Below are 66,043 nucleotides of genomic sequence, written 5' to 3'. Positions count from 1 at the left end.
CATAACTTCTGTTCTTCTGTACTGTAGTGTTAGGGGTGCTAATTCGTTATTTTCCTTGGAAATAAAAAAACAAATAATACTGGCCGGCATATCTCTGAGGTTAGATATAGTAATAACAAAAAGGAAGGAAACCTCCTTTGTTTTTTTTAAAAAAGACGTCATTTGTTTGCGTCGTGTCGGAACGTGTTCCAAAAAATTGATAAAACTGAGGTTCGCGCGAATATAAAATATTTCCGCTTCTAAATGTTTAATTAACATTAGTTTATGTTCCTCCAATATCGTTGTGTTTCACCGGGATATCGCGTTCAAGTTCTAGACGCTGACTTCGAGGTGATGGAACATCATTCATCTCCACCGGACCCAACTCGTGAAAGGTTACTACGTCGAAAAATAAAATAGCATTTAATAAAAGAAAATTGCGTCAAACTCATAAACACTTTTTAGTAAACGCTTCTAGTACATTCATTTTATTGGTATGTATGTTGGAATACTTTTGACAAATTTCTATGAAGATCAGATTTATAATTTAGATGAACAAGACATTTGCGAATGAGTGAGTTTTATGTGTATGTGTGTACATGTTAGGTCTCAGTAGCGTCACTGCGTAAGGTGTGTGCAGAATTCAGCAATTTAACTGTTTTTTTTTAAATTGTTGACGGTTATATGTTTGAATTTATTGAGTGGCTTCAACTTGCGACTCTCATCCTTGAGGTCGAAGGTTTGATCCATCAATGGATTTTCATTCCATGTGCGCATTTAACATTAGCTCGAACGGTGAAGGAAAACATCGTGAGGAAACCGGCTTGCCTTAGACCCAAAAAAAAAAGTTGACGGTGTGTGTCAGTTACTTGCCTTTTAGATTAACAAGTGATCATGAAACAGATACAGAAATCTGAGGCCCAGACCTAAAAAGTTTGTAGCGCCATTGATTTATTTTATTTTTTATACAATACAGATATTAAGGTACTCTAGTATAGCGATATTGACGATTGATTAGGACTTGTCTCATCAAAAATGAAACTCGCGCCGCCGCGTGATGTCTGTGCCAAAAATCAATGATGATACAATGTAATACAATCGTCAACATATCTACATAATAATTCGGAAGTACATAATATATACGAAATCGATAAATTTAGTAGATGACGTCTTTAAGATGGTGGCTTTTGAATGGCACATTGCAATTTTATGGTATAAATGTTGCACGATGCGACAATACTACATTAACTTTATGACTCATGCAAATATATGTATATACTTAATAATAGGTTGGGGAAAATGTTTTTAAGAAATTTTTTTATATTGTTTGCTTACATTTTCGCACGTTCTTGTCGTCCGTAGGGGTAAAACAGACCATAAATATAAAAAAAACGATTATTTATTAAATCGGATTTTTCTTGCTAAAAAAAACTTTTAATTAAAAAACCGATTTTTTATTCATAATGTCACATCTCTAATAACCAATAGAAAAGTAGAAAACGTACGGTTTGTTTACGAATTTCAATACATTTCACAAAATTTTCAAAATCATTTTTTTTAATACTTAGACGCAACTCCTACATAATCAGTATCATCAAATTCGGGCGATGTGATTCTAAATCTAACTCTGAGGTTTTATTACAATTTCATACATACTATAATGCGAAAAAACTTTTTCCCCAACCTAATATCTTAAAGCCTTAAGGAGAGACGACGACCAATTCGTCCCCCCCCCCTCCCATAGGAATATAAATATTAGGAATGTGTATGAATAGAAAATTTGGGGATACAAAAAAAATATTAAGATCTCCTGATTTCAATTAGGATTTGTGATAGAACGAAAACACTTATAATTAAAATACTGTCAAAATGGCGACACTTAGTGCAAGTAGTCTTACTCGTATTAAAGGACTTCATTACTCAAAGACTTTTCACGAATCATCACTTTACACAAATATGCTGCAAATACAAATTTATGCAGAAATTGACGTAAATAAATTGTATAGTTGATATTACATCTATTTTGAGAAGTAACGTCTAACGTCTTATCATCATTCAAACAAAGATAAACATCTAGCTTAACCAACTGGCGTCGCACAGATTAAAAACGAAGACGAACTACGAGTGACCGTGTTTGATTTATTAAAAAATTAATACCCAAATATTGCTGCAACATACTTTTGGCACTAGATTTCACCGAATTAAGAAATAGCCTTTTATTTAATAAAACTCTTTTATAAGTTGTTATATTCACCATTTAGAAATATTTAAAATAGTCTCCTTTTATGCGTAACACGTCAACTGGCAAGAAACTTTCCGCCACTCTTTAAACGCTAAGTTTTGAGTCATACAAATTGTTTGAACTGGAGCAAACCAATAGCAAGGATTTGGATCATTTAAATATTCTTGCAATATATAAAAGCTTTATTGATTAATTTATGTTTGACGAGAGTTTTGAGTATATTCAGTGATAATTCTATAATTTCACTCGGCAGTTTGTTGTAAAAACGAATACAATTTCCATATAAGGAGTGGTTTATCTTCTGGAGCCTGGTTGGTCGTACTCACAGCCAGTGATGCCATCTGGGGGAAATTGCCTTGTTAATTTAGGGGTAATTTGTACAGTTAAGACTAACCAACCAACAAACTAAACCAAATATCAACTCCAAGCGTGGCTATAATCGAAATAACAGCTATTTATTATATAAAGAATGTATTTTAATGCATATCTGAAATTACCTCTCGAACCGAGTGTACAATAAAAACTTTAGGTGTATTTGAAGTTGTTTGAATTCATTTTCTGACGAAAATGTATAAAAACATTATTTTGAAATTTGCACATAATATTTTATCGCAAGCCAAGTATTCGGATAGCAGTCCTAGCCCGATCCTAGATTAAAGATAATAAATAACGATAAATAACGAAAGCAAATACTTGGAAGAAGTGATAAGTCTGTACGAAAACATAAACTGTTGTTGATTATGTACTCATGGTGTTGTTAATACGATCTTAGAGCTCATGTATAACAAAACGCTTTTACCCTAGTAAATATCTATTATAATTGTATAAAAGTTTTTGTAAAAGTTATTCCAGACTTTATAAAAAATGTTTAATATAATATAATCACAATATGTTACATTAGAAAATCGCTGTGGTTTGTATTAATGTAATCATAGTAGTCTTGTTTAGGAGCGCGACAAATGCATATATACAAATTATAACAAATCCTATTGATTTTAAATACTAGACCACAATCGACCATTGTGTATGTGAATGACCACGATTTAATTACAAATTCTTATTTATTCGCGCTCTTCATTACTGAAGTATTATAGTCGACGCATAATGAACTAAGTGTTCGGGTTATAAATCCTATTTGTTTGTCTCGCTCGCATTTACAGGTCTTATGGACGTGTAGTTATATGCGTAAGAATTGTAGAGGTGCATTTCGAAACGGGATAACTCCGATCGATATGCTTATATTTAGTATTAATAGGAATAAATTTTCGCTCTCTGAAAATAAAAGTATTTAATTTGTAAGATGAAAAACAGTTAACCTTACTCGTAACGACCAATTCGGAGGAAATGTGCATGCCTATTGTCGATAAGGGGTTGCATTGCGTGCTAGGAATGTGCACTGTCAGTGACATTTATTGCCCGACGACTCAGTTTAAAATGCGTCGACTACAATAGGAACATCATCATTTATTTACAAGCCATGCATGGCTAAATTCTAACAAAAAATTACATAAAACTAAAATAAAATACGATTAAGTTATTTACAAAATTGACAGTAAACCTCTTGCTATCCTCTAATCTTTTCCAAGTATATTTTTAAATCACAGTACGGCCCCCAAGGTATAACCCCCATACGCTTTACAAATAGCTTGCTCTCCATTTTTTTTTGAGAATGGAATCTCGCTGTTGGTCTTAAGGGCCTTTACAGCTCAGCTCGGGCTGTTTTGGCGAGCGTAGCTCGGCCAGAATGGCGTTTAATCCCGCGGCTAGCGCAAGGGCGTCTCCTGTGAGACTCAAACCTCGGCTTGGGCCGTCGCGGGGTGGTCAATCGCCTAAAGGCATGACGGAAGCTTACTGGAGTGAGCGAAGTGCGAAGTAAAGGTCCTCGCCTTCCCCGGTGAAGGCGGTTTTTTACCCTAATCTGTGTATTTTTATTATTATTATTGGCCGCGCGGGCGGCTTTTAATTTATCGTTTGCTACGGTAATTGGATCGTCCGGATCCGTTAGTATGTGTCGGGGCCTACGAGCCCTTTTTGTCGGGAAGGGGTAATAGTTGCTTTTACGCACCAGCGGATTGGGATGGTGTTTAGCCTTGTCGAAGTGGCGTGTGGACGCCAACTTCATCCATTGGGCTATGGTAAAGAGCTCCAGGTCGTGGTGGAGGTCGACGTTTCTCACATAAAAGGGCGCACGTTCTCATGAATCGCGACTGAAGCACCTGTAGCCGGTAAATATAGGAGGTGGGCTCGCTCTCCAGTGAGTCCAGAGACCCATTAAGCAGCGAGAGTAACCGGAGAGTGGGGGCTTCTTGACGCTGGACAGTGCGAGCGGAACGCACAGCAAAAAGGTTGTTTCCGGCAGCGGTAATAATTGTTCGGAACGGAACTCACGATCTCTCCCAGCAAGAAGGCGCTTTCGTTTAATTTTTATTACGCTTAAACCAAATTTGATTGCAGCTAAATCCCTACGAAGTTCTAATGTATACCCTAAAACCCCCATCAAGAGCTTAGTGTAGATGTAAGGAAAATTAGGTACCTTCTTTTATACATTTATATTAAATTTCTAAGGAACTTCTTTTGCACCCTTTTTTTTTATTTCCCCATAATAACTTTCATAAGGGGACCATATAACGCAGCTGGTTTCAATGATTGGCCTTACTAATGATGAATATAGCACCCTAGTGGCAGTGTCCGACAGACCAACTGCATTTCGCATTACGACTAGTGTTTACAATTCTCTTACACGGCGGTGAAACTTTGACTGCGAGTTTTGTAACCGCTGACATTGCTCTAGCTCATAGATTCATAGTATTCTCTACTGATACTGTATCAGTCTCCATTAAATCATATGAGAACCATTTTTTTTTAATATACATGTGTCTTTACTACGACATCATGGAACATTACGATCTAGCCTAATTTAAGACTAATAAGTAATTTAAGTCTAACCTAATTTACTAAAAAGGATTGTAATAAGTAAGTGTCCAATAACGCTACTTATAGTCTCTATTAAAGGGCAGACACTCTGTTCTTGTCTTTTCATTTTTTCATTCACTGTTTAGCACTTAATATGAAAGAACACTAACACTTATATGAGAACCATTATGAAATTTTATAAAAATTGCATTCAAATACTAACACGATCTTCCATAGAAACTAATATAATTAAGTTTTCTAATCGAGTATTGTTTAGAAATTTTACGTCTTTGAACGTCAATAAAGAAATACATATTATTTTTAATTTTACATTGACTGTAGTTATCAAATCAAGAGCGTAGACAAGACAAACTGGCAATAAACTCTCTTTTTTTTACCCACACTTTTTTTACCGAAATTCTTTATACAAAATTATTATTTCTTTAATTTAAAAAAAAGTTCTCCTCAAACAGAAAGAGAATTTGAATGTATTTACTCATTTCACTAATCGATTGATTGGACATAGATTGATGTATTCATAGAATTCCTTAATTACGCTGACGATAACTTGCTATCTAGGACATAATCAAGAAATCGTAAGATATTTTTGTCGTATTGATTTTATTTACTAGGTCAAGGTGTGTGACCGGAATTTGCAGTTACTAAGTTAAAGGTTTCTAGCTTCGGTACACGTGAAACAATGTGTTCGGAAAAAAATCCGTCTACAAAAAGAATTTGTCTATATTTACTAATAATGTTTAATAACCTAAAGGCCAGCAAAATACCCATAAATTCTTCCAGCGTAGCAGCTGTCATGGGCAACGTTTAGTACTTATTACTAACAAACCCGGCAAATTTTAAAAAAAAATCTAACTAAAAGAATAAAAAAGAAGCCAAAGCTTCCTCCTGTCTTCCTGCGAAAATATTTTCCCTTCCCTCCGCAAAAAACAATACTAACCTTGAAACACATACCATACGTTTGAAACGTAGTCGCTGAAAGAAAAAAAATTCAGCCGAAGCTGTAACGTTTATGTCGTGAAACGGGGAAACTTTTTTTTTTTTGGGCGGTCACAATTTTTTTGCAAACATTTTTTACAAACAACAGAAAACCCACAAGCCTTTTTTTTCTTGTGTTACAATTATTCACCGCCTCATGCACTGACTTTATTAAAAAATATTTTTTAGCCGTCATAATATAATATTTGGTGTAATTTTTTGTTGACGGTACTCTTAATTTTTTTCTTTGTACAGGTCATACATCTAAGTCAGTTAACACGTTAATAAAACTAAATTCTACATTACATTGAGAATCTTAAGTATACGAAAAACCTATTTACAATGGGCAATTTTCAGGTAATAATTTAAAATAAAACAAACGAAATCACCTAGATATTAACAAATAATAGCACTGAAAGTTACCCATTTTTACAAACTACCCTAGGTAACAATAAAAAATCTATATCTATAATATGCAGTTAAATCCACACAATAACAAAAACAACTATTTAATTAAAACTAAGCGAATATAATGAAAAAATGAGGGTAGTTCAATTTTATTAAAACCACCTGTACGCATGTTCCGTTGGCAAACGCCATTCGTAAGAGCGCTGCTAATTAGAACGGAGGTTAACGTCTTGAAAGCACGCTTTAGCGCGAAATAAAATGTAGAAGTTGATTAAATATGATTTCCTTCAATCTGTTATTTTCCGTCCAATTTTTGCAAGCAAAATTCATTTCCTTATTGTTATCACGTACTCATCACGTACTAACCAAGTACCTAATGTTCAATATTTCGCCAACCCTTCGCACGTCGATCCTTAACACAACCAATCAACGAATTATATCAATCTACATCAAATATATTCATTATCATGATATGATTAATCGTCAATATAGCTAAACGCATTCTTGTAGCATGTATAATAAAATCTCAAAATGACATCAATTTAATAACTGTTAATATTTCACGTTTGTATGCAGGTATGTACAAGGCACCGATTTATTACCCACAAACTAAATGAAGTTTTGGATTTGTATGAATTTTGAACACTCCCGTTCCGCATCTCTATACAATATTGCCTTGACGAATTTACGATTTAGATTCATTTTGTGACTCAATTGAATCTTTGAGACGTTTATTTCGTGGATCATTCGTTCTGGGATTGCGTGTAAAGTGAGTGTATATCGTAAGACTAGCGAGAAAGCCAACTGTCAAATAGACAAAAACGTTCTGCAATGTATTCCTTGTTATTATATTATATGAATAAGGCCATGTAAGTCTGAAGCTGTCTGAAAACTATCACCGATTCTACACTAATGTTGAGTAATAATTTTGTACGTAATCTTTAAATTCTACATGTGTATATTCAAAAATTCTAAGCTAGCTTTGCTAAAAAAACACTAGCATCGTCCTAATTGGCAAATATATTTTTCGACATAGGCAGGCACTTACACGCGTGTTTATAAATATCAATTCACTTCTGATCACTACTAATCTACTGTCTTTGTAAATATTGCAACTGAGAGGTGAGTCTGTCTGAGATCCGTTAGATAAGATGTCAGTGTATACTTTTCTATCTCTCAACGTACATATGCACGTTAATAGCCGTGGAGTTCCAAAAGTTGACCATTTGTGCAATATTGTTTCTCGTCTTTTACGACTTTTATTGGATTGGTGTAAAAGGCCGGGATAACACAAAGACAGTATTGGAGCGCTCAATTTTGCATACTTGTATATAGCAAATAATTTCGCACAATAATCCCTTTACATTGTCACTTTCATTTGTTACTAAGTAAACATAGCTTAGTACTTTCGGTACATTACAAATACTTGCCAATTGGGACATATGTGTAAAACTACGTATGTATATCAAATATATATTATAAGTATTGCTTTTATATGAGGTACAAGTTACCAACTATAATGTAGATTTACGTTGTACACAGCAGCCTAGCATATTTGTAAAATGTATTAGTCTCAAAAAAAAAAATTAAAAAGCAAAGACATTTGACCAAAATGGTTATTGCTTAGTACTAGTTTTTTATATTTTTATATTTCCATTTTTAAACAGATCAACTATACGCCAAGATGGTGTCAAATTTTGTATGTACTATACCGTGCCAAAGTAGTTAAAATAACTGAATTTGAACAATTGCAAAATAGATCAAATATTTAAAATTGTTTATTCCTAATGTATAACAATCCTATAGGCTACTTTAATTTTAAATATTTATATACTTATTTTATAAAGCGTTTTCAGCTGTTTTAGAATTTATTCTTATATATCGTATAAATATCGATTAATAAAGATATAATAGTTATTTAAACATTTAAGTCACTATGGCAAAGTCACTGGACGTCAGCTTGTCAAATTCATGCATCATGAAACAGTCAATTGTCAAAGATTTGACTTGTCTGCGACGGACTTCACTTCTCATCCGTATTGTCGTTGTTTAGTTATTTTGACAGTTACCTAATATTGCACCAATCTACTATACGTAAATATAAACAACCGTTTTATATGTATGTTCGTCTATCGTTTCGAGACTGTCAATAATGACAATTGACTATTTCAGGGGCGTAAGACAAAATCTCTTTGCGACAGTCGACACCAAAGGGATTTGAATGCAAACGGTCGCGTGATACGAGCTAATGCCATTCATACAAATTACTTTGTGGGTCACGCCTGTCGTAAAGGGATTTTGTGACAAGTTGTTGCATAACCACCAGAGTTTATGGAACAACTTGTCAAGTTTTTTCATAAGAGATCAGAGACAATTCTTGACGTCAAAATCTTCCATCGTAAAAATCATACGAGACGAAAAAATGTAGGTTATATTATCACTGTACATGTCGCGTAACACCAGTCAGGTGCCCGGACAGGTTAGGAAGACTCGTCAAACTATTGAAACTGGAATATGTTTCTGTAAATTTAAATGACGTTAATGCAAGGCAATTTCGAAACCTGAGTCTAGGCTAACCTACCTTAACAGTCTAATTCCTAATGTACTAAAGCCTCAATTAGTTAAACAGGTTTCAATTTATAACGGGACACTAATGTATAAGACTGATACGTTAATGATAGCACGACATGAGCCATAAATTCTATTTTTCTGACGTTACGATGCCAAAATACTCACTATAAACAGAATGGAAGATACAAAAAAATCACACCACAAACAACAATCGAGAATCTATATAGTGGGGTGGAAATCTCCCAGGCACTAGACGATATTCATAAATGATTGTTTGGCGTAAGCTCCGTGTTTACACTTTTGTCTAAGTTACAGTGTAGTATTGACGACTTGAAGCGAATATTCGCATATTCTGAAGAAACAACGACTAAATTCAGTAAAAAATGAAGTCGAAATGTATTTAAAGATATTCAATACGAGAAGATAGTCTTGAAAGATTAAAAAATCGCCTTTGTTACATTTTATACAAAATATTTACCTTTACCTCAACAAATACCAAGTATTTTAAGCACTTTTTTTATGAATCCAAAATCCTTATTTATCAGCTAGCATCTCAGCTTATGCTTTGTAGTCCGTAATTATATATGCGTTGTAAACTTTTTGGTACTGATTGCCATTACATTTGAGTAATTAAATTTGAAATTATGACAACATCTAAAAGATTTTTTTAGCAAAAGTATTTTACATTAAAACAGATTATACAAAGCCAAAACGTAATTTACAACACATAGTTAGCCCAGTATTAAATAGGCCGCACTGTGATTTTCCCCGCAGCATGTAATCGCAAAGCTGTTAATAAGCTAAGTGATAAATACTTCATTATTATATATATATATATATATATATCAAAAATGTATGTCACTATGATACCATACTTAGTTAAGTTAATCTATAAAGTGAATAATAAGTTAAATAGTATATGAATATTGCTGACACCTATGACAGTAACTCGCATTTCTTTTGCGGTTAAAAGTGATGGTTAAAGGTCAACCACAGTGAGGCCTAAGTTAAGTTTGAAAGTCAATGTAAATGTCTATTTTATGTGTTAGTATAAATCGCTAGTCTAGCTAGCGGCCAGCGCAGCGTCAACGCCTCCAAGATCTGTCTTCGTCGGCTTCATCCTCATCTTCTTCATCGAAACGGAAGTCCTCACTTTGCTCCTGGTTCTATGGAGGCAAGGACATTAGCTTTTTGCAAAGTACCTTTTGACTAATAAGACCATTACCGCCTTCAGAGCCACTGTACTTTTTTAAACATAGAGTTCAATTTTAAATGTACATACATTTATGATAATTTGTCTATAACAAAATTCATTAGACTTTATATTACCCTTTGTTAGACTTGATTAAATTTCAAAGTTACCTGCGTGTCCTTACTGTTCTCCTGCGCTGGCGCATCTCCATTTTGGGTCGCGCTTGGCGCTGCTCCAAGAGGCTTATTGTTGGCTACCCACGTTATCTGAATTACAAATATATTTTAATTAAAACTAACTAACCTACACACTTTTTAGGTCTTAGGGCTTAGGGGTGTTAGGGACTACAACCTTTTTAGGTCTGGGCCTCAGATTACTGTATCTGTTTCATGATATCATTTGTTAAACGAATAGGCAAGTAGGTGATCAGTAAGTCCATTGGTGCAAAGCGACTACGATCTACGACATCAGGGATGAGAGTCGAAGCCACTAGGCCAACACTGCTCCTATGTATTTATTATAGTAATTAAAAGACTATATATTATTAGTATTATTATTATAAATCAAGAAAAACACTTACACTGAGCGTACGATCATTGTAGTTCCTGCCACGCATCAGAGCCATTTCAGCTTGTGATCGAACTTTGTACTGCACCGTCAGTTCCGGGACAGACATATTCACCACTTTACCGACAATCTCTCCAAATTTCTGTACGATAAACATGTCTTTTAATTAGTATTGTCTTTCGTTAACATAGCTTTTACACAAGAAAACACTTTTTAAACGGATTGAAGCAATGTACTTTTATTAAATCTTATCATTATTTACATATATTTTTTTCATTTAAAAATGTCTTTTAATTATTTATGGGATAACTTTTTAATTATGGTTGGATGTACTACTAATACTACTCACGTAATCCAAATACAATATAAACATATATATAGAATCTTTTGACAAAAATAGACACATTTGTGTCACTCTTTGGACTGACTATTAACAGTAACACAAAACAAGAAAATATAAAGGAATTCAAATAAACAACAACAGCGAATAATAAATATAAGTAATTTAACAAACAGGGCGTGTTAACCTACCGCAAAATGCGTCTGCACAGCCTCCAATTCGTCCGGTTCAAAGCCGGATATCAGCAGAGTGCGAGGTCGGTGGTCGACAGACAAATCGCTGAACGTCTTCGGGGCCGGTGCAGCTGCATTACGCGTGTATCGCATCGCGGGATTGAAACGACCACCCCTGGAAAAAATAACTCTCAAATATTTGCCATACTTTAAATGTCAATATTCACTCTTTCTGTCAAATTGTGTTTACGCTGTGATGAAAAAGGACAGTATCGTGGCTAAAAGAGTAGTGTAAAGTTATTTTGGTGAATAAGATTTATTACAAATTAACGTATTCACAACGTTTTAACTAAAACACTAAATGACTGAAAATGTATGTATCAAAATCGTTTCTGTACTTTCAGAAGTGCTGGAACAATCAATACATAGCTGAAAAGCAGGTTAAACAAATCGTTCCTGTAAATATTAAAATACTAGTATATAGTATTATATCTAAATATACTTATAAATAGATTCGGTCTTACCGAAGTCTTCTCCTGATAATTCGATAGCTTGAAAACCATAAAAATAATATTTAATCGGAATAATACAATAATTTGAATTATTAAAATTAGCCAAGCAAACAGAAATAGACAATGTTACTCACCTAGAGTGGATTTTTCTAACGCCTGTGTGAGATGGAAACTGTATGGACATCTTGCGTCGCATGTCTACAATTTTCTTCGCCAATTCCGTGACGTCTTGCCCCTCCTTTAGAATAAAAATCATACTTGAAACAAGCTAATATAAACTATGGATTTAAATTAAGACAACATTAACTAATGCCTATACATGCGCGTGTATGTATATCGCAACCAACTAGATTAATACGCCTTTCAATAAACAGCCTAGCCTCTTAACTAAATAGCGCCGTTTAACTAGCGGCCTGAAAGTCATTCCGGCGGTTTATCAAACTGGCAACTGACACGGATCTATGACAAATATATATAAATAAATTTAGTTACACTTTCTGCCACTCTCAAACTCAAAACAAAACTGTCAATATGGCGTCGGCAAACCAGAACTTCGATAGTTTTTAACAAAGTTTAATGAAAAACAACCAGTACAACGGAAGAGACAATAATAATTTGAATTTAACGGTTACTGACTCAAGCAATTTAATTTTTAATGAAATATATTTTATGTCAAATATTACATCTTTTTTATTTCTACCACATGATCACTCTATCGTACGAATGGTCTAAGCATTAGTCAGCCAGTTTAATAAATGTTGTAATAAACGCTACGGCTGAATATATTTGAGGCCGCTAGTTAAACGGCGCCGTTTAGTTAAAAGGCCAGGCTGTTAATTGAACGGCTTATTGAGCTGCGACATATACACAAAAATATTAATTAAAATGTGTGAAAACTAATGAGTAGAAGATAATAAAAAAGGAGAATGAAAAAAAAATACCTTTATAGGTACTGTTACTAGAAGTTAACACACTAGAATAATTGTATTCATATTACACAATAGAAACATGTCTGATACCATCTTTGAGCTTTCTTATTTAGATAGATTAAAATAAAAAGATATAATATTGGAGTATATAGCTAATTAGGCCTCAATCGCGTGTGCTTAGTTGATGCTTTAGTTTTAGAAGATGCTTGTTAAATCAGGTATTTATACCAGGTTACCAGTTAATTAAAAAAACAGTACTGTATCTAATAAGATATGCTTTCGAAGCATTTCGCAAAATATACCTATAATGATGACGAGTTTAATTATATGAATAATAATCACCTGTTGTTTAGTAATGATATCCAGTTCAGCGTCCAAAATCTCTTTTTGGGCCTCTGCAGCCGTTTTTGGCTTCTTTCCCTGTAAAGCATAAAGCGTATAAAATTTCAATTGCATATATTATATAATATCATCTTTTTACACTTGTCTAATACATAATTTAGTCAGCGATTAAGCATGTTTATACACGTTAGCTCATATATCCTAAAACATACAGGACTTATAAATTATAACAATTTATACCAAAGTATAAATATTTACATTCATAAAATTATTACAGAATGGCAACCACGAGATAGAAAAAGAAAAAAGATGGTCCGACGATATTAAGAGAATAGGACGCACAACTTGGACAAGAAGAGCTGACATCAGAAAATAATGGAAGCAGCTGGAAGAGGCCCATGTGTCACAGGACACGCTGATCACATTTGATGTATTAGGTTAAGTTAGGTTACGTAACTAAAACAAATATTTATATTGCACTGGGTGTCAGCAAAAAAGGCTTAATCATAATTAGTTACATGTAAATAACACTTAGATTTGATTATTATTCGTTTATGAGAGATGAAATTATATACCCATTCGTAAATTATGAATATATGGAGTTATATATATAAATATAGAGAATTCTCATTCTTCTCCTTATGAAACTAACCTAGTATTTTTTTAAATATTATTAACTTATAATTTTGACTTTCAATAGGCCTAATTGATAAATGCTTTAACTTTCACTATAAGATCTCTTTGACTTTAAGTTGATTTCTTTTATACGAATGGTAAAAATATATAATATTGCTTTATTTTCATTTGTTGTGTTTTAAAAGGTATATTTTGTCGACCTGGGATGTGATTATTTGGCTCCATAAATTTAAGATAGATGTAATATTATGTATAAGGCATATATTGTTTCTCTCTGTTTGTTGTAATATTTTGTTTAGTTTTTTTTTGTATAAATTTATAATTTTATCTGGTTAGTTTAAAAGGAATTTAAATTTGTGGGGTATTGTAGTCCTTCAGGCACCAAGGTTGTTAGGCACCCCTAGTGTTTATTTGGTGTTATCAGTACTTTTAGATTACATACATATATTAGGCAATAATATATATATATTTTTAATTGTGTATAGCAAATAATGTGTGCCTGATCTTTAGTTTGTATGCCTGTTCTTACCGGTGTCCACGCAATTCCTTTACCGTAGAAACACCTATTAAAGCTCAAAACGTAAAACTCGGCTGTGGGACGGGACTACTGTTCTGTTTACAGCATGCTTTTGAGTATTCATAATAGTATTTTTTATATATTATAAATATTGAATAAAACTTGTCATTTGTTAATGATAACGAATTAAAATACAGTGTAAACTCCATGTAACGTCCCTAGATTTAACGACCAACTTCCTAAAGCGTCGTAATCAATTGGTTTTGGTTGATTTAGCTTGTCTTCAATACAATTATACACTCTACATAGCATTACACCCCCTCTAAATAACGACAACAACTGAGAAATAAAGTACTTTTTAAGTTGCTAATATTAGTAAAAACTGCGCAGCTGTGTGTATTTGGTCGTTTTATTAGACTAGCCCGCAATAATCTCGACAGTCCGCATCGTGCATAAGAACTTTCTAAGAAATTCGTTCTTTTAATTGCGATTGCTTGTACGTGTAGACTTTGTTTTGACCATGACTAATAAGTGGGAGTCATGGATTATCTATACATTTTTCCAATTAACAACAACTTCCTTCAGAGTCTTTATATAGAGGTTACACTGTGTTAACTATAGGCCAACTAGTATATTTTTTGTTTAACGTTAATTTCAACTTATTTACTTTTTTTTTTTTATTTCTAAATACTTGGTCAATATAATATATACATTTATAATTGGAACATATATGAATGAATGCATGAAGCTTTTTATCAAATGTTTTAAATAGCTTTTAACTATGTTTTATCTACTACAAATGTACAATTATTATATACATTACAACCGTTACCTAATCTAATATATACAGTTTACTATATAATGTTGGTGCACGAACGATATGGCAATACCAAGTGGTTTATTTATTTAAAAAAAAAAACTAAAATATATATTTTGTCTTAATAGAAATCACGTGTTCAATGCCGGGCACGTAGATTTAGGGTCTTAAGCTGGTTTCCTTATCGTATGGGAAAACTCCAACTACCAGGCTTTACTTCCGCACATAGCCACTAAACTGCTTATTACATACGAAAATATAGTTTTTTAAGAATAATTTTCTAGCCTCGAATAACCACCAAATTGAAATCCGTTAAAAAAGTTTAACACAGCGGATAAACAACAACAAAAAAAAAACAAACAAGACTTGCACATAACAAATACACGAACACAATGCAATCATGCAATAGTCAAACACCGATGTCACTGTAACTTTCATTAATAAATAGCCAACTGGATTGTTGAGTCCATTAATTAAGATGTTGGGCCTACTATGTACTATCTCGGATATAACAGATATCTTTGTATGTTCGCGAAACTAGTTAACAGTAGCGATCTTATATATATTCGTATATCTTTATAAATACATATTTACTTCTAAGAAAGTTGTATTGTCCGATATTATCGTATTGGATTATGACACTACCTGGTCAATATATTCTTGAAACCTTGTTGTATGTACAAAAAAATAAACGATTGGTAACTTTCACCAGTATATTACTCGAAACAGAACGAATCTAAGCGTACTACTAACCAGACTCCAGAAGATAAACCACTCCTTATATGGAAATTGTATTCGTATTTACAACAAACTCCCGAGTGAAATTATAGAATTATCACTGAATAAACTCAAAACTCTCGTCAAACATAAATTAATCAATAAAGCTTTTCTATGATATTCTTGGGATTGATTTGCTCCAGTTCAAACAATTTGTTATGATTTAAAACTTAGCGATTAAAAAGAGTGGCGACCTTGACTTGCGAACTGGTAGTTAATGTAAATTTAGAATCAATTTAAAATCTTTTATGTTGACGTTACCATAAAATTATTCTGAGTTTAGTAACTTGGCCTGACCTTGTGTGGTTCCTCCACTGGCCGATTGCGCGTCGACTTTAATAAAGAAGATGCCTATCTTCTTAAGTTCTATATCATAGTCTAGGCGCTCATATGTCACCTAACAAACCGAGATCCGATCCAAATATTTAACAGGCATTTTCCTGACTTGAGATAAGATTAAATACGGGCCTCAAGAGCTCTTTGAATGTGTAAGTTGATAGATATTTGTTATTTGCCCGTACAATTTAATGAAATATTTCCTGTTTCTTTGTTATATATTATATGTATATGTCAGTGAAGCTATGAACCCATGTTATTTTTATATACAATGAAGGATTATCGGGAAATGCCACATTTTTTTAAAATAATACACGGAAAATGATTAATGTGCTATTCGAAAATCGGTAAAAACCAAGATGTGAAAAGTGGGATAGCTCAGGCACAATGTGAAATAATGAGGGTAGTTGCACAAAGTGCGAATGAGGGTAGATGCACATAAACGTCCGCGCACGCAACATTCCGGTACCTGATTCAGTTGTAGCCGAGACATGGAGCGCGACACATTCTCCTCCTGTTTAATATTTTAACTTCAATTTCTAGTTATTATTATTTGACACGTTTAAAAAATCCAATAGTAATTTTGATAAAATAAATTTAGACTTTGTATATAAATATTCCGATTGGTGGTAATTGAATACTTAGAAAACTAACATTTCCTATAAAAATAATTCATACCTGCAAATGCTTGATCATGCCATTGTATGCGACAAGTTCTTTCCTCAATTTCTCTATGGCCCCTTGTGCAGCCTTTATCGTCTCCAAGAATTCTGTTTTCTGCTCTTCACTGACGTTACCTGAAAAATTACCGTTGCCTTATTTATCTTTTAAACATATGACCTCGAACCAATAATAGTGACAGTTAATTATTTACATAACGTATCACGTGAGGTAGCCTAACTGTGGGTTTTCCTGAAACTAGTTAATTTAGTGAATTCCAGTTTATACATTCAATAAATTTAATATGTGATATTCAGGGAGGCTTAAAGCTTTAAACATTGAAAACGAAAGTAAATATAGTTTAATGTAATATATGGAAGCAATTGATTTTAAAAATACTATACGATTCATAAATTCGGAAACTTTTGATGTAATAGCAATTGGACAGCATCAGTACTTCACTTACCACTCTCCAACTTGCTTATGGTAACTTTCTGCTGCGTCAGCTGCGTCTGAAGCAGCACCTGGGCACGTTTGTACCTCTCCATCACTTCCTTGTACTTGTCCACCGGTTTCTCATCTTTCTTCTCTGTTTCGCCGTTCGTCTCTTTCAACTGGAAATTTTATATATTAATAAATGTATGTGTGTGTAATGTATGAATTTTTTTTTTTGTTCATATTCATCTGTCTTCTGGAATCAACCAATCTAAGAACGAGAAGAACTAACTAAACTAACAATAAACTCTGGGCCTTTTCTTAAAATCGTCAATTTATCAATTCTATATACGTTTTAAATATTCAAAAATTTAAATTGTAACACAACTAAAACTTTTTTTAAAATAAATCCTTACAATACTAAATTCTTAAAAGCCGTTTACGGCCTAGAGGCTTGAGCGTGTGACTCATTCCTGAAGGTGCGATCGTAACTACCAATGGAGTTTATCTATGTGCGCATTTAACACTCTCTTGTACAGACCTATCAGTAAAACAAATGACGATCGCCCAAATCAAAAATCATAAACTAAAACTATATATTCCGAACAATACCTTTTCTTTCTGTTTATTCTGCTCACTGGCCTTAATGTTGTCTTTATTGATGTAGACTTTGTTGTGCGAGAGAGGATTGCTGTTCTGGTTTTTCTGTTGAGCGATTGGCGCTGCGTTCTCTTGTTTGTTCTGTGACAGAAATGCATGAGAATCAAAACCTCACGTTGGAAAATTAGCAAAAAAAAATGTCGAAACGGTTCCTTGCGGAATATTTAAAGGCGGCAAACAAAACCGATGCAGCCGGGGCGTATTTCGCGACGCGTAGCCCGCCATTCGCGAACTATTGAAATTAATGAAAAGTATCTTGTTTTTATTTTGGAAAAAATTGTGAGATAATTTTTTTTTTTTAAAGTCCATGGACACTATGGCAGGGTAGTAGAGTGTTATTAATAGTAATAATAATAAAAAATTCTCGAATTTTGTGAAATTTTCTAAAAAAAAAACATAATAAGACGTTCTACAGACATTAGCCTGACTAAGAACGTAAACTATGAAAGTCAAATGCAAATAATTTATATACAGGGTGTCCCAAAAGTCGACGTCAAGTCGAAATTTTCTCATAAGTCATGTATTTTTGAAGTTATGGATATTTTTTTGTTATTCCAGAAAATGCACACCATTTGACAGTTTTTTCATTCCTGTTGTTACAAATATTTACTTTTTGCCAAAAAAAATTCTCTTACGTCATCCCGAATAGTGTTTTATGTAACCTATGATCCTAAACTCTGTGCTAATCACTCCAACTTTCAGGAAAATGTCATTTTATACCGTACCAAGTATTCAAAATTAATTTTCGCACTACTTCAACTGATCGTCCTGAAAAAAAAATGTACTACTCCAGTTTGGCAAGTAGCTTTAAAAGTTAGCGCATTTAATAAGGATTCTACAGTGGTATAACACTGAGTCCATTATTTCGTAGATCGGCCATAAGATTTTTTTTTTTTTTTGTTAAACAAAGTCTGTTTTTAACAATCTCTTTGAAATTACAACAAATGTATATATAATTCTCGCGTCACAATGTTCGTTCCCATACTCCTCCTAAACGGCACGATCGTTTCTAATGAAATTTTTATATGCATAGTCTGAGAATCGGCCACTATCTTTCAAACCTATAAGTGATAAGGGGTGTCCCCAAAAACATATTTTTTTTAATTTTTTTATGATTCAGCATACAAAAATACATACAACCCTTAATTGTCCCCCTACTAGGATTAACCCCTATTTTTTATTATAGTAGATATTTTTATTGAAGTAAAAAAATGTTTCCTGTAAATAAACTGGAGAGCAAAAAAATCGACTCAATTCATACTTTCGCACTCAAAGTGCTCTAGGTTTAAAATTAAGACCTAAATCTCAATTTAGGTCATAAATTCATAAATTTTTAGGTCTAGCCTTAAAAATAAAAACAATGATGGCAGAGTTAACTTTTAGACAACGTCACAATAATCGAGGAATGGTCACTGTATGATTTCGTATTCGTTTACTCAGTTAGCATTGCGCGACCTTAGGGCGTACAATGGGTATAAAAGGTGACCTACCCCTGTCACCCTTATCAGTTGACCGTGAAACGTCAACAGGTACACATCTTCTCAATCTCCAAGGAAGACAATTTCCCGGAAATGGATACAACAGCAGAAGTAGCGGCTCAAGCAGTTACGCTTTTGCAACAGGGCTGGGTCAACGACAAGTGGCTCGTACTTTGCAGATAAGCCAGTCAGCTGTATCAAGAATATACCGACGGCACCAGGAGACTGGTGGCTTTCACCGACGAAGAGGTTCCGGTAGAAGTCGGTCCACTTCGGAGCGAGACGATCGCTTTATCGTCAGTACTTCGCTGAGAAATCGTTCTCTCACCGGGGTTCAAGTTCAACGGGAGCTTCGAGAAACACGTGGGGTTGCTGTAAGTTCTTGGACAGTGAGAAGAAGACTCAAGGCAGCAACCCTCACTTCAAAAATACCAGCAACGGGTCCCAAATTGACTGCAGCTCATTGAGCAGCCCGGCTACGTTTTGCAAGAGAACACGTCGATTGGACTGAGGACCAATGGCGCTCAGTTCTGGAGTTCAGGATGGAGTCGATTTTTTTGCTCTCCAGTGTAATATACATGGCAAAACGACGTTTGCCGGGTCATCTAGTAATTTATATAATTTTTTAACACAACCTTGAAAAAAATAATCCATTTAGAATTTTACTGATAATATTCTAATAAATATCAATTATTTATATAAAAGGAAGGCAGTGGTGTTGCTCTAATGGCTTCAGCGTGCGACTTTCATCCCTGAGGACATAGATTCGACCCGGCAGTACAATGCTCTATGTGCGTATTTAACATTCGTTCGAACGATGAAAGAAAACATTGTGAGGAAACCGGCTTGTCTTAGACCCAAAAAGTCGACGGCGTGCGTCAGGCACAGAAGGCTGATCACCTACTTGCCTATTAGACTGACAAATGACGATAAAACAGAAACAGGTCTAAAACTTTAAAAAAACATGTAGCGCCAGTTATATAACCTTACATTAGTAAAGAAGTTTAATTTAATATTCCAGTTAGCGGCAATCTCTAATAAGCTTAGATAACCCAAGTTAGATTTTTGTTAGAGTCGCAACCCCTAATTTTATGTTATAAGCTCATATTCTGAACGATTACAGCTAGTTCACACCCAGCTTCAAACAAAGTGTTACATTTAACATATATCTGAACATATCCATACAACACGATATATTTTTATTTACAAGGATATTATGTTAGTATAACAAATAAAATAAAAACTTACCTCTGGGTTGTGCCAAAACAGCTTGATGAATCTATTATTCAACACCGCTTCTGTACTTTTGTAGGCAACATTTGCTTCCGTTGGATTAGAGAACGTTACAAGGGCTGCTTCGGGATCGCCTTCGAAGCAAACCTGTTAAAATTAACATTTTAATCTTGATACGCTGTGGCTAAACAACGTACAGAAATCCTCGGAGCAGGGAGGTCGCTCCGTGAAGCCTGTGAAGTACCCAGGAGACTACTGTGCTTCTGTAAGGAGCTAGGCTGGCTAAGTTAGCCAGGAGATTACGCACGACAGACCTAGTGAGAGTCTAAGTATCTTTTAACATCATAGAAGGTTACAATTCGGCAAATTGAAATTGACTGATGTCTATATAAAATTATTAAAATCTATCAATAAGACATATATATTTGATTCTTCACAAATAATGACAATTTAATTATCAACTAATTAACTAATTATGATTAGTTTACACAAATTTCTTATCAACTAAATGAATAATAACTTCGACTTTAACCAAGTACTCCAGACAATTTGGGCAAATTCCTACGAATTATTGGTTAATTAAACCAATATTGATTGTTTCAATCAAAAACACTTTATTTATTAAAGTTCACCACATTATATACAATGCTATATTTACAGTATATGTTAGAAGCTATCCTTATAAATTATTTTTTTTAATATTATAGGGCGGCCAACGATCCTACGGCACGCCCAAAAGTGTCAGTCATCGCAGCCCATGGACACCCATTTATAGTGGGTAACGCGGCCTTTAAGGAAGGAGTACACTCGAATATTGCATATACAGGATGGCCAAAAAGTCGTGGATCAAACGCAAATAGGGATTAGCTGGGATCATCAGCTGCAAATTGTTCCACGGGAGGCTTTCAGCTCAACCCCTGCAGATTTATCATTTATTTTGCGTTTTTTTATAAGAAAAATTATTTTTTCTACTAATTCTTATTAAAATTCGAAAAAAATCTACACCTATATCTCTGTATATTGTTCATAATATTCACTAGATTGGTACTGACGTTAGATATGCTATTTACGTTTGTTTAAAAATATTAATTGGAAAATAATATTAATTTATACGATATATAAATGTCTCAAATCATAGCTTCTTGTTTACTTCGAACCACACTGTTAAAAAAAATCTACCGAAAAATGACCTTGTATTACAAGTGTTGGCACATTTAATAGGGATTCTGAAAAGGTATGACACATGGCCACGAGTGGCTCATACATCTTTCTTACTTACCTGAATATTCACGATCTTGCCAAACTTGCTGAAGTGGTTGTTCAGATGTGTTATATCGTTGAGTCCGTGAGGCACTTTCTTTACTTCTAAGGAGCAGTTGACACCCTTTCCCAGTAACGGTGGTCTGGTAGAGCCTAGTAAATAGATATTACAGTTAGATCTGGTAGTAACTGTTTTGTATTTAAAACTTTAACTTTTCTATTACTTTCAGTTTTGTAATATTACAAGTTATAATAATGTATAGTAGTTAAATAAATCACAAAATATTGTTACGAAGACGGGTCGACTGCAATGTTTCTAGATTTTTTCCACTACTTAGAGAACTCTTCAGCAGGCTGTAATATGATTTCTGACCGTTTCAGGAGAGGGTCAATCACATATTAGAAAATTGTAATTACCATAATGTTACCCTAGTTTTCAGGAAGCTGAAACCTTTTTTCAGTCGGTTTCAGAACATGTGTAGTCGAGTGGTGCAGTTTTCAGGAGACCCGTTTCAAGGCGTTTTCAGGCCTAGGTATAACCCTTTGATGAAGGAATATTCTAGACCAAACTTTCTAGGTGTGAGACAAGGAAAAAATGATACGACAGAGAGAGAGAGAAGATCAGAACTTTCTCGAAACTAGACTGAGCACTCTAGAACGTCGTACGACAAGGACGGAGCAACGTGCGAAAGAGACAAAGAGTGCGGACGTTCTAGAATTGTGCAATCGCTACTCAGTAGCAAGCCCGCCTAGAAAGTTCTCGATTATTGTTTAGAATTATTCCCAGGGACATATAAGCGAGCCAAAACGCGACTAGTCATCTATAGTTTGGAATGCGATAACAAGAGAGAAACACCGAAGCGATAAAGTGATTACAAGTGATAAAGTACTGTGTGAAGTGTGCATAAGTGAAGTAATAAGTGATTGTTTTTGTGTGCTATAAATGCATTTCTGCAATTAATTTGTGCCCATAAATTCCTCATTAATTTTTCAAGAAATAAACCCTTGAATAAATCTACGGCATTTTCTATCCGATCCCCTAGCTCGTAACAATAGATGGAGAATAAATTCAACTACTTTTTATTTTTATTCCTTGAACTCTGAGAAAAGTTTTTATGGTGAGAAAAGTTAAAAAATATAAAACTAGTACTTTGGTTTTTATTCCGGAAAAGCAAACAATCTCTCATGATAAAATGTGGACAATCAGATACTACGTAAATGTATTATATGAGGACATACACGAGAAAATGACAAGAGAACTTTAGAAGGTGCAGTGCTAACCAGATCCTCAGCAGTCACCCGCAATATCGAAGCACAGTTACAATTGCATGTGTCTGTTTATTACATACACTTTAGAATAGCTGCCCATAGAGAACCCTTCAGTCCTGGGTTCGCTTCCGAAAAAAACTTTATACCGCGATTTAAATCACATTAGAACACAAATTTAAAAATAAACACGTCTTAAATTCTACGCAATTCTAATTTGATTGTTTATTAAAATTTACAAAAAAAAAGTATTAAGCGTATTGACAAAAAAAAAAGATTTGACAATTCCTTACCAAGTCTATTATAGTCAAAGTTCTTCTTCATCGGCGGAGGATGTCTCGGCACGGGAGGTATCATCGCTCCAGTTGGCATTTCGTGACGTACTCTGGATAAAACGTATTTCAATTAACAACAATTTCAGTTTTATTTATTTTTTCTACTATTATTTTTCTTTTTTGGATGAGGCGCAAACTAACTGTTGTAATCTCTGTCTCAGAATGACCAGCGCTGTGGAACACGTCTACTTCACATAATACTGAGCCAGAGCCAGACACACACACACATACACGCTTAAAATGTACCTAATTCTAAAATAAAAAATGTTTTTTTTTGTTATTTATTTTTTATTATTATTATTTTGAAACTCAAGTTAAGCAACATAGACAAAAAATAAAAATATACTCCATTTAGGGTAGAATCGCGCTTTATAGCGCTGTATTTTTTTTTAAATACTATATTTGTCAGTTACCTAGGTATAGGCACGAGTTCCCTGGGCGTCATGTGATGGGCCGGCGGGGGGTGAGGCGCCGGGGGGAAAGCCGCGAAGCCACCTCCAACCCAGATGTCTGGAGTGGCCGGGTTGTACTCTGAAATTCATACATAGTTTGTCGTTGTTCCTATGGCGAAGGAGAACATTTTTACGTGTCTTATGTCCATATTATATATATCACAAGACACTCGTTTCGAGCGCGGTCAAATATGTCAAACCTTATACAGAATGGTTTGACAGCTGTTGACAGTTACGATTGATGTTCTAGAATACGGGACACAATGTTGCGTGTCAGGCACAAGGCTGATCACCTACGTATCCATAAAATACTGTATGTAATACTGAATTCTTAGTATATTTTAATAAAATTTTGATTGTCGTCACAAACACATATTTTTAAGAGTGTTAAGAGTCGTTTACAAGCCATAAACTTTTGTAATACAGTGAAAACCGTTTACGACTACATAGTTATAGTGACCAAAACCAAAGGTCCCGAATGAATTCTATGTATTAGGTACTTCATATCAACGTCAAGGGATGTTACAACTATCGCTTTTTACGACCAAATAAGAGTCGTCCTTTCGATGTCGTTATAAGAGATTTTGACTAATAACTTTAATGTAAAGAAATTATTAGAATGTCACATTTCAAATATAAATTTATTTTTGCCTAAGTAGTTCTAAATTGAAGAAAAAAAATAATTTCTTTCCAGTTCTTCTTAGCCGCTCTACGCCCTTGACTTGTGAACTGGTGGTAAATGTAAATTTAGAATCAATTTAAAATAATTTCTAATTAGAATTTACAGGAATTTGTAAAACAAATCCCATCCTTTGAGCACACTCGATTCCAGATGAAACACTAAATGCCACACCCTCAGATAAATGATCAATATCTTTACCTGGAACAGGTGGTGGCAAAGCCAGAACTCTGGTAAGAGCAGCGTCTTCCAGCACAACGGGATCTACACCGTGATCCCATTCGCAAAGATCGCCACGCATACAGTAGCCTTTCACTGAAATATCATTATAAAATCATTTTCTTGTATTATTAAAAAATAAATTCATCATAAACATCAATAGCATATAACAGACAGTATTATAATAAAAAAAATGTGTGCGTGTACACACGTAAGTAGTGAAACTTCTTTATGACCTTATTTTTCGAAAAATGATCTACTATATGCCACTTTACAGAAATTGGTTAAATAAAGTTTAATAAGATAAAGTCTAACAAAAGTCTAAAAGGCTTTTATTATTATAGACTTGAATACAAATCACACAATTATTTCATTTTACCTTATTACTACTAATATGATTACAGAATTTCATAAATTGTATTAGAATTATTACTATCATTGTTATCGTTATTATATACTTTTGTTATTAATGGCTTCGAATCAACCGTTATAGGAACAATAAAAAGATTGCGCGTAACGGAAAAATGTGACGCGTAACCGAAAAATGTGACGGTTATTTTTTTTACAAAAAAGTTTCACCACAATAATAAAGTTTATTTCATTTCATTTCAGCAGTTGTTACATTTCACTCCTACAAAATCTATTAATTATGATTGATCTTTTTATACAACTCAATTATGTATCTATATTGCCCCTAAAAAGAGATAAAAAAAATTGTATTGCCATTATTGATAACTGTGTAATTATTTGTGCTTTACAAGAGGCTAAATATACGATCAGAGTCGAGACTTAGCGCTGTGTTGGTCCAACCATTTTTAATTACCCACTTTAAAAATTACAACAAAATCTCCTGTATAAACTGACGGTATAGTAAAATATCGGAATCGAGAGGGTAGCTGGCAGAAATTGGATGACGATGGCAAAAAATAGAGTAGGGTGGGAAAAGTTGGAGGAGGCCTTCTCCCGGACAGGGGCCGCACCTTAGTAAAACTATAATTTTTCTTTTTATTTCAATCAAATGTATGTCAAAGATGTGGAATAAAGGCTTATAGTAAAATATATACTAAAAAAAATATTCTACTAAAACTACTTTAAACACAACCTTCGGTTTTTTATGAGATGCCTATTGTCTCAGCTGGCGCAAGACAGACCTTCCAGACCTTCAATCGGCGATCTATCAATACGTGATCGTGTAGTTTTGTCACGATATCCTGGACGTGCGTAAAAATTTACGTGCGACAATGATAAAATTCGTTTAAACAATTTCTGACGGTCGCCATCGAAGGAGGTTACCGTACATTGCGTTCTTTGATTTCGCTGCGCGATAGCCTTCCAATAGCAAGTATCGAAACACACACATATTGCACTTTTCATTTTTCCGAAATCCGCGAACACGCTCGCTTCCACACTCGGTCAAAACAAAACTACGCGTCTAATTTGGCTGAATTTTTTGCTGTTGCAGTACACAAAAATGTTTTAAGCGATGACAAATTGCTCTTGCTATAGTGGTGCTGCGGGCGGCGAGGCTAGGTACTTATCTGACCGCCCTCGTACAACGTTTAGATGCTGGCGAATCGATGTTACGATTGCAAAGGAATACTGAGTAAATCATTCGACAATATATTAAGCAAAATAAACACAAAATAGAACTTTTGTGTTTGTTTGTGCATTTTAATTTTGAAGATGACAACATGAAAAGTATTGTGTCGTTTGCATAATGCAATCCGTACTTCTTACTATAGAAATAAAAACCAGAAAAAATACATTTTTGCTTCAGATATTTCGTAGTTAGTTAGTATAGATTATATAGAGTACATATGTACATTTGTGTGAAACAACATATGTATGTTTATTTCCATGAAAATTAAATTTCTCTAAGGATGATAAATATTTAGATCCATTTTTTTTTCTCTGATGTTCACGTAAACATTAAGAAACAGATAATATATAGGACTTTTTAATACAAAATAAAAATTGTTGGTACGATATAATATCCCGGTCACGTTATTTACGTCAAAATGTTTACAATTACGTGTTAAAAGCACAAGTTCAGTTACATATATGAATAAATATTTATTAAATATTTTGACATACGGGATTCGTAGCTCACCTTAAGTCTCAACTCTAAATCGTATCCTATATCAAATACAATGCATATTTCGAGACACACCTAAACAATTAACTATTCGGTTAAAAACTGAGAAGCTGAATTAAAAAAAATGTGTGTGTGTGTGTCAGCTACGACGCACGATTGTAGTTTACTCCTTACGAACGATAATTATGATATATATCGAATATAAAAAAAAGGTAAATAAACGCATCTGCTAAAATGATAAGAGAAACAAACATATATCTGTAATTATTCGGATTATTTATATCACTTCAATAAAGCGCACTACATAAAGTATGTTACAAAACAATATAAATAATAATAATAACAATAATAATTGTGTTCAATTTATACAAATCCAATTTTAGAGAGAGAATGAGTTCAATCCTACAGATATATATGTTTGTCTCTTTCTACGTAACGCCTCAACTTTTCGTGTTACACTTGATTTTACTCCTCATAAAACTTCCGTACCGGGCCTTATAACTCAAATCGTTTCTTAAGGAGTAAACTCCAATAATAATAATAACAATAATAATTGTGTTCAATTTATACAAATACAATTTTAGAGAGAGAATGAGTTCAATCCTACAGATATATATGTTTGTCTCTTTCTGCGTAACGCATCAACTTTTCGTGTTACACTTGATTTTACTCCTCATAAAACTTCCGTACCGGGCCTTATAACTCAAACCGTTTCTTAAGGAGTAAACTTCAAAAAACTCTTACCGTCAAAGTCTCTACATCTCCGTTTGTAGGTGTCCGTGTGGTCTACTCTTGCGTCGTGTGGCGATAACGTCCTATCTCGGGATCGATTACGAGACCTGGTAAAATAAACATAAACTTATATCAAGCCATAGTACATAAATCATATAAACTTTTAATCAAGACACATGTATAAGTTGAGCCCAAAAGTTTATAGTTTTCTTTGAGTTTACTTAGTACAAAAAAATTATTTGATGTCGCCAACAGCTCTAGTTCATAGCTTGGAAGATCACAGAATCATATAATGCTATGTATGGCTGTTAAATTAAGTTTAATAACGTGAGTTAACCCAAATTAAACAAACGCGAACATACATAATTTATAACAACTTTATGGCGTCAAAAAGAGTTTGGAGAGTGGAGGGAAGAAAAGTGTCAACACGCCCAAGCCAATATGTATACGACTAACGATTTTGCTTTATTTCTTATTATATATTACTATTGTTTACTTTACCTTTACTTTTACGTTAATATGTATATAGGCACCGACATAAATAAATAGAATAAAATGCCATAACAAATTTAAAATGCAAAACGAGAAATATAAATATAGGTAATAATAAATAAATATAACATATTGTTACGAAGACGGGTAGACTGCAATGTTTCTAGATTTTTCCACTAGTTAGAGAACTTTTCAGCAGGCTGTAATATGATTTCTGACCGTTTCAGGAGAGGGTCAATCACATATTAGAAAATTGTAATTTCCATAATGTTACCCTAGTTTTCAGGAAGCTGAAACCTTTTTTCAGTCGGTTTCAGAACATGTGTAGTAGAGTGGTACAGTTTTCAGGAGACCCGTTTTCAGGCGTTTTCAGGCCTAGGTATACCCCTTTGATGAAGGAATAGTCTAGACCAAACTTTCTAGGTGTGAGACAAAGACGAAATGAAACGAGAGACAGAGAGAAGATACTAGAACGCCGTACGACAGGGACGGAGCAACGTGCGAAAGAGACAAAATTGCGGACGTTCTAGAATTGTGCAATCGCTACTCAGTAGCAAGCCCGCCTAGAAAGTTCTCGAATATTGTTTAGAATTATTCCCAGGGACATATAAGCGAGCCAAAACGCGACTAGTAACTTTAGTTTTGAATGCGATAACCAGAGAGAAACACCGAAGCGATAAAGTGCGAATAAAGTGAATACAAGTGATAAAGTACTGTGTGAAGTGTGCATAAGTGAAGTAATAAGTGATTGTTTTTGTGTGTGTAATTAGTGCATCTCTGCGATTAATTTGTGCCCATAAATTCCAAGAAATAAACCCTTGAATAAATCTACGGCATTTTCTATCCGATCCCCTAGCTCGTAACAATATCTTATATATTTATAATAAGATGTATACACCATAAACAGTCCTGTATTATTGAACTTACCTTTCTCGGTCTCTAGAGCGAGACAAGCGATCCCGGTGCTCTCGGTCGCGCGACACTCTGTCTCGCTCCAACTCACGCGCGGGACGCAGCCTATCCCTTTCTCTCTCGAGATCCCTATCACGAGTCACTGGAGATCTTGACCTACAACATTTAAAAAAACTTGGCGATTAAAAAGAGTGGCGGAGAATTTATCGCCAGTTCTTCTCTTCCGTTCTACGCCCTTTATTTGAGAACTTGCATTAAATTTAAAATTAGAAGCATTTAATGTATATATTTTTTTTTCGTTCATAAGTGTACATTGTGTACATTACCTATATGAATAAATGATTATTGACTTTGACTTTGACATAGTTAATTCCAAAAAAAATTTTTTTTTTCCTCTTCAATATTTGCGTGTCATAAATTACTTATATATAAATACTAATTATATTTAACTTATCACAGCAAGTTTACCAAAGCTATCTGTCTAGAAAGAAAATGTAGTTCTTTATTTTGGTATAGTCTGTAGTTGCACATACTACAAAATGGAAGTTGACACATGACAATTTGTCAAGCGATTATAGTCAATTATTTTGTAAAATGTTAATAAAGGATTTATTATTCGTTTTACTTTAAAAAAATGTTAACTATAATTTGTTTGTATCTTAATGTATTTAAATTGTCTTATATCTGTCAAATTAATTAATAAAATTATGTTTGTACCTAAAATATACATTATTGATATGTATTTGACATAATCCTGTTAGGACTAGGTGACTATATGTTATAATGTGATTAACATCGCATAATGCAAAGTTAATCATTTTTGACTTATATTTTTTTTAAATAAGTCAAAAATCGTATTGTCTTTTGTTAACATAGCTTTTACACATTAAGAAAACACTTTTTAAACGGATTAAAGTTATGTATTATAGGTTTTTAATAATAATACATAGCTATAATGCGTTTAAAAAGTGTTTTCTTAGGTCAAAAATGCAACAAAAATTCATTTAAATAAAATATCCCTTCTATATTTAAAGGACCGGCTTCATACCTGTCATGAACCACACTATTTTTAGATGTCCATTATATTATATGCATGCGTGAATATCTCAATCACCACTGAAGCGATTTTAATGGAAAACAAATATAAATCGCCGTGAAAAAAATGTCATGTCGGCATATCTCAGACCCAACAATTAACATGCATCGTGCCGATCTCCTACTTGTATATAAAAATAATCAAACCCCACTGGTTTATGATTTATTGTTACAATAATAGCAGCAGTATTGGCCTAGTGGCTTCAGCCTACCACTCTCATCCCTGACGTCGAAGGTTCGATCTCCAGCTGTGCACCAATAGACTTTCCTTCTATGTGCGCATTTAACATTCGCTCGAACGGTGAAGGTAAGCATCGTGAGGAAGCTGATCACCTACTTGCCTATTAAATTAACATGATCATGAAACAGTTATAGAAGTCTGAGGCCAAGATAAGTCCTTGTAGCGCCACGGATTTTTATCTTATTTTGTTACAATAATAGGCCTATAATCTTACCTAGACCGGCTAGGCTGTCTATCCAATAATGCAGTTGGTGGACTTCTGTTCCTATACCGACCTCTGGGTGATGGAGATCGTGAGGGTCTCCTAAAATGCACTTAATGTTAATAAGCCGTCAAACTTAGATGCAAACACTGGACATTAACTTAAGCGATTACAGTTTGCTATTTAGACGATTGATAACCGACAAAAATGATGGAAGCCTAGATCAGAGTCATAGCCATGAAATTACTATTAAGCGGGTTTTGTTATTTGTTTATTGATTTAAAGGTATTGTTCTGACAATACAATACCTTTATTATTAATAGAAATTTAATATTTACAACAGACTATCCAAAATAATTTTAAGCTCAAAATAATGTTAAAAAAGAATATTATTAAGATAAATATGTCCGGCACTAAGTGATACTGTCACCCAACTGCAACTGTCATCAATGTCTGTGACTGTCAATGACATTTAACATGTGACAGCACGGTCGGAAACGTCAAAAACGGTAAATGTAATTTTAACAGTATGGTAACTGACATTGACTTTTTTATATCTATTTCAATAAATTATTACGTCAAATTATGATCTATGAATCTGATCTTAGATGAGATTAGTTAGTACTGTTAGGCGAAAAGCGATGTATGTTAGTATTGTTAGTTACCTCTTATCATACCGTCTATCCGGATGTCCATCGTCACGTGGGTGTCGTCTCGCTCGGGAACGTCTCTCCCATGACCGGGAACGGCGGCGGCGACGGTCATCTTTATCACGTACCTAAAAATGGGAGAGGCCATGTAAATAAAAATAGGCTTAAACATATTAACTGCGGCCATGCTTCTTATTCGGGCTTTGAACATTTGACAGCAGTTAAGATTTAGACTCTTAGCAATGTGGAAAGACACAGAAAGAGACAAAAATTCAAAGAAAAGAAGATATATATAATATCTTTAATATATAGCTAAAGTTATAATAATGTGTTTTCTTACCAAGTCACCCCTCCTATCTCTTCTCCTTGGAGGTTCCACTGGTTCTTCTAGGAGTTCAGTAGGTAATACCTGTGATTGATATTCCAATATTTCAATATAAATATTTGTATTACATAAAAAATATGAATTAATATTATTAATCTATACTATATGTTGTATTTGTATGTTTGTTTGGCTGAACGCGCTTATTTCAGGTATTACAGGCTCAAAATGATAAATTATTTTGTGCTTGATTAAGAGACACTGATTCAATTAAGATTGGTCATTGGAGTCTCACTAACACGAGTTTACACGTAACATGACGCGTAATATTACGTTCTAACCTTGACTAGAGTATGCTCATGTTGCGGAGGTCGCCTGGGCACCACCACTCGGTGTCGAGGAGGCTCCTTCACTTCTGTAGCAGGGGGGGAATGGTTCCGTTGCTTGTCTTCAGCCTCCGTGGGCATCGGAGCCACTATAAAAGACACATTCTTTTTAGTAGTGAAACTACCTATTACATAATATACCTACCTAACGAAATATTGTTTGCTTATGGTATACAGTAGTCATTGCCAGTGAGAAAAATTTGTCTTTATAATCAAAGATGTTTTACTTAAATATGATAATGACATTTAATTCATCTTTAGGTGAATTGAATATATTATTCTATATAGTCTCATATTGTTGCCAATAGTGGCCACAACATTTTTTACACTTTATTGTTTTCTTTATTGACGAGTGCCCATGCTTTATTTGGTTATTAGCCATCTGTGCCTGACACATAGAAATGTCTCAAGTAACAGAAATAAAATACAATCTACTAATATCTTACAAACATAAATTATAAACATTTTACATCAAATCTTGTACTCATCACTGACCATGATTCTCAGGTTGTGGCTCCTCAGCTGGTACCTCAGGTTCTATTGCCATTTCATCTTTCTTCTCCTCAACAGGCTTTAGGTACTCCTGGCTATCCAATGCCTTAAACAGCATCTCTACAAACGGTTTGGTCTCTGTAAAAAATTATACAAGCTTCATAAAATAATTACCAAAAATAGCAAGTTGATTGTTGAAGATTGTCTATGCATACAATTTAATTAAGTAATTTTAGTATTAATAATAATATTTATGTTTTTACTGCAAATTATTTAATGTATTACCCTGTTGCAAGAACACATCAAGCTGATCGAGCATTCCATCACGAAGCTCATCCAATGGCTTGTCCTTCTTTACAAGGGCATAGACATATTTGGCTAATGCTGCCGGATCAGCATCACATCTGAAATAGTAAAATATTAATATTTTACAGTTTATTTTCTAAAATTAGAATTTGAAACTTAAGGTAAGGTTAGATGATGATGATATGAAATCTCTCTAAAATAAATATTTTTATATTATATTATAGTATAACATGTTATAATAAAAATAATTACTATGTAATATACCAGTTTTTATCATGAATGGTTGACTAATATAACCAATGATATCTAAAATTAGATAATGTGTGTGGTAACAGCAGTGATACTAAAATAAACTGACATTAACAATTCACTGCATGAGTAAAAACTTATTTATAAATCTATACTTTACATACTGTAAAAATGTTTGATAAATGTTTCTTAAAATGTGATATTTAAGTCCAAAGTATTCCATTATCTATTAACTGTTTAAAAGTCAACCGTGAAGCTTAGAATGGAGATCCATATAAACTATATATGTGATTTGTTAACATAGCTTTTACATATTCAAAGAAAACACTTTTTTTATCAGATTGAAGCTATGTATTATTACCTTTTATTATACCTAAATAACAACTAGGGCAAAGAGTAATTATTTCTCAGAGCAATGAAAGGTTGTGATTGTTATGAAATTTAAATATTGCATGAAAAAATGTTCTTTAAATTTACATTTTAAACAATCACATTTAAATATAAATTGCAAAATCTGTATTTTTATGTAATTGTTTAAACCCATGCCTTACTGAAAGTTATAACTATACTAAGACACGAACTATAACTGAGAAAATGAGAATAATCAAATTAGAATGATATACATTATTATAGAATGTAATTGATATTTTTTAAATTAAAATTGATTTTTTTTATTTGATTACAAAATTAAGTGATTATTTAATAAGCACCAAATGTTATTGCCTAAAAGTAAATCATCACATTATTATTAAATAACACTGCAATTATAGTCCACAATTATAAATCGTTTATTGTATATTTATTTCCCATGTAATATTATAGAAAACTAAAGTTCTTTAGGAATAAAAATAATTAATCGAATTGTACCTGATAACAGCTTTTAGGTTATGTCCTAATTAAAATTGCAGACTAGAGAGAGAACTTGTACTATAGTTTATTTTGTATTTTTAAGTTATCTATATGAATAATAAGAAAACCCGAAACTTTCCGTATAAAATGGATTTGAGAAATTGAAACGTCAAGTTAAGTGCATAATTAGAGTTTCGACATTGCGAAATGGTCTCAGGGTGTATAGTACTTACATATAAATCTTATCTTAAAACACACTTCGAGTATTTTAAAAACTTTAAATTAATTTAGATATACATAAATTTAAAATTAGCTTCTATCATTTCAATTTCTAGGGATCTTCCTTAATAATACTCACAGGGGTTCCAATATGGAGGTCAACCATGTTTTGAACGCATCTGGATTTTCTATAATCATTTTTAGCACTAAATTCGATGTTTATACTCAAATATCCATGTAAAATATCACTATTAGATAAATCACTGTAAAAAATACTATAAAGTTTATTTCTCAAATATAATTGATGACACGACTTTCACGTTTGTCGTTTCCTTGTGAAATATTTTTTTTCAAACTTCAAAGATTATAATATAAAACTTGAAAGCGAATTGCGAATTCCTTAGTATTGCCATCATAAATAAGCGCTTGCAAAATTATTCATTATTTTACATATAAATTAGATATTATTAATCTCTTATTAAATACATAGACTATTTTAACATAAAGTTTAAAAAAATCTAATAGGCTCACATCAAAAATTTGTCTTGCCTACATATGAAAAAAACAGATCAGTTTTCGATTTCTTCAACCAGATTCAAATAAGTAGGGGTCTATCAGTTGTATAATGAAGTTGTATAATATATGTATGTAAGTTTTGTATATTGTAAGTAGTACTCAATATTTGTGTGTTATTAAAAAAAATACCCAAGTTGAATGTTATATTGTGGAGTAGAAGTTGTATATTAGAGAAATACAAGAGGAAAAATAACATCCTAAGAAATAAAGAAATAGTTTTACAAGAAGTTTCTTATGAAAAAATTTTGTGTAATGTATTTTATATTTTAACATTTCCTAATTTTTGAATTTTATAGTATTAGAATAATCAATATTGTAGTTAACCTAATTTCGTGTTGATAGATTTTAGGTGAAATCCCTATTAATTATAGAAACACAAAGCGCCATTTCGGTAGATTTTGTCAGTGCCTCTGCGTTTATTTTATTTGGATTTTTTGCAAAGTTGGCTATATTTTACAATCGAGGTAGCTTTTAGCACTATTCATAAATATTTACTACATGTTAAGTGTTACATTATTATTTATCTACATGTGTACTAGATCTTGGTTATCGACAACATCGACTCAGTCAACCTCAATTAATGTGTTACTCGTCTGTTTTACCCCTAGATTGTTATTTTAAAACCCTAGGTGCGGAGGGAGAGCCGCCCCCACCCGCTGTATCTAGCTGCGGAGAGTTGAATAAAATGCCTTTGGTACTCAAGGGTGGAGGGGCTGCATTTCCCGTAGCGCCAGATCTGTCCAAAAACCTATTAATATTTATTGTTCGGTTAGTGTATTAATTTTTTTTTTAAATAACTGTTACCGGCGCGTGGAAGTGGTTGAAAATAATAACTCTACCTCTACGATCTATTCGGTTCAGGCCTACTGCCTATTACCCTGCTATGTTTTGGGTGGTTTAAGTGGGTAGTAGTTGGTTGAGTCTGTAGAAAAAATTAGAATAAAGGTCTGTCCCGAATGATGCATTGTGATTGGCTATTCTGATTTGTAAATTAAAAAATTGTCTTTATGATTTAACTAGTGTTCGATATATTCTTGAATTTTGTCAATTAATTTATTTCTTGGAGGTATAGAAATTATCAAATACTTAATAGCTAATAAAATGGTAAGTTAGGAGCTAAAGAGTACACGTACGTAAATATTAATTTATAGCGTCAAAAATGGCGGTAAAGTCAGGTTATGTTATTACAGTCGCACACAATTCTTTTGGTTCAACCGGGACAAAGACCTGAGACGAGAACATATTCAGACTACGAAAGCGTTAATGATTGTATGGAGGGTGTCTGCAAGATATACGAGGAACACTTAAAACGGAGGAACCCAAATACGCCGACAATAACATATGATATTTCACAACTATTTGATTTTATAGACCAAGTACGTATTGATCTTATCCTAATATAGATTTTTCGGCGTTAAATGTAAGTAAGAACAATAATAATACTGCACCGAATACAGGCAGCTTCAATAAATTTGTATTTATCAAATAATCAGTAATTATGTTAATACTTAATAACAGACTTACAGTACTACTTCGCTATCATCTGAGTTTTAATAGATTGTATTCAATACTATTTACAAAATTTCTACTATTTCCTTCAACATATGAATATAAAACATTGTAATTTACACCATAATCACTTTCAAGTCTAACCACCATATAGGTCTTAGGTAGGGTGGACTCAATTTCCGCACTTAGACGCGTAGTCGGTCCGTTGTGCATAAATAACCACCATATAATGTTGTTTATAAAACTGTAGCATTTATTTTTGGAATTAAACCATGCTTTTTTACAAAGAATGTAATGTTAATAATAATAAACTATTATGGTTGGTAGACTTAGTTTCCATAGACTCATACTCTGTCTGTTGGATATATAATAAACTATTATAAAAGTTATTAAATTTTCTTCCAGTTAGCAGATCTTAGTTGTCTTGTGTACCAAAAGTCAACCAACACCTATGCTCCATACAATAAAGATTGGATAAAAGAAAAGATCTATGTATTACTACGCCAAGCAGCTGGACAAGGTGATTAAATTGACATAAGAAAATAAATGGTCTGCCTAGGTTTGTAATGGGTGCATAAATGGTAATATTTGTTTCAATATGATATTCATGACAATTTGTTTTAAATAAAATGTAATGTACATTAAAATACTTTATTGTATATGATGAGAAAAGTGTTTTACTGCAGTTGTTAAAATTTTATGTATAACCCACAAACAACATTTAACCTTTCCCAGCATCTTACATACTCTATAAATTTTGTCAAAAACCTTCATCGCAAACTGAGGCATAACCTAGGTAGTAAGTAAATTGGAAATATGGATAGTTTACAAAAATTCTGTAACTTTTCATTTAAAAGCATACAAAGTTATATTTAAAGTAAAAAGTTTTTATCAGACATTTTTATTTTGCAGAGAATAAAAATTATTTAAGTTTTAACATCCTATTTAAGTGTTTCATGACTATTTTAACTACATAAAGGTGGTTTGCAGTTGTCTAAGGTGCTTTCGAAATAACTATTTATTGGTTGGAGGTAGGAGCCATGTAGGTTATAGATGCCGTATCACTTAACTGCCTGTGCATTATGCAAGCCACCTTTGGTGTAGCCAAAACTAAATTTCTGCAAAGGGAGCAAAATCCATCTGTATTTTTTTATTATTCTTTATACTAAATACAGTGTATATCAAAAGACAGTTTGACACAAACTGTCAATTTTTGTTTTGTTTAGACTCCTTTAATTAGTGATAAGTATGAATAAAGATTTGTGTATAATATGTTTCTTATTAGTAACCTTGCTATACTAAATCATATCAAATTACATATACAATATTATGTATATTGCTTAGAGTTAGCCTAAAGTATTATTTTTCTCTGGATATTATTACCTTGGCTACAAGTAATGTAAAAAAGCTTTGTTTAATTTTAGTTATTATATAATACATAATAATTATTATTATGTATGTTACCAACACAATAGACATGTCTATTGTGGAACTTAGTTAACTATTCCCAGATTTCGAACTGAGATCCTGCTCCAAACATGTATAATATTAATCATAATATATATAAATCTCCTGTCACGATGTTTGTCCGCGATGGACTCCCTAAACTACTTAAACGATTTTTAATTAAATTGGCACACCGTGAGCAGTCTGGTCCAACTTAAGAGATAGGATAGCTTAGATCTTTAATTATAGTCGCAATTTTATTTTATTGCAAATTATTTGTCTATAATTAATTGACAGTCACAATTATCTGTTATTATATTATTTATATAGATAATTGTGACTGTCAATGAATGAATGAAATGATGTGTGAATTCTAACAGATGTCGATACTTTTCGACTGGATTGAGTAAGTAATCAATAGATGGCACTGCTATGGTAAACCGACAAACGTGTCATATAAGCTGCAATTCAATATCATGATTACCACGTCTTATTGAGGCTAAAGTATAAATTAAATTTATTTTGTAGTAAACGAAATACCGTGAAATTCAATTATTTGTACTGTTTTTTAATTTTCGGTGTTAGCATAGCCAACCACGTGTTACTTAGACCGAAGTGTAAATCAAATTCAAATTATAGTGACGATAATACAGTGAAATTATTCTTTCGTGTCACGGTATTAAGGCTAACTAAAACCACATTTAGGAGAAACGAAGTTCGCGGGGGCAGCTAGTGTTATAATATGAGTTGATGTAAAGCTTCAGGTTATAGAAAGAAATAGATTCAATAATATTTATTAGAACAAAATTCTAAGACATTGAATATTTACAAAAATTTGGTAATATTCCTTAATTACAATAGACATAATGAAAATACCTTATTCAATAACAATACTCTGAAATTATGTATTCTTAACATTTAACTTACCTATTTGTGTTAAAACATACCTTAGTTTGTGTTAAAATATGTATACAAATAATTTGTAACAAAATTTTGAGATTTTTGTTTCACTACCAAATCTTTATTAACATTAAATTATAACAATACTCATTAAAATTGAGAAAATAGCGAGCTTAATCGAAATATTGAAAAAAATAATAATTCTCCCTTTGGCCCTTTGAAGACATACTTTTCCATAGCAAAGGAGCTCATGAATTGTAGGGAAAAATTTAGGACAGTGTAAGGTAACATGGTTTCAATGTTTTTTTCCATATAAAAAGAAATGTAACTATACAAACTACTGTATTACTTTTCATCTAGGTTTTATTATATGACCGTAGTAGCTCTTTAAGGCTTCTTGTTATAATTTAACTTAATCTTTTTGATTGTGTCAATATATTATTCAATTTGTTTCTTTGGTGAATTAAAAAATCAAATTTATCCCGTCAATAGAATTAAATAACCTAAATCAGTATAACATAGATCAATGTAATAACGGACGGGTTGAATTACACTCATACAGAATTTGTTTAAAAAAAATATTTTATCTTTGAGACACTAATGATTAATTAAGTCAAACAATAAATATATTTTCCTTTCTGATACGAATTGGCTTTATTTTAAAATTTGTTTAAAATTAGCTATTAACCGTGTTATATTCAAGTTAGTGCTTTAACCAACCTTAAGAACTAAACTTAAAAACAGATAAGAATGTGCCCATATTAATATGTAAATTTCCCTACAATTATCTATATACCTAATTTTTACATTAATCTTAGGTAACGATCTATAAAATTGTAAAAGTTGTTTATGTACAAAATAAAATATCTGTTAATAATTAGGTGTCTAATAGTTAATTGTTATTTAAATAATAGATGCCAATGCATCATTGTTATTTTAAGTCTTAAATTATTTTGTATCGACAAAATAATGTCTTTATCAAGTTCTTTTTAATGCCATAAATATTTATTCTTCCAAACCATAGACAAATTCAAACAAACCTATCTAAAACTTTCTATTGCAACAACATTTCGGAATAATTCGTGAATCTGGAACAGAAGGGCCCATATAAATCATCAGATCAACATTTGTCAAAACCATTTTCTCTATGTATTTTGAATTTGACATCTCTCAAGATGGTGAACTTGAACTACCTTTTGGAGTGCTATAACTTTTAAATAGACCACGGTCACTTTAGAATTTAAATTGAGTACTATTTCAACGCACACATTTCGTTTTTAACGGTGATATAAAGGAAAAAGCTTTCGTACTTGCACGTCGAGTACGTACGTATATACGCGTATACGTACGACTTGAAGACGTTTCTAGATCTCGTACTATTCAGAGTAATCGTCATCAGAATGTTTCTTTCTTTTAACTTTTGGGTGCACTTTATAAAGATGTTTCTTTAGATCCTTCATTTCAATGAATTTCGATGAACATAATTTACAAGGATATTTGAAATCTTCCGGGTTGCTATGAAGACGTACTTCGTGGCGATCCCGGATCGATTCCTGCATAAAACATCTGTGACAGGTCCGACATTCGTATGGTTTTGTTGTGTTGTGGGACTGAAATAATATAATACGATTATTAGAGAGGTAAAAGATATTAAAGCACTACTTTTAGTAGATTTATACAAAATTATATATGACAAATTTTCCAAATTACACTATAATAATAATAATTTATTATAAGCTAGAGACCGAAAATTCTTCTGTAATATTGATTCTGGGAAATGTTTTGAGGATAAAATTCAATTGAGACCTATCAAATAATGTTTTGTCAAATTCTATTACATTTTTGACATACGGAAGCTAAATCTCGACGAAGCACGTACTAAATAAAAAATATATATATAAAACTTACAACTTTCAAATGTCGCTTTAGACTGGAATTAGTTCCAAAGCTGGAGTTGCAAATATCACAGGTGAAGGGTTTCTCATTTCTGTGTGTCCGTTCGTGTGCCTGTCAACAATGTAACAACACATTAATAAAAACAATACAAGACACTTTGTACACTATTCTATTTGGTTTATAAAAGGACATGATTAAATAAATATTCCTTTACGCATATTACAAACACTTCGACTAGATTTCCGTATCTGTTTCGTGATTGGCGGATTTGCCAGCTGGATGAGTAGGCTGGAGCCTACGGCGGCAAAATTGGGAACTGAATTTTTTTGTTACCTCACAGAAATAAAATGTTTCTGCATGATGCTGCTGCTGATATTGTATAGCAACAAAATTTGCAGATGACTTCCCCCTGTAACTGGTCATTGTACATTCGGTGTAGCAAACTTCAATATTCTAGAGTAAACAGCTAGTTCACAGCCTCACCTTACACTTTGTACAAATGAAAAGAGCGAAATTGCAGAAAATGTATTTCCCTCTTCCCGCTATCAACCTATACATATCATTTCTACTACTGGTTGGAGGCTGCGAAATGGATGGTTAGTGTATAATTATGTGCCTAAAAATCAGACCCAAAAAATTCGTGCAATTTCATCAAAATTTTTGGTTTGTTAAAATATTCTAGGACATGCAAATTTTACAGGCAAAGGCGGCAAAAACTTCACACCCTATACCTTGGAAATATGTAAATCCACCACTGACAAGCAATCAACTTATTGTGACTGACATACGCCGCCGATATTAGGGTGTAAGGCATGATTTTCTGACGATGTTTTCATTCACCATATGAGTGTTAAATGCGTACCTAGAAAGTCCATTGGCGCAAAGTTGGGTATCGAACCTACAACCGTAGGGATGTGAGTCATACGCTGTAGTCACTATATTTAATTATGGATAATGTATACTATGTAATAAATTAACGTTGGTTAAAAAGTTTCAAATATACACTGTAGTGATGTTGTGTATGCTATGTATTTAATATTATATAATGTTTTAAATGTTTCTACATCATCGTAATGGCTTAGTACTGTATGGTACCATGTTTACTGTGCCATCCTACTAAAGAATTCCTTACCAATTAATATCGGATGAGCTCAGTCTTTAAATTTATTTAAAAATCTTTAGATCAATTTTCTTCTGTCTCGTAATTAGCTCCTTATATATATATTAATTGTGACTCAGTTAACCCTTGGATTAGCTTGTACACTTTTTTTTATAAATATCATTATTAGTATTTATTTTTTATGTTCTTTTTCTTTAGATTTTCCTTTATTTTAGTTACAGTTAATGTTACTTGATATTTTGATTTTTTTTGTTATTGTTATGCACTTCTGCACTACCCTCTGTAGTTGTTTTTTTTTTATTTTATTCTCCCATATTAGGATTGCTTGGAAGAAATCGCTTGTTAGCGATAAGGCCACCCATTGGGTTGGTTATCGTTGAACCAAAATCGAAAAAAAAAACTGTTGTGTAACAATAAATACATGACTATATCATCTCGCAAAATGAGTAAAGAAGTAGAAAACTAGCGGACAAAGCAACCTATACAATATATTAATAATAATGTCTTTATTTTCTGCCAAATAACACTTGCAACATACAATAAGATTACAGTTAAAAAGGTATTGGGAGACTGGACTCCAAACAAGTAAAACCTGTGATATGTGAAGAACCAGGCTTCCATTCCACAGCAAAGTCATATTTAGTGGTAACAAAAAGTATATTCATATAGGCAAACAAATTTAACGTCTTAAATAAGGAAAGAAAAATAAACCAAAAGTCAACTATTTGGAAGTTAGTAGAAATGAAATTGTACAAGTGTATGCGAGGGTGCGGGTATGTGTGTGTGATAGAGAGAGATAGTGTGAACGTGTGTGTGTGTGTGACGGAGAGAGATGGTGTGTACGTGTGTGGGTGTGATTGAGTGTAGGAGGGTGTGCGTGGGTATGTATCAGGCACACGCCTGAGATATATATAAAATTATATTAATACATCTAGCAGATTTTCCCTTTGGTTATAGTTCAAAATACCTAAGTAAAATTTATGAACTATTTGCTTTACACATTTTAGTTTAGTTACGTTTAGTTACTAAACGAATATGTACCCAATCGTTTAGTTTGTTATATAAGTAACATCCCAGAAAAGAGAACAATCGCTGAGAAAAAATAGAAAAAATATGTGGTTGTAGAAACGCTATATTTGCGACGTTTGTCCATAGCTGTATCGAAGAATAACAGCGAATGTTGCTTAATAACAGCGTATAAGATAAACAGCTGTCGAACTGTAAGTACTGAACTGTTTTAATAAAGTTTCGCAGTAGGGAAACTAAAACTGAAGATGAGGTTTTAAGCCTCGTTGGGCTCGCTCAAGTTTCAGGAATGAGGTTTTATGTGCCTCGCAGTTAAATTGGAAAAAAAATCGCAGTCTTGACGAATGTGTTCAAAACCGTTGCTCTTGATTTTGGTGAAACTGAGGCAAATATGCACATAGAAATTTATTTGACCTAACCTCATAATTAGTGTTTAATAACAAAACTGTATAAAATTAATATGATTCGAATAATTTTTTTTTAGTATTCTTCCAACTATGGCTTTATTATCAACTGTCTAGTAAACTTACCGCCAAACTAAAGGATTCATAATACCCCTTTCCGCAGTAGGTACAACGGAAAGTAGCTCCACGGATCATACGTTCGTGGGTCTTCATATGAATGTTAAGCAAAGTCGCCGAACCAAACTTCTTTGGACACTGAGCGCATCCATGTGTTTTCTCCTGAATTATTAAAAACATATCGTTTTTATCTATGTGTACCTCATCCTTATAACACACATATCGTAAAAGAATGTTTGATTGCACCACGAAATAAATTATTAATGTAAATGTCACTTTGACATATCTATAGATGGAAAATGTCAGCCATCTTAAGTTTTCGTTCAAAAATTGTTTAATTTAATAAATAATTAAATATTAAACAATAATTGCAGTTTTATTTTATTAAAAGTCAACATTTATAGCCGGCGCAAAAGATCACCTGGTTGTAAATGAGCAATGAAACAGTGACAGAAATGAATTCAGATAAGGTTCAGATACAACAGATAAATACTATTGGTACATGATTGTTGGCCTAGTGGCTTCATATTACAGCTGTGAATCAAGGACATTTTACACTCTCCTACGGTGAAATCATCATGAGAAAACCGGCCTCTTATCTTCTTATCTTAGACCTTAAAATCGACGGCGCGTATGAGGCACATAAGGCAGAACACTTACCACTATCATTTGTTTCTTAAGAAAAAAAAGATCACAAAACTGATACAGTATTGAGGGTTGCACGTTCAAGCCACTAGGCCAACACTGCTATAATGTTAAAGTTAAAAAATGGTTACCTTATGTGTATCTCGGTGTTTAGCTAAGGAATGTGCATGTTTGAACCTCTTCGGACAGTCTGGACAGTTGAAGCTGGCTTCCTCGTGCGTTGTCATATGTTGCTTCATAGCAAGCCAGCCCAACACATTCTTACTGCATATCTTGCAGGTTCTTGCACGAGTTGGGTGCATTCTATGGAAAAATTTCTTCAGTATTTACTTATATAAGAATTTGTAATTTGCAGTTATACAGCATAATTTATGATTATAAAACCTGACATAGATTTGGTGTTGAAATCGGTCTTTCCATTTAAGAGGAGCTCAATTACAAACACATGCACAGAAGATTTATATATACAAATCACAGCTATTTGCCGAAATACTAGGCAGAGGTCATTCGGCATCCTCATCAGGGCATGTTGCTGGCCCAAGACAATCCTTTAATTTTCTTGTTAAGTATAAAGTATGTGATGGACAGTACGCTTTTCTATGAACCAGCTTATTTGTATGGTTGCGGAGTTCTGGCCTGCTATTTAAAATAATATACATATAAAAATGGAACACTTACTTTTGTCTATGGGTTTTTAAGCTGCTGTATGTGTTGAATTCCTTGTCACAGATTGTACATTTATTAGGGCCGTCATGTTCTTTCTTCTCTTCATTTTGCTTTTTTATCTGTATTCTGGAATTGTAAAGTTATAAGACAGTTGTTAGGTTCTAAAGCAAACATTACATTAATTTAACTATGAAACCATTTCATGAAAATTCAGATATTTACATAATTCTTCATATAAATTTACCTTCAAATGAATCTAACGTCTTCACTTTGTTAAGAAAAACATCAAAAGAAAACCAGAAAATCATAGGGAAGATTCAGTATAACATGCATTTGAATCTCAAAACTATGTTGGGAATCATCCTTATGAATTTAAACTTAATTTAGAATCTTAAGATTAGACCCAAAATATTGACAATGCATGTCAGGCAACAATGTCCGGTATTTTGTCTTAAGAGGCAAAAATTATTATTTGCCACCACCCTATTGAAACTTCATACACATTACATCTAAATCAATAGATATATATCTACATAATTAATATTTCAATCCACACATTAGTACTAGCTTCTCTAAATAAATTGTAAATCACTCATTAACTAGATACCTTGCCTGTTTTTTCAATACTTTCTTCATTTCTTTTTCCCTCTGCAACTCAAGTCTCTTCTCATTTGTCAAACCAAAGGAATGCCACTTTATATGAATTAAATATCGCTTTGGGTTGTTAAAGTAAAGACTGCAATATGGACATTCAAAATAGGATTCTGTTGTACCACCTGTGTAAAATAGTGTATGTTACACATAATAAAACAAAATCTTAAATTGTTACATGATAATAATTGTAAATGTATGATAACAAATGAATTTGAACTGGGTGAAAGTAATTCAATGTCTTGTGTGTATGGATATAAATGACTGATATTATAAAATATATTTTTTTTACTATATACATTATTTTACTTACCATCTTTAGCAAGTTCCTTAGCAATATTTACACCATTTTCAGAATCTAAAATATGACAGTTATAAACATCTTCACTTGGAACACCGAAAGTATCTTTTTGAAATGGATTGGGGGTGTCCAGATCTGGTGTCCACTCTTCCAACTTAACTTCAACTGTATGCATGGTTTCTTGTTTGATTTTATTTAAAGGCAACATATCATTAAATTGTTCATCATCACTTGTTTGCTTAGATGCTTCTGGTTTAGTTTTTTCTTCTAGATTTTTTGTTTCAACTGATGGAGAGTTAGAATACTGTGATTCTGAACTAAGTTCTTCATTTTGTTCTATATCTGAGTTTTGATTTGAAGTATTCATAGCATTACCAGTTGGAATTTTAAATGTATCAGTATGATTTTTTGGACTTTCTGTTGTTTCAATATTTTTTCTGGAATTTGTACTATTTATTATGCTTATTTCAAGCATTCTTAGGGTTTTTTCTAAGCTACGCTTACGAGAATCAGAGTCTTTAAAGGTTTTCAAACTAAAAGTGTCTGCATCCATTGTATGAGTTTCAGTCAAATTTTTTTCCACATCTGTAACTGGATTATTTGGAATGCAACTATCAGGTTCCATTATAAGTGCCTCTTTTACTTTATTTATAACATCTTTTTGTAAACAATTTTCATTTGGCTTAGAAATGTTACTTAGACTGCAATCGTTTTCACCTACTTTAACACTTAAATCTAAATTACTTTCGAAATACTGTTTATAATCTCCAGCAATCCTGTGTTTATTTGTTGTGTCGTCATCGTAGCTTGCATGAACTGGTCGATAATTTTGATTACTAAAGAGATTGTCGTTATAATGAGTGTAATTGTTTACGTGGGCATCTGGCTTATATTTAGGAACTTGATGGACATTTAATAAATTTCCTTCTTTTTCAAAGTGTTTCCTATCGACAGACATACCAAATGGGCCATTTGGAGCGTTCAAGTTCATAGGAAATGTGTTGTTTGGCCAGTTCATCGAGTTTTGTGACATTACATTATGTGGAAATCCAACAGACGAAAAATTAGGATATTGGTTCATACCAGCATTCATATTCAAGCCATAAGGAAATTCCGATATATTACATCCTGAGTTTGCGGCCAGTGGCATTGGTTGAGTTATGTTCTTGATAATGTTCACATTATTTGGATTTACTATATCAGACGTCAAATTTGCCTCAGCACTTATTGGAACATCACTCGGTCCAAATTGATTGTTATTATGCAACATCTTTCTGATGCCTGTAAAGTTTATGCATGTTGTAAACCCGTTGCCGTTTCATAAACACTGTAAATTACGCTTACAAATAACATATTGACATGTGTTTCAAACTAAAACTTGGCCTTAAAAATAAAAAATAACAACGACTCAACAGCCATCAATACCACAAAACCATAAACTAAGATTTAGAGACTATTCACTATAGAGATAAGAAGAAAGACCCCGAAGTGCAGATATTTTTACTAAACGTTGGTTTTAACTGAAGAAAGTAGTTTTTAATTTGTTTCATGCTTCTCCTATGAATTGCTTTTTAATTATGAGTAGCTTTTTATCTTTGACCACCTTTTTTATGTAAATGCCAGCAATTTACAGTATGTAGATAAAATTATATACTGTATGGGTATTATTCGGGTAAATAATCTAATTAATGTGTTTAAAAATAATACATTCAGCCGTAATTTCTATACCTTTTCATTGGTGGAGTTACAACTAACAAAGTTTGTACAAAGTAAACATAGACTAGATATTATCATATTAAGCTCTGTGGGAACTTTTTACTTTTTAGTCTATAGATTTTAATTTCAACGTCAATAAATTCTAAAAAAAAAGTTAACGTCAAATTTCAATAACAGTTGCTTATTTGCCTATTTTTAATTATTTAATTTTAGTCTGTGTTCGTGATTTGCTAAACGAAGGCGTTGTGTATTTATCAATTTTCAGTCTAAAAATATATTATACAAAACCTGTGTTAAAAGAGGATGTAATATTACATAAATATATCACGTATTATTATAGCTAAAAAAATGTCTCTTAACTCGGTAGCGGAAGAGTACTTTAGTACGATGAACCCGATCGCAACTAAAATTCATGAAGATATTGTAGAAACACGAAATACCTTTGAGCATATTTGGAATACACTTTCGGAAAAAGAAAAGGTATGTAAAGATTTTTTTTATCGTTTTGGATTTAAGAATATCATCGGTTTAGCAGATTTTTCAATAGGTTTAATATTTCGGATTTAACGCGACACCATATTCATTAATTTAAAGAAAACACTCTAAAATTGTTGTAAAATGTCACTAACGTTTCTACACATTGAACATTGGTTTCTCATACAGAAATTGTATACAAAAAATATAATAAACATAACATATTTTATATAGAACAGAATTTTATTATAAGAATAAATTATATTTGATATCATTTTCACCAGAATATCGTAATCTCTCTGCACTTTTACGTTTATTCTATTTTAATTATTTATATTCTCTTCTTTTTATTTGTAATTTGACTTGTTAAATTGTAATTATATTGTGAAAATAATACTGAATTTTTTTTAACTGTGTATTAGATAAACCTATTAATTCATCATTAATGAAAACATCTTATTATTCAAAAGCAATTAAATAATTATTCTTATATGTACATTAAACATTTCCTGTGAAGCAATTAATTATTGATTGCATGTTGCAAAATATTACATTTATGTACACAGGACAATATAAAGTAAAAAGTTCTTGTTTATTTGTGTTATTTCTCTTGGGCCTTAAAAATAGTGCTATCAAAATATAAGTTTGTTTCCTGTATGAATTAAAGGAAGGATGTTTGGTTTCACTACAGGAAATATGGTTTGATGTTGTAAATAATTTTTATAAATAATATTTTGTATTTGTAGTATCTTCAGTGATCTTAAAAAATAAAAGATGTAATTATAAATTTAAAAAGATAAACCAGAAATGATCCTTTCACAACTATTTTGTATAGGGATTAGGGGCTAAATCCTCATTAACAAAGTATGCAGACACATTTCATATATCTAATTGAAATATGGTGTACCCAATGCAAAATCAAAATTTCTAAAGTACAAATACTACAAAATAAATTAATAAAAGCCCTATTTAGATACAATTTTTTAACACAGACTAATAAAATCCACCAAGAAACCGACATTATGATGATTAAACAACTCTATTTTTATAGCACCTATATCATAATTTAAAAAATATTAAATAAGTCTTTCCATAGTAGCTTATCATTCAAAAAAATCAAACACACCACTACACGCAATATTCGTCAAGCGAGTTTGCTTATTATGCCAAAGCCGCATAAAAAATATTTAAAGAAGTGTATTAATTATTAGGGTGTGCAATTATTTAACCAATTACATTATATATTAACTTTCTCATGTAAATAAAAATACATTTTGGTGTAATGAGAAATAAAGTTCTTTAAACAACTCTTTATAGTCTCTGTGCACATACTTCCAGTACAGTCTTTACAAACTATCCAAAGATTCTATTCTATTGAATAAAATAACTTTCTTGAAACTTTTTGGTATCTCTCTCATAATATGATCTTTAGTATACATTGGATTCCTGGGAGTTGATCACATCTACAGTTCACAGTAGAGCTTAATATTATGTTGCCACCCATTATTATTCAATGACACTTTGTATGTAAGACATAGAATTACTTATAATGCGATTATTTGCATTTAAAAGCACAGAGAATGCTAATCACTTACATTAAGAAAAAGTATCACAGACACAGAAAGTAACTAAATGTATATACACTGTTAGTAACTGGCTCTTATAGAATTGTAACATCTTATTATCATGAGTTTGAGGTATTGGATATATTTTTTTTATAATAGAATCGGTAGTGAATAATTCGGTTAAATATAAAAAGGAATTTTGTACTATAGTAGTAAGTAACTTAAGTACGACTGTTCTCATCTAATTCTACATAATATAATGTACTAAAGCTTTGCTATTTTTGTATTTAATGCGTGATTATGTATACATTACAATTTCAGTCGGAAATAATCAACGAGTCGATTATAAAACCGGACATAGCACTCAAGTACGCTCTATTAGACAGTTTAGATTTCGATTTAAATGATCCACCAGTTCATAAGGATGACCTTATGTCTTTCTTCGGCCGTGATCACGCACAGAAAGTAGTACAAGACGAAAACGGCTCCTACAGGGACGAATACTCGGCACCATTTCTTTACCAGACGAAGAGTCAGTTAAATCTCTGTATAGAGAGTCGAAAATCGAAGGATGTGCCCCCCTCACCACCTGTTATGTCGGAATTGGCGATATCGCATTCCAAAGTGGTAAATGAATTAAAGAATGCGTTGAAGAATCATGAAGTATCGAGGTAAGTGTGAAATCAGATCAAAAATAATTTTACTTAGATATTTTTATGGTTTCCAACGAAATAAACAAATGTATTTGTGATTTTTAGATATAAAGACTCGAATAGGGAGATAGTGTCTCCTACCAGCTTTATTACGAAATTTATTGGAAATTTCAAAGGGAAAGATGAAGAAAAGGAGTGTTTGGTTGAAAATAATCAAACGCAGATTGTTGATTTTAGGAATTATAAGAGTCAAGATAACTATAGAGGCAGTATTGCAAAGTCTAATGGTGGTAAGTAGGACTTGGTTGTATTGGTTAGAAAGTTTTGCATATCTTGCTTAAATGCACAAAATTTCATTAAAATAGCATTTTGATTCTGTGTCCATTTTATTCATAGTTTTTCATATGACTATGTTTTAACTAACGAAAGTTTAAACTTGTTCTCTGGGTTCTTTAGGGTTGAGAACTCAACAAGAGCTCCACCACAAGGCTTGCCTTTTGAGTTTAAATTTAGACGGTCAAAGTATTAAACGCGTATTAAAAATGGTTAAATTTAATACATGGTTACAGTAGGTGTACTGTTGATGTATACGTTTCATATTAAGGGGTCTGGTATTTCGTTTTAATCTCAGGAAATGCCATACAGTTCGTGATTTAAATGTATAGAAAAACATATGTAATATTAACATACATATTATAAAACAAAAGACTTAGACAATATACAAATGCAAAACATATTACTTCTATAAACATAAGGAGCGTTCAAATATTACGTTTTAATTATTGTGTGAGTAAAGGATTAAGTTGACAATCAAAGGAGTCGAGAGCATTATTAGCCTAGTGGCTTCAGCGTGCCAGTCTCGTCGTAGGTTCGAGCCCCGGCTGTGTTGCCTTTGTGGGGACTTTCTGTATATGTGCCCATTTAATACTCGCTCGCTCGGCAAAAGAAAAACAATATGAGAAAACCGGCTTGCTTCAAGTATTACGTTACGCAATGTTTGGTGATTCTTGACCCCCCCCCCCCCCATAAAACGCACCGTAACGTTTTCTGTATCCAATAGTAAAACGTTTTTGACTACCCCCAGTGACTCTTTGTACCTAAAACTTACCATTATGTGGTGTAACGTACTGGAAAGTGGAAAATATTGTTAACAATAACGCGTAATTCAATCCTCGCCCCGCATCGTAACATTTTAGAAGATGACACCCCCCCCCCCCCCCCCATAATTCGTTACGTAATACTTGAACGCTCCCGAACTACTAAAACAAAACTGGAATTTAACATTAAACAAATGACAAATAAAACAAGTCAGTCTTCCTGTCCTAAATATTTCCACATATCCTCATTGGTGAGGTGGAAAATATCAACATCCTCATAATTAGTGTCATAGTTAGATAAAATCCGTTGGTAAAAATGTTGTTGTTGTTTGTACGAGGCACATGGAACAGTTGTGATTATCTTGTCGCACAGTGAACTCTTTGTCCAATAATGTACTTTTGTTTTCTGTTCCATATATATTGTTTCTCTATGTAATTTTGGATTTGTATATTGTCTAGCGTTTTATTTTATAATACGTATGTTAGCTGTACGATTACTAATTAAATAAATAAACAAAGCAATCCGCCCATTAATATCGTGCAAAAATAATAAGTCTATACCAAAATTTATCTTAGAAAGTCTATAAAGTAATTCTATTACTAAGAAACCACAATTCAACTATCTTAGAACCATTATTATTCTAAACGTGAGTCAGTTATGCATTGTTCAAACCATTGTTGTTCGTTAGATAAGGTGATCGTAATGACTTCATTTGAATAAACATAGCCGTAATACTTAACAAATAAAATCCAATACTATGTTCGCGACGTTCCGATGTTACGCAGCATTATTAAAAAAAAAACATTAAAATAACCTTAATTAAAAAGGTACAGTAAGGTGATAGTGTTCTATCCCTGAAGTCGAAGGTTCGATCCCCGGCTGTGCAACGATAGACTTTCTATGTGAGAATTTAACATTCGATCGAACGGTTAAGGAAAACATCACACGTTGAAGTAGAGAAGTATAGTATTGTCTTTCATTAAAATAACTTTTACACATATAAAGAAAACACCTTTTCAACGGGTTGGAATAATCTTAATATATATAAATCTCCTGTCACGATGTTTGTGCGCGATGGACTCCTAAACTACTTAACAGATTTTAAATTAAATTGGCACACCGTGAGCTGTCTGGTCCAACCTAAGAGATAGGATAGCTCAGATCTTTAATTATAGTCGCAATTTTATTTTATTGCAAATTATTTGTCTATAATTAATTGACAGTCACAATTATTTGTTAACTCCAAAATATTCTAACAGATGTCGATACTTTTCGACTGGATTGAGTAAGTAATCAATAGATGGCACTGCTATAGTAAACCGACAAACGTGTCATATAAGCTACAATTCAATATCATGATTACCACGTGTTATTGTGACTAAAGTATAAATTAAATTTATTTTGTAGTAAACGAAATACCGTGAAATTCAATTATTTCTACTTTTTTTAATTCTTGGTGTTAGCATAGCCAACCACGTGTTACTTAGACCGAAGTGTAAATCAAATTCAAATTATTAGTGACGATAATACAGTGAAATTATACTTTCGTGTCACGGTATTAAGGCTAACTAAAACCACATTAAGGAGAAACGAAGTTTGCGGGGGCAGCTAGTGTATTATTATAAACTTATAATTATTTTGCATAATTTTAAATTTCTTTCATTCCTGCAAAAACCCGTCATCTTTTAGTCCATCTATCAACCCCGGGGAATTAAATACAGATAATACAACTTTCTCTACAGCTGTCATACTTTTAGACATTCAACACCTTTTGTCTTCAGTCACCGTGAACACGCACGCTGTAAAGCCCGCCAAAGGTCGGAAAATATACGTATAAAATACATAACGTCAATCCGTTGAAAAGTGTTTTCTTTAAGTAGAGAAGTAGATTAACTTTTTCTTAGATATTCGTGGGATTAAAAAGCTACTTGCCTATGTTTTGGTCCCTTCAATATAACTTTAACATTAACATACGCAATATAAATCAGTTATTACTCTTCAGAACGCCAAATACTAACAAATTGGTCAAGGAAATAAAAAATTAAGCAAATTTAAATTAATTAAGGTTTCGTGTACGTTTCGCTAATGTGTATGACTCCATTTACTAAGAAGACAAACAATATTTTTATATTTTTATTTGAATACAATTAAATTAATTTTTAGACATCCCGGTCTCATTTCGTATTATTTTCAGATCTCTCAGAAGAAAACCGCGGCCTTCTGTCAAGCCAGGCATCGTCAAACACGGACTTCCATTCGACTGAAACACTCACAGACTCTACAGTGCCAAAGACTGGTTTCGATTTTTTGGATAACTGGTAAAATTTATAAAAATCCTGTTCTCAAATATTACTCACTAGTTTTATATTGAAGTAGTATATATTTATTATATAGAAACGAAATAATAATAAGCCCGATAACTTTTAGGACATTTTATATGCAACAATTAATATGTATGAGCTAGACCTCACTGAATGTACCAAAACCGATATCTGCGGCCCTATTATATAACTCGGACTAGAGATTGTTACCATAGTTACCATTTTTGTATGGTAAAAATATCGTAATGGAAACAAGTACCGTTTGTTAGTCCACGTTTTATAACAATAGTATTAAAATATATATTTTTTTGTATTATAACTTTGCACATATAATTTAGGTGTGAATGCTGGAACCATTTTTTAAATGCAACCTTGTCGTTCGTACATGGGTAATATAAAAATTATAAAGAATTATTTATTTAACAAAAGATGCTGGAATCTCTAAAATCTACGTCTGACTTTGCCAAAACGTCAGCAATAAGATTTATTTAAATTGTTGCTGGAATAGTCAATAGTATATTTGGATTACAAAAAACGGAAGCTTGAACTTACGTGTCGTTTTAGCTATAAGCAATTCAATTATTTCGTCTACATCTCGTCTTCAGCTAAAATCCTTAATGCAACTTTAGCAGATGTTTTTTTACTTTACTTTTCATCAAATATTGGTCGGTGTCAGTTGTCAGATGAATACTATAAGTCAAGTCAAAGTATTTATTTCAGTTAGGCCTATTAAATGGAAAAGTCGAAATTACGAGTTAAAATTATTTAAAAAAGGTAGTTTTATAAGGAGCGAGGATATTGGGTTTCATCGTTGTCGTTTCATACGCTTTATAAAGTCTTTTGAAGATCTCAATTATTATCATAATAGTTATATATTGCGTAAGTGGCAGGCCAGGCATCCTTAGACATGAACCTTTATTTATAATAGCATGAGCCTAGCGGCAAAAACATTTGCACAATGAAAAGACGTGTTCTACGCCAAAACCTAACCACCAATTTTTAGTAGTTATATTGTGGGAAATATTTAAATTGTGCATAGTAACATACTACGGCACATGACCATAGAAATTATTATTTAAGGCTGGACTATCAATAGTTTTTTTTTAATTTTGAATATTCTTATTCAAGTTTACATTTTAAACACTTTCAATCGACAAAATCGCCTCACAGTGTTAGGGTTGCATATTTAAGGGAAGTTGTAGTGCAATAAAGGGAAAGTTAGCTGAATGGTTTTTTTTATTAAATTTTTCTAATTTTATCATGACAAATAATATAAATAATAACATAAAGGATAGGGAGGATTTTTTTTACAGAGCTTTTAATTTTCAATACACGAATTTTATTCGGTACGTAAATTGGCCAGATTGGATTTGTGGACTGGGTACTTTTAGCAAAGAACAAACGACCACACATGGCTCTTGCTCACCTGGAACAATACTGGTAATGATACTCGGTATAGCCCTTTCGTAGACCGTCAACGGCCCTGTATTTTATTTTAGGAGCCATTTCAAAAATATAACGGTAATGGAACATTATCTACATCGACTCGAAAGCGTTTAGTATATGACGCAAGAGTCGTTCGATATGCAAGGCCTTTTGCTAAACACACAATTTCCCTCCCCAATCCTGCCAAGTTACGTACCACTTATTAATTTGTGGGTAAGACATTATTATGATAAATATTACGCCAGAACCAAAGCGATTCTTTTGTCATATTGACACTCATCTTGCTTTAATTACCATGTAATCTGTGCTAGTATTACTATTTTCTTATAAGTCATGCATTTATCTTGTGTACGCTTATTTTTTGTATTCTTTTTTTAAATATACTATTAATAAATATGAAGTTTTATTTTTATAATAAATCACTATTATCATGATTGTTTAGTTTGATGTTTACTGATAAACGTTACGACGCGTAATGAAAGAAAAAGAATCTCCAAAAGTTGCGTTACGTAATACTTGAACGTATGTCATTTGTTTTTGGTTCTAATATTTAAAAAAAATTGGTTCATAGCGGCGAGTTGGTCGTACTCACGTTGAGTTTTGAAAATCGAGAAATTCTCTCAACAAATTTACTTTTACTGTGTCTGTGGCTTAAGTGTACAGAGCATAACAAATATATTCAGGGATCACAGACAACACAATAATTGTTTTTAGATAATAAAACTGTGGGCCTATTGGTGTAACAATCTGTTCAATTACTACCAAGGATTGAGAGAATTATTTAATTATTAAATGTACTGGCTGTAATGGCTTCTCATTGTACGAATAGTTAATCAGTGCAAGGGGAAATGAAATGACAATTTAATATCCAAATTTTATTTTGCAACTAAACATTTTTTCTTAATATCTAATTCAATATCCAGTGATAATCATTCCTTTCTCTACTTGCGCGGCTTTTTCTTTGTCAGTCAATAACTCTATTAGAGACAGTCCAAACCAATAGGCTGTGCCGGGACCCTTTAATTTTTTACAAACAAATACAGTTATTTTGGTATTGTGATCCTCATTAAAACTTTAAGTAAGCAAATAATTTAAAAAATATTATGTTTAGGAGATAATATTTTTGATAGGAGAAACCTGCAACTCGCTATGTGTCAGATGACATGGACTTTTAGTGGAATTGGACTAATAGTTAAAAGTACATAGTAAAAAGTAGGTTTTACTATGATTTGTATTATAACAGCATTCAAACATTAACACTAATGACATAATGTTAACCTAGGTTTAGCATATTAGATATTTTATATTCATATGAAACTTTATATTACCTGTGGTTCTAAGCTTATTTTCTGTCAATACAGTTGTTTTGGGATGGTAAGGACAGAAAGTTTGTCAATTACTTGTCTTAAAAAGAAATAATCTTTTGAGGTTTAAGGGATTAAATAATTGTCACATAAATATACTTTACCCGGCTAGTAACGAAATTCCCATCAATAACAACTTTTTCGCCTTCAATGTATGTATAATCTGAAGTGATTTTTTCCTTTGTAGTTGGATAAGATGTGATTTTCTTCCCTTTACCCACACCATGAGCTACAAATGCCGTTGGAGCTGGAAAATATGAAAAGAGATTGATTAATTCTTTCAACAAATAAAATGATAAATATGAGAACTAGTTTCTAGAATACATATATTCAATAACAGACATGAGAGTGCAATTTTAAGTTTAAATATCTATTGCTCTTCTCAAATGGTTGAATCATATACCTGCACAGATAGCAGCAATAATTTTTCCTGATCCTTCATGCTCCTTTAGTAAAGTGCCCACAACATCAGATTTTGATAGCCGATCCGAACCTTCTAGACCCCCTGGCAGAATAACCTAAAATTGTATAGGATTCAATTACGGGTATACATTATCCTCAAAACTATAATGTACTACATAAAATTAAGCTCCATATTATTATTTAATATTGGAAGGCCTACTTGCCTGAATAAATCCCTCTTTATATTTTTTTGTTGAGATACAGAATATACATACAAAACATGTTTTGCACACATTTGTCTCTAATTTAAATGATTGTTTTCTTCAGTGCATGTATACTATATTACCGCATCATACTGTGGTTTCTCAGCCAATGCATCAGCAAGTGATTTATCAGGGACCAAAGTCACTTGTCGGGAGCAAAGCACTGGTGAATTTCCATCCAAGCCAGCCATTGTCACTGATACCTGAAACAAAGGTCAGATTTTTTAGAAATTTAATTTCTAATGTGTAATAAAATTTTCAAAACGAAATATATCTGGTAAAGATAAAATGTATCTAAATTAAGATGCTCATTAATTTTGATGAATACTTACGCCGGCTCTTCGCAGCATATCCACTGTTATCACTGTTTCCATTTCTTCAGCACCTTGGGCGATAATCACTAACGCCGACTTCGACATTTTAGATATTTTTAGGTTTCTAAAAAAAGATAATTACACAAAAAAGAAAATGAAATACGGAACAAAACTAAAATAGACCTATCAAATCTTGATGATTCGATCTAGGTACAAATTACAAACCTTACAGTTTGAGATGATTTCACAGGGTTGTTCCTACTTTTAGGCTGTAATAAATTAACAAGTTTAAAATAAGAGGCAAACTTTCGAGGTGCCGACAAAATACTCATCAAACAATTTACGGTTTTAAATTCCGGAAAGATTAGACTTTGACGTAATAATGAAACGTAAAGTATAGATCTACAGGTATGTAGTTTTATCATTAGTACAGAGTAAAAAGAATCCAAGAAATTGATTTACTCCACTCTAAGATTATATCAGATTAATATAATGCTACGAAGTTAATCTAAACAGTAACTAAATATTATACCTCTATACCTTTGTTACTTAAAATAGGGGAAATAATAATGAAATTTCGTTAACTGCGAATTCCTAAAGGCGTATTGATTTTGAAGGTCAATTTCTTCTATATTTCAAAGTCGATTTAAGGTCAAACATTAAATTGCAAGTCGTAATTATGTGCTAATAATTTTATTAATATACATTGTATGATTTGTGACTAATATAACAATTTAATTGACAATTTGTGAAAAAATAAGAATATGATTTCTAAATACTAATATTTTTAGGAGCTGATTTATATAATTTTGAAACGGGCAACACTTAGGCCTCCGACCGCGACAGATGTTCGTTGACGTTACTCTATTGCCTTTGCAATTGTTTCCTTTCTTTCTGTTAAAAATAACGTCATTGAAATAAAAATCATGTCTTTTTGTTTTAAGTTTTAATCGTTTTTTTAATCTTGACCTTTACGCATGAATCATGTAATGTAGTCTTTATTTTATATTTAGTTTTTTTTCCATTTAGTATAAGGTGCAACTAATGTTAAATTCTTTCGGAACAGAGGTTATACTTGGTTCGTTATGATTTAACTCTTTCTCTTAAAATTAGCTTTCACAATGGATTTTGTGAAAACCGAGGATCGTGTTTTATTAGACGAAGAAAATTATAAAACCTACATGGAAAACGTGAGTTACTTTTAAGTTTATTTACCTTAGGAAATATGTTTCCATGGCAACAAAATACTACTGTAGTCATTCTTATCTTTATGATAACAAATTCTGATATCTGGAACAGCTGTATCGAGGCAAATTAATCTTAAAAGTTTGCAAATTTTCCTATATTTTATCTTGTTGCTATAACAATTTTGAATATAAATTAAATATGACTGTATTAAATGATTTTAAATGTTTTAAATAAAACCGAAAGATTATTTACTAAGACGACTTTGTTTGTAATGTTTTTCTAAAACCAACTCATATCCAAGAAAAAAAAATTGGTTTTTGTTCTTTGATTAATCTTTGTTGTGATTACAGCTTCAAAAATCCCATCAAATTGAGAGTATGGATTACCAATATAATGTAACTATGGAACAGATACAGTTGGCTATGCAGTCTTCCTTAAATCCAAATTTAATGCATAATTTCCAATTGCCACTGTCTCCACGACAAATGTCCACACTTATGTTAAAAACCAATCACCTCACACGCACACTAAATTTTAATGAGATACCTACACATTTACAAAAAAGCGATTTGGAGCTTATGAATGAAATAAGACATGATGATTTATTAAATCAAAACTTAAATAGAAACCTAGATATGGCAAGAAATGATTTAGCTCAAAATATAAATAGAAATTTGGAATTAAGAGCTGATTTAGCACAAAACCGTAGTCTGGAGTTAGCAAGAAATGACTTAGTCCAAATAAATAGAAATGATTTGGCACAAAATTTGAACAGAAATCTTGAGTTGGTACAAAACTTGAATAGAAATATGGATTTAGTTAGGAATGATATTGAGATGCAAGCAAATTTACATATTGATACCCAAAGAATGGATATGCACAACCCAAACATCGATATGATGAACAGAATAGACAATGATATTGCTAATAACCAAGAGGAAAGACGGTCACCGTTATATGATAGTCATCTGCTGAAACAACATTTAGATAGATTTGATTATTCAATGAACCAGAAAATTGATCAAATATTGGCACAAAGGATGGAGTTGGGCCAACGTTTGGATCAAAGAATAGGGAATGGTATAGAGCACAGGGTGGAACAAAATGATTTGCCAATTCCTTTTTATATAAAGCCGGAACAGGAGGAAGATTTAGGATTTTATGATAATATGAGTCAGGGGCTAGCTAACACAGTCAATGGTAAGTTATTTTAAATATTTTTTAGTTGCTTTCTTAAATTGAAAATTTAATTAATTTATAAAATCTCTAATTTTGATCAGTTCAGAATTTGTTAGGGCAAAACTTAAGTGTTAAAAGAAATTCTATAATTTTTCTTTATATTAATAAGACAAATGTAAACAAAATTATATCTTCATTTTAATTATCTGGCATCATTATTCAAAAACTGGGAGCTATTCATAAGTTAACAATAGTCAATAAAGTGCTTGGAGATATTGTTTAAATCAATACACTACATAATACTGTTACCATCAATATATTGAAAACACGACAGCAACGGTCATTTATTTAATTTTTGAGGAATAAGTCGGTTTTTGATGGGTACCGGCTACCCAGGGCTTCTTTTCAGTGTAATATATATTGCTTAATGAGATTTTTATCTCTGGAAAAAAGTTTTAAAGATCCTTTTAATTGCTGACCCCACACACAATTTTCTGTTAATTATGTTAATCAAAAGGATAATATTTAATGAAAAAGTAAATTGTAGACAATTATATAATGCTGAATTTTTTTGTATGAATGGATGGTTGCATGCATTTGATTAATAATATCAATCTATAACAGATGAGATGTTAATCAATAGTTTCACGTGTTCCTTTTAAATATTTATGAAAATGTGTTAAAGGTTACAATATAATTCGTAAAATATGAGTAAATTCTACTTTGTGGGTAAATGTGCATTTTTTATTTTTTTAAACCTTCATTATGTACGCCTGGTAATAATTTAAAACTAAAAATTAGACTTAACAACTGAAGAGATTTTAGTTGGTAATGATTAAATTATTAACGCCATAAGTAGCTCACATGATGCCGAATCCTATCTCTTTGTATTCTGTCAAATTCCGAGGATAATTTGACAGTTTCGCCTAATATTGTCTTTGAATTTATGTATTATCAATTTGCGCGGGAAAATATTTTATTTTACTGAACAGTTATACGATAGCTAGAAACTTTTTAATAGACTAATAATTAACGACATTAAACTTTAATATGCTATTAATGTTTGCTGGAGTTGTGGTTTTTAACCATAATACAAACTGTTTATCCTAAAACATCGCAGCAGAGTATCTAGAATTCTAACGCGCATGCTCCAATATTAATGACAGAAAGTCGTCAATACTGAAAAGAAATTTCTTGAATAAACTGTAGTGGTAAAGTGAATCAAGGCAAGTAATTCAATCAATAGAATTTCTGATTTTAAATACAGAAGATTAATATTCTGTTTGTACGAGGTTTGTTAAAAAATATTTAAACGGATTTTCTTTTTAGATTAATCTAGAGAGTTTAGAAATATAGTATTTGTAAATAACATCACATATTGGGATTATATAATCACGTCGGTATCGTAATAAAACACGACATGTTTTCGGCTTGATTCACGGTTATAGGACGTATCATCGGGTCGGTCGAATTTATATTAAAAATTAATTGAAATCAATTTTAGTCACTTTATAATAGGAAAACCAGTCAGCTGACCTTTCTAATTTGACATTATCAAATTTTATAGATGTGGCGATGAATTTTACATGCAAATCACCTCAAAAATTAAATGACTTATGTCTGCATGATTTTTATTGTTGTTTTATACTAAGTTAGTTGATTCACACGACTTTATCTGCCTTTTGTGGCTAAAGGATATCTTGATGAAATTGATGACAGGGTCGAATAGTGCATTTTAATATTTCATTAACTAAACTTATCACATGAAAGATACATGTACGAAAAGTATTAAAATGGTGGTTTTTGTTTTATCTGTAATTAATTAATTGGCATAGCTTTCATACTCTTAATCCTCTTAATTGATTTTGATACATTATCGGAATGGTGGTATAGTACAGATATAGATAAAACGCTATAAAACATCCATCATTTTTTATTTAAATATTATAACAGACCAGGCCGTAATTTATGTTTAATTAGATTCGATTTTTCGAGAGACGAAAGACAATGCAATACTGTTTTTTTTTTACTTTAAATTTATGTTTTGAATATTGATTAAAGTAAATACTTATTTGAGTTTATTAACTTTCAGGTGAAATACCACAGCAGGAACTGCAGTCGCCTTCGATTCATCAGGACCATATCTTCTCAGTTTACAATAACCATTTGCCCATACAAGCTCTAAATTCTTTAGAAATTTACCAGCGGCAACAAAACTATACCCAAAACTATGTGAACGAAGTGGCCAGGGACAACCCTCAAAATTTAGTCATCCATAGACAATTTGACACCCCTACCTTTAACGACGAAATAAAAAAACTGCGACAAGATGGCGGCAAATTTGAAATGTCAAAACATGAAGACCCAAAGGAAAATCTTAAACCGGATGAAAATAAGATTTTTTATTACGAAAAAAGTGAGAATGATTCCAGCGTGAATAATAAAATTGATGACCTCTCAATGAATATCAAGGGGCAGTATAGCTGTTTTAAATGTAAGGAGGTCTTTCCTTCGAAGAGGATACTGAAACAACACGCGAAAACCTGCGAAAATGGTTTGAGTGTCGAAGAATTGGACAAATTAGGGAAGTTCAGTTGTTCCCAGTGTGCCTACCGGTGTCAATCACCTGCCATATTGAAAATTCACGAACGCACGCACTCAGGGGAGAAACCATATGCGTGTACATTTTGTGACTACAAATCTGGACAGAAAAACAATGTAGCAAAACATATACTTGTTCATATGAAGCAAAAACCGTTCCGGTGTCAGTTTTGCGAGTATCGATGTGCACAAAAGAACAATTTAGTTGTTCATGAGCGAACACATACTGGCTATAAGCCATTTGCTTGCCCTTTCTGTGAATATCGAACGGTGCAAAAGCCAAATTTAGTCAAACATATGTACTTACACACCGATCAAAAACCATTTAGTTGTGATATGTGTAGTTATAGGTGTGTCCAAAAAACAAACCTAACAAAACACAAACAGAGGCACTTGAATGAGAAAGAGGGAGAAAAAGTTGATTTCAAAGTTCAAAGTAAACCATATAGACCAAGACAAAAGTCTGTGAAATGCCCTCATTGCCCCTACAAGTGTGTTCAAAAGTCTAGTTTAGAGAAACACCTCCATTTTAAACATAACGAAGAAGGAAGAAGTGATTTTAGTGTAGGACAAAGTGAATTTTCTGCAGCTCAAAGTGAATTTAATGCGTCCCCAAACGATTTTAGTGCTGATAAAAGTGATTTCAGCGCAACACAAAATGATTTTAGTGCTGATCAAAATGATTATAGCGCTGATAAAGGTGATTTTAGTGGAAATGAAGAGTTATGTGATACAATACAGAATTTAAGTGTTAAAAAAGATACTCAGTTTGATTGCGTTGATAAAATTGTTGAATCGCTGCCGATTCAAGCATAGTTACTCTGATATAAAAATCCAAGGAATGGCCATGTATTTGGCCCACGGTACCTTATAATATATTTCACATGACATATGAAAACTGTTTAAATCTTGGGTTTCTATATCAATACTTATTACAAACCATGGACAGTTTATACATTATTTTTATTTAAACATTTAAAAGTTAATGATAAAAAATAGTAACAAAATTCAATTGCATGAATAATGTTTAAAATTAAAATAGTTAAATGACTTAATCAGATACAATAGTAATTTTTAAAAATAATTTAAATAATAATTCTGTCTATGGTATGTTCCTTTGTCTAGTGATCTGATTTGATAGTTGATGTAGATGGCGCTACAACATTTAGTTACAATTAAATTAAATTAAAAAATACTCTGGAACACAGAAACTTCGCCCAATTAAAACACTTACATGGCTGGTCCAATATAACAACTGAGTGTTGTCTACAATTAGATAGCTCTGGTATGCAAGGTTAAAAAATCTTTAGGTAAATTATGTTCTTCAGTTGTACGGATACATCCCTGTAACCTAATTTATGTATTCCGTTCCATGCCTGCATGCATATTACTTTGTGGTCGTTGGATTTGAGGTTGCAGAACTTATAACCTTTTTTTGTAATATTAAAAACAGTTACATTATTGTCATGATTATGTAACTTTTTTTTAAGCACTACATACTAGCCTATCGGGCACACAGTCGATCAGATATGTGACCAAGTAGCTAGGTAGCAGGGGAGTGTCGAAGTCTTTCTTAAAAAGGGACATTATTAACTATGTAACTGTTGTCAACATATCTATCTTGATATGAAAAAAATGCTGGCAACGCACTTGCGAGACCTCTAGTAATGTAAGTGTCTATGGGCAGCGGTATCACATAACATCAGATTAGCCTACGGCCTATTTGTCCTGTTATATATTGTAATATCTTTTTCGTGAAGAAATGAAATCATACAATAAGAATTATATTGGTTCAAATAACACACTACACAGGTATATATTATATTATATGATACTAATTCCTCATCATCATCAATACATACAGCCCCTTGTGGGCCTTAGCCTCCTCAAATACACTTCGCCATCGCAGTCTATCCAGAGCTTCCCGTTTCCAATTGCGTACCCCTATTGTTTCGAGGGCCTTCACAACTCCATCCCACCAACGTAGCCTCGGTCTACCGGGTTTCCTCTTGCCACCGGGTTGTGGGTTCCGTCGTTCTGATGCCTACATTGTTAAATACAATATTGGAGAGGTGAGAATTTTTTTGTAGCGCCATCTATCGTAAGGACAAATAAAATGTATTTCAAGTCAGATCGTAGATATTGTAAATAATTGCTTGTGTTTTTTTTTAATGATTTTTGAATGACTTTGGCGCTTTAGTACTTTTGTGGTTTCGAACTGGAAAAATATTATTTAGCTACGATTTCTTATGTCAAACAAAATCTCATACAATGACAATAGTGTTCCTAATACAGAGAATTGTTGAGTGTTTCTTACATAACAGTACAAAAAAGGGTTAGAAATAACGCAAAAGAAGTATATAGTCATAATAAGAATAAGATTATTAATATAATTTCATTATACTCAATGAATGTAGTATAGAGGTGACTTAAAAGTGATGAAATTTTACAGATTCCAGATGTTTCTATTATGTATGGGTATCTTTGTTGATATTGTTCTAAATGAATCTATAATAAAAATTATGTAATAATAAAAAACAACTTACTAAAGAAACTTGGTGGCTTAGGAACATTTAACAGTTGTCTGAGACAGAACGCAGATGTTTTCTGTTACAGTATTTAATATGAATTGACACAATAATATGCAATTCCAATTCATGACTATTTCTTATATTTTAAATTCAATAAAACCGAAAGTTTTAACTGGATGTTAAATGAAACATTCAAAACAAAAGGTAGGTCTACCGAGATAACTGCAAGCCAGCTTTGTGATTAATTTTTCTACAATTATACAACAGCTGTACTCAGTGGTTATCTATGATATATTAAAATGTTACTGTATCTGTGGAATTCCAATTTAATTATAAGAGGTAACTTGAGATTTATGAATTCCTTTTAATCTTAAATCTACCAAATTACTTGACCATTGTATGACAACCCTGGGTATGATTGTTACAAGTCAAAGTCGTAGCTAAATATAAGAACATGCCACTGGTAAAGTGAAAATGTACTTAAAGTACTGGATTTTTGTGTAAAGCGCCTAAAGGCTGTGAAAGATTTTCCATTGTGTTACCAAGAGATTTGTAATTTACATCACATGAGATATTTTTTGTATGATTTTTTTGTAATTAAATGCCGCTTACCAAAGTATTTTTGTTTATTTTCTTAAGTATCCTCAAAGAGCTTATAAATGCTCTATGCTCTCCCAGCGAAATAATAATTGTTTCGGGTTACAGGGATTTTTATTCGTCTACCTTTAATCGTGAATGTATTAAGTTCGTATTAAGTTGAACCACAGGTTCCATTTCCGTCGATATTATTTTTCATTAAGCAGTGTTTGTCTTGTGGCTTCAGCGTGCGACTCATCCCTGAGCTCGTAGGTTCGAGCCACGGCTGTCCAATGGTCTTCTAAGAGCGCATTTATCATTCGCTCGAACGGTGAAGGAAAACATCGTGAAGAAACCGGCTTGCCTTAGACCCAAAAGTCTTCGGCGTGCGTCAGGCTCAGGAGGCTGGTCACCTACTTGCCTATTAGATTGACAAATTATCATGAAACAGATACAGAAATCTGAGGCACAGACCTAAAAAGGTTGTAGTGCCACTGATTTATTTTTTACTATTATAGTCGCGTTTGTTAACTTTTAGTATTCATTTAACACAACAGTTTTATTATAGTTTTAGACTTCTGAAATAGAAACAAAACATTTCTTTATTTCCTATTTTTACAGTAACTTAATACTAATACAATAGAAAATTACACTAAAAACATAATATAAACATAACAAGTAAAAACTTAAAATCGGAACCATTTTATCACTAATTATATAAATAATGCAATCCTTGTGCATATGTTTTTCATTTGTTTTTATTTACACATACAGCCAGTGTGCAAATAAAAACATCTGTCTCACAAGCAATAATATTTAGGGTGCGCAAGACGCGTAAATAAGTTCGTACGTGCCCGAGGCACTGCCAGCAATTGCGATCCCATACCACGCCGAGAGTGATTATTTGACACACGCAGCCCCAGTCTCTC

The 66,043-nt window shown here is 32.5% G+C and overlaps 6 protein-coding genes across 13 annotated transcripts; 3 read left to right on the top strand and 3 right to left on the bottom strand.

Moving 5' to 3' along the window:
* Positions 1 to 6,897: 6,897 nt before the first annotated feature.
* On the bottom strand, positions 6,898 to 34,488 carry LOC123717152 (RNA-binding protein 26). Of its 4 annotated transcripts, none has more exons than XM_045673001.1 (24): positions 34,306 to 34,488; positions 32,829 to 32,947; positions 32,547 to 32,681; positions 32,007 to 32,140; positions 31,684 to 31,752; positions 31,359 to 31,471; positions 30,706 to 30,795; positions 29,171 to 29,311; positions 27,764 to 27,858; positions 24,907 to 25,020; positions 23,988 to 24,105; positions 23,533 to 23,624; positions 21,993 to 22,126; positions 20,729 to 20,860; positions 17,955 to 18,083; positions 17,374 to 17,521; positions 16,926 to 17,044; positions 16,717 to 16,761; positions 13,165 to 13,242; positions 12,028 to 12,131; positions 11,400 to 11,556; positions 10,882 to 11,010; positions 10,472 to 10,567; positions 6,898 to 10,275 (listed from the first exon to the last, which is right to left on the bottom strand). In XM_045673001.1, exons 1-24 carry the CDS (start codon positions 34,362 to 34,364, stop codon positions 10,195 to 10,197), a joined length of 2,631 nt encoding a protein of 876 aa, XP_045528957.1. In that variant the 5' UTR covers positions 34,365 to 34,488; the 3' UTR covers positions 6,898 to 10,194. The 4 variants fall into 4 exon arrangements, with proteins under 4 accessions (XP_045528957.1, XP_045528958.1, XP_045528960.1 ...); XM_045673002.1 differs by having other exon boundaries at positions 31,371 to 31,471; XM_045673004.1 differs by lacking the exon at positions 16,717 to 16,761.
* A 1,214-nt stretch (positions 34,489 to 35,702) lies between these two features.
* LOC123717158 (enhancer of rudimentary homolog) lies at positions 35,703 to 37,521 on the top strand. Its single transcript, XM_045673016.1, has 3 exons — positions 35,703 to 35,846; positions 35,933 to 36,118; positions 36,657 to 37,521. Exons 1-3 carry the CDS (start codon positions 35,844 to 35,846, stop codon positions 36,777 to 36,779), a joined length of 312 nt encoding a protein of 103 aa, XP_045528972.1. The 5' UTR covers positions 35,703 to 35,843; the 3' UTR covers positions 36,780 to 37,521.
* Positions 37,522 to 39,664: 2,143 nt separating this feature from the next.
* Positions 39,665 to 46,846, bottom strand: LOC123717328 (zinc finger protein 184-like). 2 transcript variants are annotated; one of them, XM_045673253.1, is made up of 7 exons: positions 45,436 to 46,846; positions 45,079 to 45,247; positions 44,484 to 44,597; positions 43,937 to 44,108; positions 43,170 to 43,322; positions 40,506 to 40,604; positions 39,665 to 40,207 (listed from the first exon to the last, which is right to left on the bottom strand). In XM_045673253.1, the coding sequence occupies exons 1-7, from the start codon at positions 46,691 to 46,693 to the stop codon at positions 39,974 to 39,976; spliced, it is 2,199 nt and encodes a 732-aa protein (XP_045529209.1). In that variant the 5' UTR covers positions 46,694 to 46,846; the 3' UTR covers positions 39,665 to 39,973. The 2 variants fall into 2 exon arrangements, with proteins under 2 accessions (XP_045529209.1, XP_045529210.1); XM_045673254.1 differs by lacking the exon at positions 43,170 to 43,322.
* Positions 46,847 to 47,350: 504 nt separating this feature from the next.
* On the top strand, positions 47,351 to 55,084 carry LOC123717409 (uncharacterized protein C1orf198 homolog). Its single transcript, XM_045673391.1, has 4 exons — positions 47,351 to 47,619; positions 49,500 to 49,849; positions 49,937 to 50,121; positions 53,124 to 55,084. The coding sequence occupies exons 1-4, from the start codon at positions 47,488 to 47,490 to the stop codon at positions 53,249 to 53,251; spliced, it is 795 nt and encodes a 264-aa protein (XP_045529347.1). The 5' UTR covers positions 47,351 to 47,487; the 3' UTR covers positions 53,252 to 55,084.
* A 472-nt stretch (positions 55,085 to 55,556) lies between these two features.
* LOC123717504 (protein dj-1beta-like) lies at positions 55,557 to 57,656 on the bottom strand. Of its 4 annotated transcripts, none has more exons than XM_045673515.1 (7): positions 57,580 to 57,656; positions 57,265 to 57,308; positions 57,058 to 57,163; positions 56,809 to 56,928; positions 56,464 to 56,578; positions 56,165 to 56,307; positions 55,557 to 55,713 (listed from the first exon to the last, which is right to left on the bottom strand). In XM_045673515.1, exons 3-7 carry the CDS (start codon positions 57,142 to 57,144, stop codon positions 55,609 to 55,611), a joined length of 570 nt encoding a protein of 189 aa, XP_045529471.1. In that variant the 5' UTR covers positions 57,145 to 57,163; positions 57,265 to 57,308; positions 57,580 to 57,656; the 3' UTR covers positions 55,557 to 55,608. The 4 variants fall into 4 exon arrangements, with proteins under 4 accessions (XP_045529471.1, XP_045529472.1, XP_045529473.1 ...); XM_045673516.1 differs by having other exon boundaries at positions 57,572 to 57,590; XM_045673517.1 differs by lacking the exon at positions 57,265 to 57,308 and having other exon boundaries at positions 57,580 to 57,599.
* Positions 57,657 to 57,935: 279 nt separating this feature from the next.
* LOC123717178 (zinc finger protein 83-like) lies at positions 57,936 to 65,157 on the top strand. Its single transcript, XM_045673048.1, has 3 exons — positions 57,936 to 58,229; positions 58,578 to 59,427; positions 61,499 to 65,157. Exons 1-3 carry the CDS (start codon positions 58,161 to 58,163, stop codon positions 62,821 to 62,823), a joined length of 2,244 nt encoding a protein of 747 aa, XP_045529004.1. The 5' UTR covers positions 57,936 to 58,160; the 3' UTR covers positions 62,824 to 65,157.
* Positions 65,158 to 66,043: the final 886 nt, after the last annotated feature.

The sequence above is a fragment of the Pieris brassicae genome, chromosome 12, assembly GCF_905147105.1.
Source record: "Pieris brassicae chromosome 12, ilPieBrab1.1, whole genome shotgun sequence".
NCBI classification, from domain to species: Eukaryota; Metazoa; Arthropoda; class Insecta; order Lepidoptera; family Pieridae; genus Pieris; species Pieris brassicae.
Note: the sequence above shows the minus strand (reverse complement) of the source record. Positions and strands in the feature narration are given on the sequence as shown.

Excerpts from the sequence above, each read along its gene's own strand:
- LOC123717152 (XM_045673001.1), bottom strand. The coding sequence starts at position 34,364 with ATGATTATAGAAAATCCAGATGCGTTCAAAACATGGTTGACCTCCATA. Across the intron at positions 32,948-34,305 it reads ACCTCCATATTGGAACCCCT|ATGTGATGCTGATCCGGCAG; the intron begins GTGAGTATTATT and ends TTACTATTTCAG. Across the intron at positions 12,132-13,164 it reads ATATCATTACTAAACAACAG|GAGGGGCAAGACGTCACGGA; the intron begins GTGATTATTATT and ends TTTATTCTAAAG.
- LOC123717158 (XM_045673016.1), top strand. Across the intron at positions 36,119-36,656 it reads TATTTGATTTTATAGACCAA|TTAGCAGATCTTAGTTGTCT; the intron begins GTACGTATTGAT and ends ATTTTCTTCCAG.
- LOC123717328 (XM_045673253.1), bottom strand. The coding sequence starts at position 46,693 with ATGTTGCATAATAACAATCAATTTGGACCGAGTGATGTTCCAATAAGT. Across the intron at positions 45,248-45,435 it reads TAAGGAACTTGCTAAAGATG|GTGGTACAACAGAATCCTAT; the intron begins GTAAGTAAAATA and ends TATTTTACACAG. Across the intron at positions 44,598-45,078 it reads GTATTGAAAAAACAGGCAAG|AATACAGATAAAAAAGCAAA; the intron begins GTATCTAGTTAA and ends TTACAATTCCAG.
- LOC123717409 (XM_045673391.1), top strand. The coding sequence starts at position 47,488 with ATGTCTCTTAACTCGGTAGCGGAAGAGTACTTTAGTACGATGAACCCG. Across the intron at positions 47,620-49,499 it reads CACTTTCGGAAAAAGAAAAG|TCGGAAATAATCAACGAGTC; the intron begins GTATGTAAAGAT and ends TTACAATTTCAG. Across the intron at positions 50,122-53,123 it reads TATTGCAAAGTCTAATGGTG|ATCTCTCAGAAGAAAACCGC; the intron begins GTAAGTAGGACT and ends TATTATTTTCAG.
- LOC123717504 (XM_045673514.1), bottom strand. The coding sequence starts at position 57,464 with ATGATAAAACTACATACCTGTAGATCTATACTTTACGTTTCATTATTA. Across the intron at positions 56,929-57,057 it reads ATATGCTGCGAAGAGCCGGC|GTATCAGTGACAATGGCTGG; the intron begins GTAAGTATTCAT and ends CCTTTGTTTCAG. Across the intron at positions 56,308-56,463 it reads TATTGCTGCTATCTGTGCAG|CTCCAACGGCATTTGTAGCT; the intron begins GTATATGATTCA and ends CATATTTTCCAG.
- LOC123717178 (XM_045673048.1), top strand. The coding sequence starts at position 58,161 with ATGGATTTTGTGAAAACCGAGGATCGTGTTTTATTAGACGAAGAAAAT. Across the intron at positions 58,230-58,577 it reads ATAAAACCTACATGGAAAAC|CTTCAAAAATCCCATCAAAT; the intron begins GTGAGTTACTTT and ends TTGTGATTACAG. Across the intron at positions 59,428-61,498 it reads GCTAGCTAACACAGTCAATG|GTGAAATACCACAGCAGGAA; the intron begins GTAAGTTATTTT and ends ATTAACTTTCAG.